Below are 72,089 nucleotides of genomic sequence, written 5' to 3' on the forward strand. Positions count from 1 at the left end.
TATGATTATCGCAGCGATAAAATCCATTTTTAAAAATTTTGATTCCTTTTTATTGGTCCAGAAAGGAATCCAGTGGCGAGGTCCAGTGACAAGAAACTACCTCGGCTGACTGAGGGAGGTTACTTCCCAGAAGAATGACACAACTGCAATTTTAGGATCTGAAAACCTTTCCAGTAAATCATGTTAGGCCAAATGAGGTGCTAGATGACACAATATTCGTGTCTTTTAAGTAGGTTTTTATAAGGATGAATACACTACAAAGTATGTCAGTAAAAAGTCCATGTAGTAAACTGAACATGAAATATCTACAGGCTACATTAGCCTACGCATCATAGCCTCAGCCCCCTCAAATAATAACAGCTGTCTCATTTAGTATATAAATGTGTCACTGCAGCTTGTGCATATCTTAAAAAAATTTAAATTAGAGAACTTAATTACTCATCAAATTAGACTAGGATACCCAACTATTAGGCAGCATATTTCAACTTCTAAGATACTTCTAGCTATTCTTTAGATTTTATTAAAGAGCAAATACATCTTAGTTTTAATTTATGAACGACTGAATCCAACACATGTTGTAAGGACTCATTTTGCAGCTGGCATTTAGACAATTGGCTCAGACATCATTGAACGTATGCAAAATCATTGCTCTTCCTATCAATACAGAGCTCAACATACTGGCTCCAAGGAAGAGATCGATCATTTCTGACTGCCCAAATCTTGCCGCATGCAGAATTCTGTGTAGCCTACCTGTCAACCCGCTCCCAGGCACTAAAGAGCCGCAAAGCAAATTCATTTTAAAAGGTTATACCTGAAGGGTTACAAATGTCAATCAATGCACCAGGCCACTTTACAAATGAACCAGAAGTGAGGTCCTATGAAAGGCATTTCGGTGAGAGAGGCTTATAAAACACCGTAACGATGAACAGCATTGCCATGTGTTGCGTTTGTGCAATGCTCTGTAAAAGAAGTCATTGGAGGACAGCTGGATCACTGATGGGGAACAGAAAACTTTCCACAGACCAAAAAGTTTACTATAAGTCTGTTTGAAACTAGATTTTTAAGCAAAAAATAAATAAAAATGTAAATCTTCATGAAATATTGGTCCAGATACCTACAGAGCCGTATGTCTGAGGATTCTGTAATGTGCAAATGAAACATGCAAGACTGTGGCAAAGTATAGAGCTGTTGGTCTCAGCTTCTAGAAGATCTGTATTTGCATTTAGAGATACAGTGCAACAAATGTACTTACTTTACCAGTCTACATCTATAGGTGTTTCTCTGTATCTTTCTCTAGGTTGACCACTCAAATAAGGCATGGTCATTTGCTTTATGCTAAATGCTAATGCTGCTTCATTACTTCATTTTACGTCTTCTGTTCGTTACTCAGCTATGCTCCGGGATGGCTAAATGACTCCCGATTGGGATTTTAATAAAGCTAATACTACAGACCCTGATAGCATAGTCATAAGGCCGCAGTGTTGTGCATCCAAGTCTCCAGTGATCTCTTCAGGAGACCCCGTTAACCGATCCCGTGTCTCTTCTGCAAAACGCGGGGGATGGCGTGCGGTTCTGAATTATCTCTGCGCCCGAACCCCGCGCCACGTCCCCGGGGTGCTGGCTCCAGCCTGCGTCGGGGCAAACCTGGTTGCTGCTGACCCGGGTACTAAATCAGGTTCAAAGCACTGCTCGGCCCGCTCGCAGGTATCGCGTTACGCTCACACCATCGGGGAGCGGGCGGCCGGCTGGTCGGCCTGGCCATCGGTCCGCCTCTGGCCTTCCCCTTTTGACTCCTCGTCACAGCTTGAGTTCGGCCTGCGTGACGCGACCTCGGGGCAGGACGCACCGCATTTTCTGCTCTTAACCCAATAATGTTAATGCTGTCCCTGGTCGTGTTACACGTTTCCCTCCTTGTGAGTCAACGTTAGTCCTGTTTCCATACTCCCTAGTTTAACTAGAGGTTGGAAAAGTAACATTATAGAGAGTGAACACTATGTGTAATGTCACCAGAGACAAATCGACCTAATTTGCAAACACTTAAAGAGACTAAATACATTTGACAAAATAATATCTTGAAAATGGCCCGTTAGGTTTTTTTGTTTGTTTTTTTTTTTTTGCGAGAGCCGGCCTGAGTCAATGCCTCAGCCCGTATTGTCTTTATTTTCCGATCGCACATTCCACATGGCTGATAAGACTAAAGTATGCAGCGGTATAGACTGGGGAACAGAGGCATGGCGGAACGGAACGCTGTTTTAGAGTTCAATCGCCTGGCGATGCCGATCACGTCGATAAAGCAGCCTGAAAAACGGGAACACTCACGCAAAGTGTGGTCTACGGTGCTCCGTGACAGGGCTCCCAGCGCTGCGGAGCTACAGCTCGGTAATTACCGACACTAGCACACGCTACACCACATTAGTTCCTGATGGGCTGCAGCTCAGTACAAACTACCATCCTTGAAGGAAAACTCTGCCATTCTATCCTTGCTGCCATCGCACTCGCAGCCCTCACAGTAATGCTATGTGCATAGGAAGGAAAAAGATAGCCAGTGACCAGTGTGGTTGAACAGCTGCGTCTGTACCTTTGTTTGAATAAAAACAGATGCCCATGACGAGGTCATGCTTGAGGGGTAAGGTAAATGTGGCATACTGGTGTTGCATCCAGTGCCGTTACAACTAATTACGTGTGAAGGCATGTTTTTATCATGACAGAGTAAAAATGTCCTTCCACAGCCAAAATAATCATGCCAGTCAATTTGCCAGTAACAAAAAATGACTACTGCGGAAAATTTGTTTGGTAATGATATGAATCATGAGGTGTTAATATGCTATACCTACTATCTACACATTACTCAGTGACAATAATAAATTAGAACCATCACAAAAATGTATGTTATTCTTATGGGTTTTACACACAGCTAAAAATGTATCAAACCCCCTTAATGATCCAGTCATGGTGAATGAAATAACAAAATAAAAAAGAAAGTAGAACTGTAAGGCACAAAGGCTGCGAATCAGGAACCATCAACCATCATCCAGTGGCAGAGCTGAAAAAGGCAAGAATTCATACAGAACTGTAGTGAGAAGTCCAGACCAAGTGTATTTAGCATGGAAAGAGGCAGCAAAGAGGAATTTAAGCACATTTTCATAACCAAAAAAACCCCCAACCTATTCTGAGGTATTCTGCTTGCTGACTATGTATACCCCAGCATCTTTATTCTATGTCCAAATTGATGAAAAATGGGAGAAAGGGAAAAGGGATTTAGAGAAGACTGAAGGCCAAAGCTTTCTAAACTTATCAGGTATTCTTTGAAACCTCATTGAAATGAAATTATTCTTTCAATTTCTTGAATATTTCAGCTGTTACATTTATCTTTTTTGCACCCAAGTTAACCAAAAAAATTTTAACGAGGCAATTCACAACAGTCTCAAAGAGGAAGAGTCATGCTTTTTCCCGGGATGACCTTTGATCCTGGGTCCGAAACAGAGCGAAAGCCCACAGCATATAAAACGATTGCGTTCCTCGCAAATAAAGTCAGCAGTAAAGAGCACTAATTAGAGCTGCCATAGCAACTGCGTCAAACAGGGCCGGCGGTGCCGAGATACTCCGGCGACTTCAAACAGCCTCGGAGTGGCAGGCTCCCGGGGCCGCCCGCTCGGGACCTGGTTCGAATTAAAGTGACTTCCACACTCGCCTTCTCGAATGCAAACTTAAGACGCAAGGGGAGGGAAAAAACCAGCTGGGGTGGGGGAGTAAGAAAAGACCCGGGCAGAGCAGTGCTCCACCAGCTCTCTGGATTTCATTACGGTCAATTATCTTATCTTTTCCGTTTCAAAGGCTGACCTAAGGGGCTGCCAGTACACTGGCATGTTGAGACTGCACGCTCAAAAGGCCTGCGACTTGCCAACTGGGTCATTACCACACTCCCACCCCCTGCCTGAGTTGATCAAATATTTGTGTGCTTTTGTAAATAATTTTCTCTTTCCTAACCTCCCCCCAAGAAACAAATGTATAGTTTATGCACCAATTATTTTGTTGAGAATGGTTTATGATTTCTTCTTAACCACTTCCATCTGACATTGTAACTCTGTTGCATCTATTTTTAAACATTATCATCTATTCTAGATTTAGGTGAACTTCGTCTGTCCACCTTAGATTTATCTCTCGGTAAGATATGATCAGTTCATTGCTTATCTGTTCCCTATCTAGCTTTGCTCTCTCAAAACACATTAAATTTATTCAAATACAATTTAAACTTTGAACATTATGACATATGTTAAAAACTATTGCATATAAGGTGAACTTTGGCCAGCCATGAGGGCTTCCATTCTTAGACTCTGTCCAATAGTTCACCAGTAACATCATTATGACTAAGGGAACACATGGGCAAATTGATATTCTTTAGATGGCATCTTAAAACACTTAACTGGTAATTATATAACTGGCTGCTCATTTACATTGTGATTCCCACACACATTGTTCTTCGTGCTGCAGGGTTAGGATACACATGGGCCAGTGAGAACGTTCCTTTGTATACTGGTTGCATAAACATTCCTGAGCTACTGCATTTAGCTACATTTAAGCATCTTATTACACTCAAACACAAGAACTAAAATCCATACACTTACCGTTTAAAATTATAACTCGAGTGTGTATTTTGTAATTGGCCTTTAATGAAACACTACAAGATATTGTACAATTAGTTGTTACAGTACGAAATTACAGGCATTGGGAATTACATGTATTGGGAATGACATGCATTGGGAATTACATGCACTGTGAGTTCAATGCATTTGGAATACAAAAAATATGCCTATAATGTTGTCTTACTCACAGCGTCCAAGCCTGCAAGATGAACTATTCACTGTAAGGTAGCAGACCAGCTGTCCAAGCAGTGTCTGCGCTGTGTGCCTGCTCCCACCCTGTGGGCCAGAGAAACACCAACCCAGAAATTACACAGAGTGGACATGCTCTCTGGTGAACATCATCAAACAGAACATTAAGCAGGGGCCTCCTCATAGGCCCTGACGGGGCCCCTGTGCTTGCTTGGTATAGACACCCGGGGCTTGTGGGGTCCCACAGGCCAATTTGGATAATCATACAATTTAGGGGCTCCGTCACAGAACTTAGAGAAGGTGGGGCTAATCAGGCTGGAGCTAGCCGTGCTGCAACAGAGGAGCAGGAGAGGGTCGAGGATTTTTTGGGGCTGGAATAGAGAAGCTGCCTCATCAGGGGGCTCCTTTCCCTCGGACGAGGTCGCCTTCATCATGGGCGCTCCAGGAAATGCACAGGACGGCAAGGTCACCACCAATTGGCCTGCTGTGTGCTGTTGCCATGGCAAACATCCCAAGGGCCAATGAAAACAGATGACAAGAACAATAATATGAGGTGTAATCACCAGGGTCACTTGCCTTCCACATTCCTCCTCTTCACTTCACCTCACCCCCTTTCTAGAAACAAGAGAAGAAAAAAAAACCTCTAATGTGCCTTTTATTTCAACGTCTTTGTAGAAACGCTTGCTGGCTATGCTCAGAAGACCTCATATGAGCAGTCACTGAGAGATTCCAGTCCTCTGTTTCACCATTATATATTTATATTCTGCCACTTCGTTCTGGGTGCTCTGCAAATGGAATCTTGCCTCCACCATTAATGACTTATTAACTGTCAGCAGTTCAAATAGCCCTCAAATAGCCATTGCTCAACATGAAGCCTTACCCACTCACACAATAAATATAGTTATGAATAAAGTGCAATCCATAGCAGAAAAGGGTGACATTTTAACAGAGAGCACACTGATTAATGAATACAATTTAACTTAACATGTGCCTGATTAATTTAAAGTACATTCAGTTACCAATACGTTGCCTGTTTATAGGTAGTAGTTTATATATATATATATATATATATATATATATATATATATATATATATATATATATATATATAGAGAGAGAGAGAGAGAGAGAGAGAGAGAGAGAGAGAGAGAGTTATATTTACTTAGTCCTTTAGCTTTTTGTGTAGATTTTTTTTCATTTATCTGAGATAGAGAAATGTATGTAAATGACAATAAAATTTAAAAATGCAGGACCGAACAAGGTCATGCAGTCTAGCAGGCAAACAGCAACCTCCTCCCCAACCCTAACCATTCAACATTAAGACTTATCACTGTTGTTCTATCCATATTCTGGCATGCAGCCCAAACCTTTTGAATTACTGCACAGCTTTTAGGTGCATTGTTTTGCCCCTAGAAATGATGTCACTGTTGTGCGCTGAAATCTTTTATCACTTGCCAGAACGAATGGGGGTAAATAATTGCATCCAGATGTGAGCCATTTCAGCTGATACCAGTCCTCATTTCCTGCCACCGCTTTGTCAGACAACCTATTACACCTTAGAGGCAACAGCATGCAAAACATACATCCTTCTAATAAATTAACGTCAAGTTCCTGTGTTTGCAAGACGTTTATTACGATCATCTAAACACATGATTAAAAATCACATTTGCTTTTGTTACATTATACAGTCAACCCAGAGTGAATTATTGAAAATTTTGCTTGTTCACCATTATAGTTCTTTAAAGCCAAATCTTAAGATTGTAGAATAATCACTGCTGAAAAATATAGGCAATGAAAGGGATGATCTTTTTTAAATCACTTAACAGATTTGATGAAAGCTCAGTCATGTGCCTCTTGAATTCATGTGATGATAGGGATGACCTGCACTTAAGTGCACTCAAATCTTTTAACAATGTGATCTAAATAAATTGTATTTACAATACTTTGCAGACACATGGAGGCATAGTGTTGAGGATTTGGTTCCAGAGGAGAGCCTTGACAAGCTTAGGCCTGGAGGACTTCCAGCACTGGGGCTCTTCATCTAAAAAGCTATTAATCTGAAGTCACTTAGTGAAGTGAAAAATGGAAGATTTTTAATTTTATATATAGTTGAAAACCATTTTGGTATCACTTTACTGTCCTTTAATTCATGCTTAAGAACTTATCAACCTATCAGTACAGATTCAAGAGTTATTATAGTGGTTTTTCATTAATTACCTCTTATGTTAATAAAGTGATCAGTGCTATAATCTCCTCTGAGTCTGACACAAAAATTAGAGCATTGTTAACCACTCCTGGGTAGCTAACAAGAAACCTCCCTGTTCTGCATTCCTAAGGAATTACAGTTGACATGAAGACCTGTGTTAGCCAGCATATATAGTCACGTGAAGATCTGAGTTAACCAACATACAAAGACATATGATCTGTGTTATATATAGCAAACATATAAAGACAGATTTTCATGGAATGGCAACATTTGTTCATGATAAAAATATGTGTGACACAGATGTGAATTTCAGGACAGCTGCTATTAGCGCCAAGTACTAATTCCATTAACTTTGCTAAAGCAGCTTGGTAGACTAACCTTTTCTAGAAAGAGTGATCCATGCCCTTGAGCTCACTCCTAGTCTCCTTCTTGTTTTGTTGCCCTTTTTTGGAATCTGGATTTGTTTTCTGTTTGTTTGTTTGTTTGTTTGTCTTTTTTTAATATATTTTTTTATTTTTGTCTTTTTATTACTGCTGTCCCATACTCCCACTCCTCTAAACCTGTAGTTCAAAGGAAGTGCTGCAGAACCATGGCCCAAAGCATGCAGGCAAGAAGAGACAGAGTGAACAAGGAAGCGGGTCATGTATTGAAAAGGGCTGGGGGGGGAGGAACATGATTTGTGGGTTTGTATAGCATCTTATGTTGTTCTATGTCCTGCTCTAGCTGTAGGCCTACAATCTTCACCACCTCCACCTGCTGATAGTAACATATGATTATTTATTAAAGCCTTCGATAAATTGCTTAAACACTAACAAAGGGCCATCAAAAAAGTCACTACACTTTACTCATTATGTTAGCAATATTGTTGTGAGGAGTAATTAATGAAGAACAATCAATTAGGCCCACCCACTAGTAAATTAATAAGTACCTTTATTAAGAAATGTGCTATAAAGTGTTTGCACAGCTTCAAATTGTGTCTAAAACTAGAGCATAAAACCCTTAGCTGAGCAAACTTAAAGGAATAGGAAGCTAGAAATGATTGCTAATATGGATGGATAGCAGCCATCAGGAGAAGGTAGCAGTCTGTTATCATGAGCAGCCCAACAGCTGCCAGTGGTGTCCTACCTGCTGCTGTTTATTGCTAATGACATTAGTACTTTTAATTTTTTTTAAAGACTCAAAAGATGTCTTTAATGTTGCTACATTGTTACTGAGCTAATGTTGCAATTTTCATTAATTTCTTGAGTTGACTGTACAGGTTTTCTTGAAAAGCATTAATTGTTATATGATAAAACAATATAATGAACCAATTTCCTTTACTGTAGCCAGTTACAATGTCTCATATTCATGGCTTTCAGTGAAATGTTGAAATGTTTCAGTGTAGAAACCAAATAAACCAGCGTGTTTTCGGGAGCCTTGTTAGTAATCAAACATGTGCATGATTCCTTTTGGTAGAAAGTTCTACTGCCAGAGTTTTCACTGGCAGAATGGAGAAAAAACTAGACAACTTCTCTTGAGATTAAGCCCTGACTTGTACAGTTCATTGCAGCTTGTCTTTAGATCTAGCCAGCAACATTATAGCTGGACAATCTGAGCCAAGCAAAGCTAGAAGTTGTCAGTAGATGAGAGATGTCTGTCAAAAGCTCTTTCAGCTGTTTAATGGACAAAGGAAATGTGATAGGTGTAAGTAGTGGTACATGTACTGATTACTGCAAAGAACATGCATTTTACCTAAAGAAGAATAAATTCACAAAGTGTTATCAGATTGCCAAGTTCAAACCATGTAACATTCAGATGATGGTGGTGGAATTTTCTGAATGCAGTTCACTTTCAGGACACCATTTTTGTTCTTGAAAATAAATTTTCTTGAGGTGAAATTCTTCCACACACATATGGCAGGATCGTTTTAAGTCAGAAGTAAACTATACAGTGGATTTGCAATAGACTCAAATGTATTGTTTAAAGGGTGGTATTTCTTCTCAAGATAAGATTTCCTGATAGAGGTTCTGAGACTGTGAGGCATGATAAAATATGCACAGTTTCAAGACAAAGTTCCACAGACCACAAACTTTAAAAACCATAACTAAGCCCCCGGCGCATTTTCAAAAAGGGGGGTTGACCTCGCACGTTCATCCTCTCCTCTGTCAGTTTTTTCCTTCTGCCTCCCCCTATGACCGATTCGCACTCCCTCCCATTTTGGTCCTCACACACACAGTCTTAAGCGCCTTCTTCCTCACCTGCTTTATTCTTTTTCCCCTTTCTCTGGAATCCCCCCTCCTCCTGGCCCTGGAACTGTGTTGCTTCTTCTTGCTCTATTGCCTACCGGTGCACCTTCCCTGCACGACACAGTCCACAGTCATTCATTGGGGGGGGGTGGAGGAGCGTGGTTTGCTCCAAACTGTGTCACCCTCCACCTGAGCAAACACACCGCGGGTAATAAGGGCGGGAGGGGAGAGAGGACAGAAACTGGTGACGGCGTGCTGGCTGTGGTACAGCCAGTGTATAATAACATTAGTCTTCCGCCCTGGCCCAGCCGAGTCTTCCTTCTGGTTATAGCCCTGCCTGAGCTTCACTTTCACAATTTTTTCTTCTCCTTTGTATTTTTTGTGCAGCGCTCCCTCCAGTAGAAACACATTCTTGCAATGCCTCAGTGCTGTCCCCTGTTTGGATTTCTTCTTGCAAACAGCATTACATGCATGGCTTGGGACCGGCTGATGCAGACAGCAGCCAGACCGGCCGGACCGGTGGCAGATTCCCAATGATCCCAAGAACTGTGGTTTCTTCTTAGCTTATGTGGGCAAGCTGAATGACAGAGAGTGTTGACTTTATCGCAGAGAGGATTGTTCAGTGCGTATGAGAAAAATCAGCAGACATTTCTTATGTATTCTTCAATGATGCAGGACGCACCCCAAGATTCTTTGATGTGCTTTAAAGGCTAATATATCATGAAGTTGCTGTCTCCTTAGACTCAAAGCTCATTATGGCTGTACGGAGTCTTTACTGCAAAACACATGTCACTGAATTGTCTTAAAAATTCAGTTAGCAGGAAGCCTTCAGGGAAGTTTCTTGGAACTGCAAAAGCAAAAAACCCCACCATATTCAGTAATGGTGAGTATTTCTTTCATAGGCTGCTCTGAGTTCCAGATAGTCGTAGGCATTTCAGTAAAGTGTTTTGCTGTGTACTATAAAAAGGCTCTTTGATGACAGCTGTCAAACAGGATATATGCTTGCATGCTTTGTCTGTCTTGGAGGATGCCAGAATTTTATTAAGAACAGCCGTTTGTTTTGTTCTCTAGATCCTTCTTCATCTCATGCCAAATCTTGCAGCGAAGGCTGTCACTTCCACCAAAGTCCGGGAGAATGGAGAGCATCTGTTAAAATAGGACTGTGGGTAATAAGGGTGGGAGTGCCCACTTCACTCCACACATGAGGAAACAATGAATTATGGCAGCGACCTCCAAATGCAGCTGAGAAGATGACATAAGGACAAAGCCTGACGGGCATCCCATTCATGCATCTCATCATTTTCCAAATAATCAACATGATTGTCTTGATGTCATTGGGAAATGCATCCTCCCGACCCTGCCTCATTACCTGGTGGGCTGTTCAGGGCCGTGTTCCCTGTCATTTTACCCTCTGGCCTCAAATTTCCATCACAGCCATCTCATTCAGCGAGTTAGTTTTCATTCAAACAAAAAATCATGACATCCTTTCAGGCATTTGCTGCCCTCTCTCTGAAAAAAGGTTCCTGCACCCTCATCCAAGAGAAGGAGACAAGCCCGGGCAATCTGTTATCAATTTGAGGCCATGGATTCTGGGGAAAAGCACGCTGCTCCATCCAAGACATAAACGATAACAAACCTGCCTCAAGCTGTTTGAAGATGACGAAAGCGTTCCATGAAATAAAAAGCCACAGTTCCTTCCAGGTTTCGTGTGCCTTTCAACAGTCACGACCGGAAAATGGTTTCAGCATTTTTTGACCCATCTCTCGTTCTTCAGGTGAGGGGTGAGAAGCAGATGAAAAGCATTTCTTTTGAGCCTGCAGGTCCCACTTTTAGTGGATTAGTTCCATGCCAGGCAAAAATCACAAGGAAAGAAAGAAACAGTTATCCCGTGACTCCGAGACCTTGCAGTTGTGAACTCTAGAGGAGTATGTGGCATATTTCAATATTTTTGGCACATCTGCTAAAAGATTTATGTCAAGTCATTACATTGTGTTTTAGTGTACATTTAACACACAGGTTCCTTTGTTTTGATGCAAAGTATGACTAAAAGGACCAGAAATGCAATGGCAATCAATGAAAAATGTGTGAAATTGCAAAAGCATTTATGTGGCCTGCCACTGCTGCCTAAGTGACAGGGAGGGAAATTCCGATCAGAAGAATGCAAGCAGCTCGGTTCCTGAGATGCACAGGCAGCTCTCTCTCCAACCCCCCTCCAGGGCAACTGAACACCAGACCACCTGTCATCTGGCCATGTCCACAAGCCCTTGGCATTATGTAGGATTATTCATGCCAGATTACCCACAACCCATATGAGGTGGCAGTGCCAACTGAGATTCAAAACGTTAATGAGGCCAGTGTTAGGTTCAGCACACTACTGAATATGGCATCCTACACAGTTGACTCAGTTGATCCCCGGTGGCTGAGAGCGGGGGTGAGATCTCTCAATATGGACAGGAAGGCTCTCCCGCCTCGGTGCCGTTGGGAATGATGCACTTGAAGTTCAGTCCTATAGCTTAATGCAGGTTGACATATAAAGGGGCATTAGGGAGGAATGGCAGGACGCCACATTTTAAGCCCAAACTGGGTGTCAAGAATCTAATATGTACAGAATCCAACAAACATAGCAAGAGATGAACATCAAATCTTGTTGGCTTTGAGTCTGCAAAGGGAAACTCTTCACTTTTTTAACTGATATTTTTAAATGTTCCATTTATTTGCCTTTGCTGTAATGAAACCTTTTGCACAAAAATGAAATACACTGTCTGGCCAAAAAAAAGGTCACCACCTGGATTTAACTAAACAAATAGGTAAGAGCCTCCTATTGGATAATTACTGCATGGTGATTATGTTTCAGCTGGCAACAAGTTATTTAACCCTAACTGATGCAGTGAGTGGCTTCTCATTTGTTAAATAACCATGTCGAGAGACACATCCTGTGGTTGTGGAAAAGATGTTAATCTGTTTCAGAAGGGTAAATTATTGGCATGCATTAAGTAGAGAGAACATCTAAGGAGATTGCTGAAACTACTAAAATTAGGTTAAGAACTGTCCAACGCATTATTAAAAAGTGGAAGGACAGTGGGGAAACATCATCTACGAGGAAGGAATGTGGTCAGAAAAAACTCTTGAATGATCGTGATCAGCGATCACTTAAACGTGTGGTGAACTCAAATCATAGAAAAACAACAGTAGAACTCAGGGATATGTTTAATAGTGAAAGTAAGAGCATTTCCACACACAATGCAAAGGGAACTCAAGGGATTGGGACTAAACAGCTGTGTAGCCTTAAGAAAATCACTTCTCAGTGAGGCTAACCGGCAAAAACGGCTTCAATGTGCTAGGGAGCATAAAGATTGGACTCTGGAGCAATGGAAGACGGTCATGTGGTCTGATGAGTCCAGATTGACCCTGTTCCAGAGTGATGGGCGCATCAGGGTAAGAAGAGAGGCGGCTGAAGTGATGCACCCATCCTGCTTAGTGCCTACCGTACAAGCCTGTGGGGGCAGTGCTATGATCTGAGGTTGCTGCAGTTGGTCAGGTCTAGGTTCAGCAACATTATATGCCCAAAGAATGAGGTCAGCTGAGTACCTGAATATACTGAATAACCAGGCTCCCTGATGGCATGGGCATATTCTAAGATGACAATGCCAGGGTTCATCGGGCTCAAATTGTGAAAGAGTGGGTCAGGGAGCATGAGACATCATTTTCACACATGGATTGGCCACCACAGAGTCCAGACCTGAACCCCACTGAGAATCTTTTGGATGTGCTGGAGAAAACTTTGAGAAGTGGTCCAAATCTCCCATCATCAATACAAGATCTTGGGGAAAAATGTATGCTCTGGACAGCATTAATGTTGTGATATTGCAGAAGCTTGTGGAAATGATACCACAGTGAATGTGTGCCATAAATAGCTAAAGCTAAAGGCGGTCCAATGAAATATTAGTGTGTGACCTTTTTTTTTGGCCAGGTAGTGTTTAACAAACTGAACATATGGTTTATGTTTTCCTAAATATTGTTTACATTTCCTGCAAACTTTTGCAATAGAGCATTAACATGCACATTCAAGAAATAAGTGTCATAGACTGACTACTTTAAAGCCAGAAAGACATCAAAAACTAATGTGGCCAAGGTCAAGGGTAAACTCAGATGTGGTCACACCATCATTTACTTCTAGATGGGTTTGACCTTCACCCTTCTGATGTAATGGCAAAGTGACTAGGTCATGCTGGTCATCTGACTCATGCTGCCAATACTGGAAGCCAATTCAGACTTGCATTTATGCACAGAAAGAAATAAAACCAGGTTGCCAGCAGAACTACAGATGTTTCCAAGAAAAGAGCTTTTTATTTTTTGATATTGTTTAAGACTTTGGAGTGATTCAGGCTGGTTTTTTTTTTTTTTTCTACTTCATGTTCTTCAGTTTGCATGATTAGTGCTTGGATGAAAGTGAGATAGTAAATATTTCTTCTCCTGCCCTGCACTGAGAAAGATGAGCAGCCTTTCCCTGCTTGTCCAGCCGAACTTTTTCTGGCTGGCTGCTTGTGTGTGATATTTAGTTAAGCTCAGTCCTGCATTCCTGAGGTTGTGCTATAAAGCAGACCTTTTCCCTCTTACAAAAATATACAGTTCAGGAAAAGTAAGGTGGATTTCAAAAGATGCCAAGCTAATTAGATTTATTTAATGGAGGGTTGGTTTTTAATATGATTTCATTAATGTAATGGCTGGGACTGTAAATTAGCAGACTGGGGCATAGTTACATGGCACTTCTGTGTTTCTTCAGTGCATGTTTAAGCTTGGAGGAAGTGCCCTTAAGTGAGATAATTCCATACCTGACATTCAGACTATTGTGGTCCAGTTTTATGTGAACTCCTTTAAGCGGCGTACTTTATATCCCATCAGACAACCATTTTTTTCAGCTCGGAAGGGTGATAAGTTCACTACACTTCATAGAAGTTTCTGGTTGGGCTTAGAGAGCAGAATTTTATGGCCATTTTTACTGTCCCTCTGACACACACAGTGACATGAAATGGTGTAAAAAAAAAAAAGGCATTCGATGTGCTATAGACCCACTAGTTATTACTAGAGGCTGTGAGTGACATTAATTAAGCAGTGCACAGACACATGGCAAGGAGTTACAGTAACGGAGTTACAGAGCGCCGTGTCTCCGGCTAGCTGCAGGGCTAGCTGTATGAGCAAAGCTGCCACTTGCCTTCCCTGTGCTCACCCAGATGTTCTCTTTTGAGGCCATTCACTGATGTGTGCAGGACAGCATGAAGGACGGCCCGCTTACCCACAGGGCAGAAGTCTAAGAAAATCCCTTAGGATCAGTCACTACTTGCTCTATGCACAATTACAGCCAAAAAAGAGATCTGGGCCATTTCCAGATGCTGTAGCCCAAAATGTAATGAGGCATGATTCGTTCATCGCTATCCACGCAACTGAACTGTGCAGCTAAAGCCATGGCTCGGTGCTTGGTTTGGGGCAGCCTGCGCTGCTGTCATCATGACGCCTTTTTGAAGGTTATGTTTCTTGTCCCCGCTCGACTTTTTCACGTGCTGTCGAATTCTGGAGGAGGAATGGTTCTGATCTCACCTCTACAGTTCTGCTATTGCTCAGAAAGAATGGCAAAGTTGAACATATTGTCCAAAGGCAAGGATTCAATATTAATATCAAAACGCTCATCAGAGGCCTGCTCACTCAAGCACAGGCATGGGGGCACAGCAAACAGGGAGTGATTTTCCTCTGTCGTCTGTGGCGTGGTCCATGCCCAACACCCCACCCGCACTCCCTCCCCCTAACGATACCACAAGATACCACAAGCGCGGACGCGAGAAGCTGGCAGAAGAGGGGGTCCGGCAGCTCCGGCTCAGAGTGGGAATGACGGGCTCATGAGCCCTCAGGGTGCTGTTCTAGCTTGGCAATGTATTCAGGCAGCACTTCCAAGCTCGGCTCATCTGACAGCTCCGGAGCCGTGGGACCGCAGGGCTGCTTTTATGAGAGCTGGAGCACACCAGGTCCAGGCCAAGGTGGAAAGCAGTCTCAGAAACCAAAGCCCCACACTCTGGAGGACGCCTGATCCTTGAGACTATTTTGTTTTGCTTTTTTGGTTCCTCTTGTAAGCGGCCTTTGCGTTCTTTCTCGCTCACTCTGTCAATCTGCCTTATGCCTGCTCCTTCCGGCCATGCATTTGAGGAGCGCGGCGTGGTCGGCTCTTCCCGCGACCGGGGCCGCTGCTCTTCCTTAGTATCGCCTAACGGGCCAGCCTGTCTGACGGCGAGACAGAGCAGGGCTTCACGGCCCAGCCCCTCCCTCGGCCTGGTTTCCCTCGTTAAACTTGAAAAGGGAAAGCTGCTAGGACAGAGACAGCAGGTCGGATGACACGACTGACGTCTGCACAGGCACCGCCTGTGCTTGGGGCCTTGTTATCCTCTGCTTCGCTGGCAATGAGGGAACTGACCTTCATCCTGCCGAGGCAAAGATTCTGCCATCCTGGTGTCCCACAGGCCCAAGCTGGTGGCTTATAGGTTACTGGCATCTACCAAAAAGGGATTTGACTTCACAGCAATGACAAGAAACACTGCGAAACCAGCAAACTGCCTTTCATAACGGGTAACGATAACCTCATAAAAGCCCACACGTCCCTGTCAAACATTTACTCTTTCATAACACGCCTCAGATACATTATGGATAAATCCAATGACAGCATTTGTTCCATTGATGTAATGCACATGATCTGGCAGCTCGGCAAAGTATGGTTTACAGCCGGTCAGCCAACCTAAGCCAGCTCCGAACGGGCCGAGAAACTGGCCAGCGTGACTTGGACGTATTTGGTGTGACAGTGCGCAGAAGGATGCCTCCAAAAGAAACCTGAGCAGCTCAGGAAGGCGCTTTCACGGTCCGATCGCTTTAGCTCTCTATAGTGGCGTCGAGGTGGTCTTTTTTACAACGCTTGCATTAAGAACACGGGGCAGAGGCAGGGTGGGGAACCGGGGCTGTTTCCTTCACTCGTTGCCAGCGGCGTCTTAACAGTCTCATCCTGCGCTTTGAGTTCAGTCATAGTACGTGGAAAGACGAGAAAAAAGAACAGGACACGTGCCGCTGTTTTGCCGGCACCTCGCTGCATCCCTACTAGAGAGCTGGAAAAGGTCTGAGGCAGAGAATCCTGCATATCCAGCCGCTCTACATGATAGAGTGTAGTCTAATGGTTTCCTGGCAACACTCTGACATGAGGTAATGGTATATGGGTTCAAGGTTTCTTTTGTTTTGTGCTGTTTGTTTGTTGCATGCGTGTGGTTGAAGGATATGCAGGATTAAGCCTGCTGAACTGGAAATAACTTTTATAACCTTGCAAGTTTTGTTCACTTTTTGTTTGTTATAGGTATGTGTAATATCTTTTTCATATTGTGTAATATGGTGAAGGAGTTGTGAATAAATAGTGCTCTTACCGTATCACTGCAACTGTGCTTAGGAACCTTTCTGATTAACATTAAGTAACCTGAGGTATGACTTATCTGTGTTACCAGAAATGAGCTATTTTTGTGTCCCTTATCAACTAAGAGCCCTTGGAGTTCACCTTTGGATTTGCCTTATGCATATTTATCTGTGTTTGCAGGGATTATTGATGACTTTTGTAGTATTAGTATTTTACTCACCTAGGCAGGTCATTGAACATCTTGGACATGACAAACAGCAAAAAAAAGGAGGGTGTTTGTAACCAACTATGTCCTGGAAGGCAGTTAGGCATCACGTTTACGTGCTAATGGTTGCGTGTGTTTATTACGTTCCACTTCTGCTCAGGACCATCATACACACTTATTCTGAGGCAGGATTTTGTAGACAGATAGTTGTCACGCTGTGTCTTAATGTGATACCATGTGAGTAATAAGTGATATATGGTTATTAAAGTAAATCTTTTTAAAAATGTTTTTTAAAGTAAAGTTGACCACGAAATGCAGGAATAAAGTTGCAGAAGTGTGTTTGGTTTAGAAGAGTTTTTTAAATCAAAGGAAAATTGACAGTTTTCGATTGTGGGTGTGCTTCACTTTAAGATAAGGTGTATATTGATTAAAATAGACCCTTAGGTATGTGTTGGGTGGGACTGAGCAGGTCCAGCCTAAGCCTTCCCTGCATAATTGGTTATATTTTGTCTGGTCTCTTCAGCATAGGCTGTATATCACTGCACTTTATCTTAAACTCTTTTTTAGAGTCTGGGTGCCTCTCAAGATCACTTCAAAGGACTGCTCAGAAAGCCTGCAAAGCTGAACTTTAAAGACCTCAATATCTCTCCTCAGACTGAGTGTGGGAAACAATGTCCCAAAAAAACAGCCTCCACATGTCTTAGACCCTAAGCCATTTCTAGAGCAGTGGACCTAGGGACCCTGCTTCGCACAGTGCCAGGTTTCCCCTGCTCTTAACACACCTGGTTCGGCTGCATCCGTTCATTATTAATCTCTCTATGAGTTTGGATGCAGGAAAAAGTGAAAGATGATGCTGTCACTGGACCTGAATCCCCAGACAGAGAGTATTCGGTTTAAAAAAAAAGGTTTCAAAGGTGGTTATGTTTATATATGTAAGCGTGTGTATGTACACTGGTATGTGTGTGCACGCTGCATGTGCATATATGTGTAAGTTAGGTTGTCAGTTAGCTTGTCTGTCTTCATGCACACTGTTGGGTTTGTAATGTGGAAGAGTAAACAGAGAAGCTGGATGAAGCAACACATACAAGAACAGTGAAGAACAGCTGAAGAACAGCTCAGTGTCTGAAGACAAAGCAAGGTGTTACTGCCGTCATCTAGTTCTCAGTTCAACAACACATTATGTCAAAGAGTAAAAGTGTCATGCATAATTGTTTTGTTTTTACCATTTCATATTAACATTTTAGGATTTTTCTTTGTCTTCTGTGTAGTTCTTGGTGTGTGTGTGTGTGTGTGTGTGTGTGTGTGTGTGTGTGTGTGTGAGTGTGAGTGATGTTTTTAGGAGCAGTTGTTTTTGGCTCCTTCTGTAGTGCAGTTGGAATCCTCTCTCACTTATCAGGAAGAGCGTCCTCTGTGATTTGCGTTCTAAAGTCTCCAACGGCACACTACAAATCATAATGTGCAGCACGCAACACTTCATCACTGCAAGGTGTTTTAGTCTTGATGATTCCAGGCCTCATGAGATCCATTGTGATGCCTGGATTTGGTGCAGTGTCCTTGTGGAACCCACTGGAGCAATTCTCCAAGCAAGGTCTGACTGGTTGCATGCACCATACATGAAGAAAGAAGACAGTAAATCTTGCCCTCTCACATTTTTGTGGTGATTTGGTTCTCTAGAACAAAGTCACTGACTCGTATTGGAAACATCCGCCATGCTCTAAATATTCCAGAACAATAGTTTAGAAGATTTTAGGCCCTTTTACCAAATATTTCTTCACTATATAAAGACAAAATGAAATTAGCTCAACTGTTTTCTGCTCAGACATGCCCTTCCTTGATATGGACAGAAAACAAAAATGCCAAACAACATTTACATGCAATGTCAATAGTCAGATTCTTTTTTTAACCCAGGGAGGTAACAGGACCATTACAGCTCTGTGCAGATGTTTGTTGCAGGATCGTATGATTTGGCAGGAACCAGAATCCCCTGAACTCAGGCTCAACCACCACACCCTCTGCCATATTTCTATAAAATCATGCATCATTGCAATTTATTTATCTGACAAAAGTAATAATTAGTCAAAGGCAGCTTGTCAGCTGAGAATGGACTTTATTTTAAAAAGAAGGAAGTTTGTGACAAGGCAAGAAGGCATCACATACAAACAGATACAAAGAGAACATGTTGACAGAGCCAGAACAGAGGAACAGCAGAAAAGGACATGGACAGGCCTGCTCAGAATGCTTTGCCTTAACAGACAGTACGATCATTCACGCGGCGAAAATTATTTCATAGTGAACAAGTATTCCTCTATGTGGCAGTGTTGATTTATAGGACCTCACATGCATTATCCACACTAATGCTTTTATGTAGACAATACAAACACAGGACACGTAATGGCTGTGAACAGGAACGATGTTGGCCACGGACAAGCGATGCAGACAACCAGAGACCTGCGTGTTCCGTAACACTACGCTTAGCCGGGCACTTTGAGAGGGGAAACCGACAGCGGTGAGCAGACGTACCTTGGGAGGGGCCGACAGACGGAAAGCGAGAGAGGAACAATCGTCCTTTTCTGTCAAACATCAAACCTGCATGTGGAGGTAAACATGTCGCTGGGGGAAAAGGAGGAAATGATTGGTTTTAAAAAGGGGGCTCCCTCCACTGTTTCCCCACTCTCTTTGTAATTTGCCCCAGCAGTAAATCAGGGCTCACGGCTGGCCTCTTGGACTCGGTGGAGGCGGACTCATCCTCTCCCAGCATTCCTGCTCTCATGAATCACTCTGATTCCTGGCTTCCACCAGGCATTTCCTGCTCGAGCCCCCCCCACCTTGCGCCTGGGCCGAGGAGCCGCACTCTGCTCTGAGTCTAGGGCGGCAGCTTTGATTCAGGCCTCCCGAGGGGGGGGTTATTGGGGCAAGCAGAGCGCAGAGCAGATCCTAGACCTGCTCTACAACACCTCTCGCAGCAGGTACAGCAACAAGGCCGGCACTGCACTTCACCTCCTCCGTCCCCTCGCGATGAACACGGAAGTGACGGTTAACAGAGACCCTCTGCAGGTGACGTGTTAGGCTGTTGCAGTCTGAAACTGAAGTAGGTCATAATAATGGAATTCATCCAAAATTAAAGCTACGCAAATTTCAAAAGAGCATGAAAAGAGAGTGATTATTATACAGGAGCTTGGTGCAGCTCTTCTCCAGTTGGTGGACAGAAAGTAGAAAGGGCAGTAATTACATTTCAAAATACCTCTAACAAAGAAAGACTTCTCTTCAGATTTCAAAAGATTTACCATGATGGATTTTCTATATTTTCTTCTTCATCGTATTATGTACAGAACATTACAACATACAATACAGAGATCACTTCACAAGTTCACAAATGAAAACGGTCCAGAAGGGCTTGAGGTGGAGGCTCTGAGCATGTGGGTGGTGTGCGTGCATGCGTGCATGCCTGTGTGTGTGTGTGTGTGTGTGCGCGCGCGTGTGTGTGTGTGTGTGTGAGTGTGTGAGTGTGTGAGTAAGTGCATCTGCTCATGCCTAAGATCAGATCATGGCCCGTATTACCAGGCTTCCTTTGACCTGGTGAAGGTAAGTGCTCTGCTTTTCAGCCAGGCTCTCTCTGGCCTGTGTTTCACTGTCACTGTCTGCTGGCTCCTCTTTCACTTTAATAACCCCGGGGTGAGCATCGACCTCTTCACTAAGCAAACTCGCACTGCTGCTCCTGCTGCTGTGGCTTGGGCTGCACTTCCGGATGACTCCAGCAGAGGGCGGGCTGTCCTGCATGGCTTGCTCGTACAGGTTTCTCCCCTCTTCCTCCTCTGACTCGTGCAGGTGGCTGTTAGGCTGTCGCAGCTGTTCAATGGACTTAGACAGCATCTGCAGGGAAGGTGAATCCACAAATTTGACATGAAACAAACAAAGAAGTTGCCAGACTTTCACATCATGGATTACTTGATGCTTATTGACAGGTTTTGCTCGAATAAGTTGTGCACAAAAAGCAAACACTCCTGAAACTATGCTGCTTACTGTAAGCCTTGCAGTAGAACTGAGCAGAAGCAGGCTTAAGCACATCACCGAAATACACAGGCAAATTAGGCTTAGGCAATCTAGGCCTCGTATAAATATCCGCTCAGTTAAAAATAGACTGTGGTCGCAGGCATTAGTGATATGCTTTTTATACCTCTCCTAAAGCCCATAGGCTTATGCAAAATTCTATAAGTGCCCTGTTTAGCACATGTAAACATTTACGAACGTCCTGCTTCTGTTGGGAACCATCTCTCTTTCTGAATTACGATAATAATACACGATATCTGTGAATCATTGTAGACTTCCACCTGAACATTTAGAAACTCTGTTCAGAGAAACTCTGATGCATTGCAGAGCTATGGGACGGATGGCTCATCAGCAGTCACGGATAATTAGTGTGGGGCTACCTAACAGGAAGATTACATTTAAGGCATTTAACTGAGGAAGCTCTGAAGCCTTTCGATTTCTGTACTTCCTTCTTGATCATTCAGGGATTATTTAAGTCTGATTTTGCCTAGATCAGTTGCAGCGATGTATTTGAGCACATTTACATACAGAAAACCTTTGTTTCATAACTCGAGAATGCAACATGAATCGACTCCAAAAGTTTTGCACATCAGTCATTCATGCACTAGATGAGAGAGATTGCGCAAACCGATCTATACATATAACCACAATTTTAATGCGGTGTCCTTTCATCTGAGGCCATAACAATAAACAATAAACAGGCGCACACACATTAAAAAAAGGCCTCCGTGAATACTTTTGATCTTCATTCCTGAGGATTGCACTTGTAGCCTTGAATTTCCCATAACCCTTTCAACAGTAATAGCGCAGATCAATCTATGGGGTCCCACACACAATGGAGCCTTTCAGTACGCCGGTCTCCCTCGTCGCCAGCCTCGCACACTCAGCAGAATAATTATACTCAAACGGATGGCCAGGGTCACCCATGCCAGTGCACAGAAACACAAATATTTCCACAAGGGAACAAGACTGTGTATTCTCCCTGCTTCTGGGTTCATTCGGACTAATCCATTTTGGGGGATGTTTTCGCATGCCAGGTCGTCTGATGCCTTAAGATATGCTAACCGATGCAGTTTAGCATTTAAGCTAAAAGAAGGGTCTGCATTCTTTATTTGTGAAAGTCAAAGTCTATCACACACAATACGAGTGCTGCCAAAAAAAAGGAAAATAACTTTTATTTAATAGTATAATTTAGTATTTTTAAACTAAATATCCACTTGTAAAATTTAAAAGCTAACAGTATTATGAATGAGGACCTGTTGGCTGTACCTTATTGATGTGGACCTGCTGCTGATACTGTTTCTGCTTCTCAAGGAAGTGCTGATGCTGTTGCTGGATAACAAGCTGGGCCAGCATGCTCTGGGGCAACGGGGCAGACTTGGTGCGGTTCAGGGGGCGGTGGCGAGGCAGCTTGGGCCTCACGCCTCCCACCGAGTGCTCCTTCATGGCCAGCGGAGACGGAGGGTGCACCGGCACTACACTCTGGCCTAGGGAGAGAAAACAGCAGGGCCTGCGTTTAAAACGTGCCGCAAGTCACGCCGGTTCCTTTCAGACAGCGCAACCCAGCATCACCAAGCAGGTCTGTTGTGTCTTACTGCATCACTATTATTACATATTCATGCAAAGATAAAATAATGTGTTTTGCAAGACCTTTAATCAATTTGACAAATTTTTACCTAACGTTTGGGTTACAAAGAGAGGTTTTCCTACTACAGAGACATACATCTTTACCAGTGGGTTTACCTACGATTTTTAAAACAGATTTAGTTGAATTAAGTCATTCGGATAGATTTGGCAGAAGGGAGCAAAGAGATCTCACCAGTGGAGAGGATCCTCTGTTGGCGGAGCTGCTCCTTTTGCAGGAGGTGCTGCAGAAGTGCCTGCTGGCTGCTGCTTGCTTTGGGCTCCAGCGTGAGAGGAAGGGCCACAGGACCCAGGAGCTGAGTGGGCAAACCCTGCCGGATGGCCAGCACTCCACCACCTTCACCACGCTTCTCCTTCAGCCCCAGGCCAGCCTGAGAGGGAAGCGCACAGGCTGAGTCAGACCCGCTGCCCTTAATGTCCGTACCAGGATGGAAGTCTTGACCACAGCGCAAGGCTGCGCCCTATGAGATATTTACTTGTTGCATTTTCAATTTCACACTGATTAGAACATTACACTTTTTTCTTGGCATTTACAGAGAACGCTTCTCTCGAATTTGTTTGCTTAGATGGACACAAAAGCACAAGACTTGTGAGTTCCTAGTAATGATCATTATTTAGAGCCGCACTTGATTATTCTGGCTTGGGCTTTCTAAACAGCAGTAATGGATGAGGTGACTGGGGAAGACTGGAGTGCACCCGATACCAGACACTTAAACACAATATTTATCTAAGGCCTATAAAATCCCCCAAGGTCAAGGGTCACTACCCTAAGGCTATACATATCATGGAGACAACCACTGATGGCTAGTCTTTCAACAGGCACCACAATACGCAGTCGAGCAGGGGCCCTAAACGTCATTTCCCTTCATTTATCAGCCGAAGCATTCACATTTCATTCACAATCCTTGGAGAGAGATGGTGGGCCTATAAAAGACGATCATTTGTGGGTAGAAATGAACTATTCGGTGTAGTCTCGAGAGGAATATATAAAAAGAAATAGAAACCTGCACTGCATGACAAATTCATACACGCAAAAAAAGGATATTAGAACTGGCAGACATCCTGCATCTAAATATTCGAGCATTTGTAGCAATTTGGTTGTATTCCGTGACATGAAACAGACAATAGGAGATTATGTTATATTTTTTGTCAAGGAGGGCAACACTGAAGGGTTACTCACGCCCAATGGGGAGGAGTTGGCTGAGAGACCCAGCGTGATGTTAGGCAGAGATGGTGACGTGTAAAGACTCAGCATGGACGTAGAGGCTTCGGGGCCCAGCAGCTTGGACTGTGAGGGCCAACGCTGACAGGAAGACAGGGAGGGATCGGGGAGACCTGGAGTTATTTTGGAAATCCCACTACGGGCCATTGGAAAGAGCAACAGCAGCAGCACACTAAACTTTAATGCACTAAGACGAATGTTTTGGTCGCGCCACAGTGGAGTTTCGGCCTTGTCCTGATCTTGTCTGCAACATCTACAAGTCTGAAGACACCATGACGCATGGGCGGTAATGAGGGTTACGGAGGAACCATGTCTGATCTAGAGAAATTTTCTCCAGCACCTTTGGCTCCTACTTCCTGCGCACAGCAGGACAATCCAGCAGCATGTGGTCACGGAGCAGCCCTGTTTACCCATCCAACACCCCCTGCACATTCACTGACCTGGACGTGGATATCCACCCTTTATATGACCCAGGGGAGCAGTTCCCTCTGAAAGGGGATATCCAATGTAACAGATCACAAACATAGTTCGCTTTTGCACCTATCCCGCTATCTGCGGGTAGCCCCTCGGCCCGCCGGTCCGATACGCGAAACTCTCGGCCTATGTCAATACGATAGCCGCCCTGTGTGTTTGTGTTGTTAGCATGTAGTTGGCTACCAGCAGCTGGCAGATCAATTAAGCTCAACCTCCCACCACCTCCACCCTGGCTCATGGTGTAATAGGCATTCCTAGGCAGCCATTGTGCTGGAGGTCCATGGGAGTGTAAACAGTGGTGTTGAAGAATAACACAGCTGCTAAGCTGATGCTGCACAGAGACTTGTCGTTTCTGCCACCCACCCCAGAATGCACTGCTTTGTGAGGGAGGTCTGCCGGGACCCGAAGGAACTAAGCCATGAAGCTAACAGGAAGTGACTCACGGGAACTTCCTGAGCTGATGAACTTCAGCTAACTGAAACATCACAACCTTGGTTATACTTATGGGCTCATGGCATCTCAAAGACAAAGCCTTCTCTAAAACATAACAGTAAGATAACAAGAGAACACTGAGAGAGCATTCTTGTACCACCACAGAGTTCTGTATGTTGAATAGGATACAACTGCACTGCTAACAGCCCATCAGCTGATGTAGTGCCACTTTTATCAGGCAGTGTGGTTGAAGCAGGCAGAGGGGAGCCACTGGTGGGGCCAGTGAAGTAGGGGCTTATGGGAGGAAGTGATTGACTTTTATTATCTGTGTAGGGAGCCATTTTCACTGGCCTGTGACAGACAAGCATGCCAAAAGTGCCAAAGACTGCCCTCTGTTTTCATAGTTGCACTGCAGTACAAAACAGGCTCGGTGGCTGAAATGAACATGACGGCCATCGGCATTCCTTTACCATTAGTCTGTTTTTCCTTACGACAACTGTAAACCTGAATTTAGACTTTTTAGGGACTATTGATTGAAGCTCCTTTGTCTTTTTCGTAACCACTGGAAGATGATGTGACTGCACAGTTAATAAGGTATGGTAGGGCTTTTCAGGCGCAGTACCTCAGTGCGAGTGGTGGTTGGGAGTGATGACAGTCCGTTTTCAGACCCCAGGGCACTGGAGGCACCGTTTGGAGAGCTGGGGCCTGAGCCAGGGGCACTGCTGCTGGCTGTGTACTCTGTAGATGGACCATAAGAAAATAACCATGAGACCAGGCGGTTTTGGAAGTACATACTTCAGTTTTAATGCTAATTTGTAAATGAAACCTTTCTGAGTGACCTGGAAGACACAGACTAAGGGTAGCATTGTGCTAAATTACTCGCTTAGGTTAGGTTGTATCTTAGGTCTTTTTTTTTTTACTGTAAATCCATAATAGCTCCTGCATATGTGCAATGAGTATTCAAAGTGACCTAAAGTAACACACACCCTGTTCAGATTTACCAGAAAGTTTTACGACAAATGCCTGACTTGCAGGCTCATAAGTTTGGAAGAAGAACAAGAATGGTTTACGTAAAGCAAAAGCTCCCTCCGTAGCTATCAGCAGAATCACAAACACGTGCCAAACAATGAAGTCACTTGACCATCTACACCCCAAAATCGAGAGCTGGCCAACAGGAGGCCTTAGCGCTCATGCTAATTGTTAGCTGACGCCTACCCAGGAGCTCCAGGGCTCGTTTTTTGAAGGGCGTCATGATGGGTCCCTCCTTCCTCCTCAGAAGAGGACTGCTCCTCCTCTCCGCAACCTTCTGCTTCAACCTTGAACGCATCTTCAGATTCGGCTCTGAGGCTGCAGAGTCAAAAAGCAGCCAGTTTAGCCCTTCAAGTACTTTTTATGCATTTTAATTGTTTTAAAGGTGCGCACTGAAAAAAAAAAAAAAAAAAAAGAAGTCTCTCAAATGTGCCTGAAAATATCAAAATCAGGCTTAGTGTCAGAAGAAACAGGACAGGGTTTTGACGTGTTGGTGGCACTGCCTTGATGTACGAAAGACAAAAGAAAGATCAAAAGTCACATTTCTTTAATTGAAGGAAGAAAGAAGCCATGAATTGGTAGTGGTAGTACTTTGATGCTACAAACATCACAGCGCAGTGGCCTCTTACAGGCTGTTCCGGGAGATTAAACGAGACAGGATTGGAACCAATTCCCCATCATCTGGAGCAAATTAGGTAGAGCAACGTGCAATGAAAAGGTCTCCGCTACCTGACCTGACCACAGCCCAGTACAGTAGCAGCTGTTAGACTAACACAAAAACGAGGCGGATATTTGGGGGAGGAATGACGGTGCCACGCTCACAATCCTGTTTAGCAAATGGCAAAGAGAAGGAAAAAAAAAAAAGTCTCAGCCACCTTCAAATACGATTGGTTTTATACAGTACGTGCATATTTATGAAATACTGAACACACACTGAATATGCGTCGTCGCCTAAAATGGAACCAGTTATGAAGAAAACCGGCTTATTTTCCTCTGTTTTGTGTTTGTGCGGGTAATATGGCGTGAGTAATAACTGGTGGCACAGTAAGGTAAGGCTTCTCTGGAGAACTGCATCATAAGACTGGGGAGCAGTAAGGGGGCTGAGTCACAGGAGACTCATTCTCACCCACACATACTGTAGTGCTCCTGAATACTCAACACCCACAGTACAGTCAGTAGAAAAAAGAGAGAGAGAGCCAATTTTGTCCTTTCTTCATGCTGTAGATGAATCCTATTTCTCCCCTGCAGTGTGACATCACTGCCTATACAGGATGCTAATTTCTTGGGGCTTGATTTGTGCTGAGGTCACTCGTTGCGAGCCTTGTAATGAATATAATCGGTAGGAACGTATCCGCGCTTATGCAACAGGACGACAACTCCTGCTGGAGAGAGTCACTTTTTGTTCCGAAGGACTAATGTAAGAGGATAGGAGAGGCATGCAGAGCAGGTTCCGCCAGGACTGAGCTGCCAGGCAGCCCCTTGTCATTAGCGGCGGTGGCAGCATCTGCCATCCAGCAGTAATGGGATGTAAATCCTGCCAGCAGAGCGGGCCCAGAGTGAGCCGCGGGGAGCCCGAGCTCGATCTGCCTCCCGCCCCGCGCGCCCACTCTTATTGCTTGCTATTTTTACCCCCACATCAGAAGCCGTCACCACGGGAACGGCAGCCCATCGCCACGGAGATGGAGGCTGGGTTGTCGGGGGTCACAGCGGGAGGCCCAGGATTGCAATGCGTGAGGAAGGAGAGAGAGAGAGAGAGAGAGAGAGGGCACACCATGGACGGGGGTCCTCGCTCAGCCACAGCGACAGGTTCGACACCTGCGCGATTTTACCCACTGCTGACACAGTGCCCGGAGCTAGCGGCCAAGCTAAACAGGAATACGTATAAGGCAGGAGTTTAACAGGCCCATAAATCAATCACATTATTGCATTTGAAAGTACCGCTGGAGGGTGCACGGAGTGCTGCATTTATTATGCTCTCAACTCAACACCCGAATTGCCCTTTTCTGAGCACCTTGGTTTGCTGCTAAAACGACCTCTGACTGGAGCCAGACTCTGGCAGGTGTGCGGACTCTTACAAGCATGGGGACAGTAGAATCAGACCTTACCATGGAGCCAAAAAACACCAAAACTGTTGCTCTGTTATTAGATCATCTCTTTTCTCCTTTCTGAGAGGGCCTGTTTTATGTTCTCGCTGCCACTGTCTGCACCGCATGTTTCATTCTCTCATTACTAATCCCATCTGCATCATTTTCATCAGGCAAAGAAAACAAACCTCTCCTCCCCGGGGGGGGGGACATGAACCCTATGATGCAACAGCTTTGTGGACTGTGTTACTCCACCTCTCCATCTCTGTAGGGTTTTTTTTTTTTTTTTCCCAGTTGTTGAAACACACATTATGTCCCTCCGCTTCCACAGAAGAACACTCAACCTGCACAGATGGGAATAGTCTGGTGCAAGGCCCTGGAAATATCTGCTGTTTAGGATGCACCGCATCAACTCCTCCACATCTCCACTGCACCTGCTCCACCCGTTTGGTAAGTGGGTCAAGACTGGAGCGGGTGTCGCTCCTCTTTTCTCTAAGCCAGGCCATTAGTGCCCACAACAGCACCACGTGCTGGTCCAGGTCTGCTCCTGTCCGGCACACAAAGGAGACAGGTGGCGAGTGGTAAACATGCTTTGGGCAGTTCATCTACGGCCCCCCTGTGAGAACTGCAGAAACACACGGCCCTGTTAGGAGACGAGTCCTCTTCATTCCCTTCGCTTTAGTGCCATTCTCCTCTCATCACAAAGAACTAAAAAGGAGCTAATAATAAAAGGAGCTAATAATAAAAGGAGCTAATAATAAAAGGAGCCTGTGTCCTGCAAGACATAAAGTGCATGAAGATTACCTCACTGGAAAGTATTAAACCCTCTCACAAAAACACATAAAAGTACATTGGAAAGACAAGAGCTTCTCTCCTTTTTGTTTCATAAGTGCTATTCTTTCCAAACACCAGTGGTGTCAATTCTTAATACTATGCTAATCTAACCATTTAGTACCTGCCAGCCACCTAGTTGTGTCAAAGTCCCAAGCTTAGAACAAGTGGTAGCTTTGTTTCATGATTTAGGGGATACATACCATTGTACCACGTATACAGCATTTCGTCTTGGGGTAGGACAATATAGTGCGTCTCTAGCAGACAACAATTATACGTCTCTGAAACAGCTCCCATTTTCTGAAATTTAATCCGTATGATCCATGGTACAGTGGGACACAGAACAGCACATATTTTGTTCAAATGCTGTCAAGGTTAAGGATTGTTTATTTATTTAACTATTTTTTGTTTATTTATTTGATTGTAGGCTGCATGCTGTGAAATCAGGTGCAAGAACTGCTCAGACTTTAAGTGTTACTAATGGTTCCCAGCTCTTTTCGGGAGGACTGTTGGATTCCCGGTGGACTTCTTGGAATTGCAGAACCTTGCCTGTAAAACTTCAGAATGCTGGCTAGCTTCAGCAGAGCAAGGCTAAAGTCTGAAACTGAAGATCGGAGTTACCGTTCAAATGCTAAGACAATAAACACCCTTCTTTCATGTGTCTGTGTAATGCTTATATAAACTGAGCAGGCTACATAATTATCTCAGATTAGTTTACACTCAGCAGACAAAGCTTGCACAACTTGGGACTATACTTCCATTGGCTGATCTCTAAATTGTGTATATATGACATGACAGCCCATGTGGTAAAGCAATTTAGCAGGTATAATTGTTTACCATAATAATTCAAAACGACATGAAGGGGAAGGAATGTAATGTCATTTCCGTGACCTCACGGCACAGCTATGAACTGTTCGCCTTGGCGAGAGCTTGGGACCTGCTGAACCGAGAGGGAGCAGTAAGTCACGTTAATACCGACTCCCCACGAGGGCCACTCCGGCAGTGGGTCAACAAACCTGAGCCGTTTTCTGTGAAAAGTCAGAGATTTTCGAAATAATGAAAGCCTTTTTCAAAGCTCAGGAGAAATTAAATACCTTTGTGCCTTCCATTTTCTGTGAGGCCGTTTTTGACTCTTAGGTGGTGTGAAGCCTTACGGGCTTTAAGCAAAAGAAGAGCGATCTTAATGCTATGACTGGAGGGGGAATTAATTACTAAAATAATGCTAATATGGACCTCTGTGTCAAGCCTCCTGGGTCACAGCAATTCTGGGAAAAGGGATTCAGTTAAAAAAAAAAAAATCCCTTCCACATTGCCTGGAGAGCGAGCATTTATATTGTCAGTTCAGTCGTATATCTAGGTATAAGCTCGTACTGTAAGCCCTAAAAAAACCACATGAGATTCGTGCTGGAAATGATAAGCACAAGATAAAGGTCACGTGAAATTTGATTACTTATTTTATAGTAGTTCCGGGAGAATTTATACTAATCTCCTAAAAAAATGTTTAACTACCTTGAAACCATTAAAAAACACTACTGTTTTGAAACCACAGTACAACCCAGGGGGAAAAACCTTAGGCTTTGTTATGTCAGATATGATTTCAATGTCAATGCAATGATTCAATATTTGGAAACATTTCTAATTTCACTACAATAACACAATTCCCTTCAGTAATATAGGATGGATACAACTAGCTAACGATTGTTTTCACTTAAGCGTAGCTTAAATTAAATTTCAAAATGTATTACTATTACTAATGTATTACTTTAATCTTTGACCAAAACGCAATGGGGGAGAATATGTTAGTAAATTGTTAGTAGTTTCATGGTATGTATCAATGTATTTTTACTTAGCTTTTAGAGTCACCTTTAGCATCGTTCAAAATCCACTTATTATCACACCCCAAGAATGACCTCCGTCAAACAGTATATACAACTACACAGGCCCATATGAACTCGGTCCCCAATGCTTATATTCTTTACAAGGTTTTTTTGTCGATTGTGATCCTACCTGTTTTCCTCAAGGGGAAATCGTCTCTGTTGTCATGTAGGGAGGGCAGGGGGAACTTGGAAGAGGGTAACACTCCTCCTAGAGGAGGTGAACTCTGCTCCAGGGAGGTGTGATGGGAGGTCCTGAATGGAGAGGAGACACAAACTGAACTGCCTAGCTGGACCCACAGTCATAAATCCAAAGAATGTGCCCTGGTGACCAGAGACAGAGCTGCCAAGGTAGTGTTGGGCTATTTAGCCTTAAACGTTACTGTGATTCTCCAGCATTCTTTTTTGCTGTTAGAAGTTTATGATTCTACCATCTTCCCTTGAACTTCCTGTGCCTTTCAGTAAGATGCACAACAGACGTCCCAACTCAGATCTAAATATACATGGTGTAATAAACTCCAGAATTATGAGCCTTACGATTTCCTCTGGGCTTAATGCCATTAATAAGACAATCAAAAAAATACTTGGGTATGAGCTGTTTATGCAGACATAAAGTGTTTGGATTTATTGTTTGTTTGTTGTTGTTTTTACTTACGTGAACCAGAGTTTTGAGTTTGGCGTCAGTGCATGGCATGACCCATTGGGTGCTGTGTCCTTTGTGGATTTACTCAGAAGGAACTCCTGGAGCTTCTGTTTCACCTCTGTGCTGGCCACTGCACCTGTCACACCACAGGACATGGCTCATACTGGGGTTCTGACATACTCTGTCACTCCTGCATGGACACTGATTTAGTAGGACATTTTTAGCAGGCGCATCGAAATTAGAAGCACCTTTGGAGGGACTTCACAGCGCTACGTTTAGCAAGAAGACATAAGCGCAGAAAACTCATCTAAGGCAGCCTAGAATCATACCAACGACACATGGCCACCTCTCTACAGTCCTCTGACTAACACTGGACCACACTCGCACAGAATGTGTCACCTTTGAACTTAGGTAAGACACATGAATAAACATCTCCCCCTTCTGGACAACGAAAAATAGAGCACTGGTAGAAAAGCACTGGCTGTTTGTTTTAAATGGAAGAAGAGTGTTAAAGTGTGAAGTCTTTCTGGAGTTTGATAGTATCTGCTAAGCATGTAAGCGTGGCTGGGTGTGGGACAGACGGGGCCGAGGTCTCACTCTCTCGCGCGCGCTCCTTGCTCCTGAGGAGGATGATCTGTTGCTGGCGCCGGTGCTGCTCCAGCTCCCTCTCCTGGTTCTGCTGCTCCAGCTTCCTCTCCTTCTCCAACTTCTCCTGCTGCTGTTTCATCGCCTGGAGCTCCTGCTGCAGCTGAGAGAGGCACCACACCGACACACATCACACACCGACATACCGAAGTCCGGCAGCTTTTGGCGGGAGTCGTCAGCCTTGCCGTCTATCTTACACAATTTTGCCATGTCGCAGCTTTTTTTTGGGGGGGGGGGGGGGGGGCAGCTTTTTTTGCCCCATCGCGGAGAGATACATCGCAGGCCCGACGGTGCTCACCTTCAGGTGCTCCTGCAGCTGGGCCCGGTGCTGGCGGATCAGGCTCTCGTGCTGCTTCTGGAATTCGTCGATGAGCAGCTGTTTCTGCATCTGCTGCTGCTTCTGGATGAGCAGCAGTTCCTGCTGCAGCTGCCTTTCCCACATGCTCGGGTCCGAGCCCAGTGACAGCATCCTGCCGTCCGTCCGCAGGTCCAGTGGAGATGCCGGCTCCAGAACCAAGGGCACCTCAGGCTTCACGTCCACTGGGAGGGGGCAGTAGAGAGGGTAGAGAGGCAAAGAGCATTTTGTTAGTATGTGCTGATACTGAGTTAGTATGATACGGATACATTTCTGCCTCTCCAATGCAAGAAGCATCAACCCTGCAGGTTTACGGCCATCACATCAGCACCCCATCACGTGCACGAATGGGGAATCCTGCAGAAGCCACTGGGGAGCCACCTAAGTGCTAGCACCCGGATCAGTCCCAGCTCCCCGCTCCGCCCGGATCAGTTCCAGCTCCCCGCTCCGCCCGGATCAGTCCCAGCTCCCCGCTCCGCCCGGATCAGTCCCAGCTCCCCGCTCCGCGTTGCATTCGCCGCTGGCACCCACAGGGTTCACGCTCCCCTGCAGCCCTGTCCGAGGCACGCTGCCAAGCTGTGTTTGTCATCTGGATGTGCTGTCTGTCGCCTGTGCTGTTACTCCCCAGCTACAATCCCTCTCCCGGGCCTCCTCAGCCGTGACGGCCTTCGGCATTATGGAAAAAAATTGCCGCCATGTTGTTCAACCAGCGTCTCATTACAAATAATAAGCTGGGTACAAAGCCACAGGGCATCCCTCAGGTGCCCAGTAGCTCTATAAATAGCCAGCAAGACGATGGCAATCAATAACAAGCCTAGAGGAGCGACTTAGAAAGCATGAGGCAAACAAACGTCCAAACAGACTGCCACTGCCCCCCCTCGGCAAATGGATAGGCAATCACAAAATGTTCACTTTTACAAAAAGAGATCTGGAAGCTAACAAAACACTCGTCTCAGCCTGGACTACAGAGTGTTCCAGACACTCTCGCACAGCACAGGACCCACAGTTGCACACTCCACTGGCCTTCTTCAATTGTTCATTACCTGTGAAGCAGCAACCCCTGAAATACAATTCCAGTGCTGGTGTTGCTTCATCATTTGAGGCAGTGCACAATAGATTCGTTCTGGTAATTGCACAACCTCTAAACAAACAGTAAATGCAGTTTAAAAATAAGCGTATGAACCCACATGTGAGCTTGGCTGCAAACATATTTGGTGTAAAGACATTAACTCGCTTTGAAGATCCTATTTTCCACACCCATCTACCTGTTCTTTTCAAATAGCACTTTCAGCATTATGACACATAATGACTGGGTTGTTTTTCAGAAATGAAAGTACATAACTGGTTCAGTAAAATGGCATAATGCAAAAAAATCTATAAGCAAAACAAAAAAAATTGATTAGCCCTCTCTGTAATGCTATCAGGTGATATAACGCAATGATGTAATGTGCAGAGTAGCAGGTCTGAATCCTTCGTACCTGTTCAATCTCAGTGTCATTAAAGAGACAAAATATTGACATGCCTTCGAATATGGGAATCAGAGAGAGATTTATCAGACATTTATCAAACATTGCATTGTTTGTTCAGTGTTTGTTCTTGTTTGTTCATTAAGAATATATAAGACACATAAAACAAACATAGATATATTGTATCAAATACAAATACTTGTATATAAATACTGTCACCACATATATCTGAGGTCCTATGTATAAATCAGACTCCTTCAGATGCTCCAGTAACCCCCTGTGAGTTGCCAGGGTGAGACTGTTCCACTGACGTAAATAGTGGCTAACCCATTAATGGCAAAGTATTTATGTACTTTGTTGTGCTCTGCAGAATGCCGCAGTCAAAAATGCCTGCATGCGGCATGGACAAGTATAAATAGCAACATGAAAAGCGAGTGGTACGACCTAGGGCTATAACAAACCTCACACCCCATCCACCACCCTAACCAGGCTGCCATGGCAACACTGGCGACATCATTCTGACTCCTCTTCCTGCAGATATTGAGCTGCACTGTGAGGTGTCTCCTCCCTGTGAGCGCCTGTGGATATTATGTCATCCTTTAGATAAGACTCGCACACGCGCACAGACCAACAACTGCCACCACCATATCACATATATTTGCACAATGCACATGTTCCTGTTGCATACACACACACACACACACACACACACACACACACACACAAACACACACATAGGCCAATGATGTCATCTCCAGTTGGGCCTGAAGCCTCCAAAGAAAAGATTTCCTATGTATTAGGCACTTAGCCTGCCTCACCTCCCACTCATGCTGCTCCCCGAGGTGTCAGACCGGGGGACTGGAGATCCTCGGAGCACGGGTTCCAGGAGCACGCAGGAGGCAGGGAAACGCAGGCCCACAGAGACAGGGACTCCCTTCGGACTGGGCCCTCCTGAATTTCCCCGATGAGGCCGCACGTCTGAGCCACGGCCGTCGGGCTTGCTGGCCCGGCGTGGCTAAAAATAGCCGTAGTAGAGTCACCTGCTGGCCTGCGCCGCGTGGCACTGCAATACCTCGTTCATACCAGCCCCGCCTTTCCCTCCCCACTGCCGTCATTCAAGTGCTGCACTGTGATTTAACCACCCAGCAGTGGTGTGAGAGCGCTAGCCTCCAGCACAGACCTGCCTGCCTCCACCGCTGCAGCTAGGTGAGGCCTTTTCATCTGCCAGTTCGGCACCACCTGCCCCACTGGTTCTAGTACCATACCCCACCTCTAGGCCAGGCCATGAGCTTACATAATGGCCACGCGCAATACTTTGGGTTTTGGCATGACGGCGGCTGTGCCTTCCCAGACGAGATCAAGACGATGAAGTCATGTTTTTGAAATAGAATTAGCCCGTGATGTCACTGCCAGCTCAACTGTTGGCATTACACAGAATCAGGCATGCAGGTGTAGGCTATTCTGAGATCACCAAACAGGTTTAACTGCGACGGGACACAATGGTAACTGTGGTGCAGGTCAGGGCTGTTAGTTCAGTTATAATCAAACATCTGATCAAGGTCACAAACCCAGGGAAATATCCGATCAAGTGATAATGACATTCAATAAATACATGTTAGAGGAGTTATAGCTCAGGGGATTAGAGCTCTATAATCAAATCCCACACAGGGCAGCAGGAATGCCGACTAAGAGTCAGATGGGCCTTGGCTCTCCTTTTCCGCCCTTCTTCTCACCACACCAGTCATGTTCTTCATCAAAGCCCTCATAATAATATTCCCCAGACCTCGACCGGCATGCAACTGGTCTCTAGTTTTGCCTTGCTGAAATAAAGGAGGAAAAGTACATCGTAATCCTCCGACATTGGCATGTCCCCTACTACTGCGGTCTTATTTTGTGTTGTCTGATTTTGGCAGCCAGGGAAAGTGACACTACATCTTTATGTGGCAATGTGTGCCCAGCCTTGTGTTTTGGTCCCAGGCCACCAGGACAAGCATTCCATATGCAGTGCAGCTCAGATGAGCTGCTAATGTATCGTAAATTGCTGCTGAACTGGAAAGAGAACACAGAACAAGCAGCAAGTGGGCTAAATATAACCGTCTTTCTGAGCACACCCTTAATATAGATAATGTGTGGAAGACTATCGCACTTGCGGGGCCACCTAGCTATTTTAACTCGGCCAAAAATAAGAGTCCCCGGCTGAATTTATGTAAGCCATTCCACAGCCTATTTTGACTCCCAACTCAATAACTGTGCAAGTATAAATGTAACCTTTTGATCACTATTTATTATTTAATAACTGATATTAATTTACTCCAGGCTGGTTTTTATTTTCTTACCTGTCTTTTATTGGCCTCTGTTTTAGATACTTGGTTGAATAGTGAGACTCACGGCTAAGGGAGGTCTTAGATTTATGCAAGAGAGTTCAGTTTTGTTTCGTTTTTTTGCACTAAGGATTGACAAGGACCATAAACCATGCCAAAACTACCTTTCCTAGGGGCTGTCAGGAAGGCTAGGGTGACTGATCTACTGGACTACATCTCCCATGGAGCAACTGGGCAGGGTTTCAACTGCAGACTGATCTGTTGCAATTTGCTGTTGAGTACTGTTGATCAAAGCCTCAGGTCTCTGGTGAATCCAGACGCACATTACTAAGCCTCCCACACACTGCTAAATGAAAGAATGCTAATTTGTTTTGTGAAGTTAACATATGCACCTCCCAGTTTTTCGCTTACATGAAAATATGACATTCAGCTGGGTCTCTACCCTAAGAAAATAAAGGCCAAAACAGAGGCTTGCTACATAATATTATAAAACATAACACTACTAATAATGTTTAGTATTACTAAAACATTATGACAAAGATATTTATACATGATACATGGTGAAGGTATATTTTGAATCCATTCTAGCATGAAAAATCAATTATATGAACCTACAGAACATTGCAACAGGTGTATAAGGACACTTTAACTCCAAAAAATGGCTATTACAACATCTCTTCTTCAGCTAGGCTGCAAGTGGAAAGGCTCAGGCTATCAGTACTATTCTAAAATTCATACATCCCCAGACTGCAGTAAACCGGGAGGCTGGCTCTGTGTTTGATAGCAGGCACAGAGTAGCGCGCCCCTGCATGCGTGTGAGGCAGATGCATTCATTAAAGCCAGTAATACTCGCTGCTGCAGGCTTGTCTAAAGCAAGAAACGGCACTTCATTTTTAAGAGCAGCTCATCCTCTCAGCCGAAACACGGCTCGGGCGCACCGGCTGCCTCCTAAACAGAATACAGATTATGCATGCACCAGCAGCCCTCTACCAGCTGGTCTGGGGTCAGACCTTTATGCAAGGCACAAAGCAAAAACAGCCCGGACAAGCTGGTCCTGAGTCTGCAGTTAAAGGTGGGGCAAAGGCACAGTGGATGGAAGGTGTCTGACTTGGGCTGTGCTGTTTTTTGCCTTTGCTGAGTTTTACTGCAGGACACCGTAGATGCAAGTGAAAATGATCTGCTACATCAGTTACGCAGCTGTGGATAACAGCAGGCACTGTACGGACATCATTATGAACTATGGCCTGTGTGTCCACGCGTGCGCGCGGCCCCACGCCATCAAAGCCACCATCCAGTTCTGTATTCCTAATGGAGCGCCTTGGGGTGTGGTGGTGGGGGATATAGGGCTGCTCCATCACCTAAACGGCCCCGGGGTACTTCAAGATGAAAACAAAATCTGTGGTCTGGGCGGGAGGGACAGACAAAAAGTAATGTCTCTGATCAGAATCATGTCATAAGCCGCTTGTTAAACAGGCCGCTGTTCTGGCATCAGTGAAGACGCCGTACCTGCTTTGTTTTTTCGGGAGACTCTTCTCCAACATGAAGTTCCAGTTTAGGCACAAGTGTAATAAAGCTCATTAGTGATTACCCTCGGGCTATAATAGGAGAGCTGCGTTTTATTTTCTTTGATGCATTTCTTTGATGCAGCTCCGCGTCTTCAACACTGTTTCCATTAGAATATTAATTAGAGTGTTTTTACACTCTGTTCAAATGTGTGACAGTCACATAAGTTGAGTGGGAGATGGTTCACACTAAATGAGTGGCAGGTTTTGCAACGAGGTTTTATGTTTTCGATCCAACACAGTGCGCCTTTATTAACTGCAAAATAATAAAATTCTAATACAAAAAGGTGATCATTTATGTTCAGAAAGGCTTTCCCCCCCTGCCCTGACCGCAACCTACTTGTGGGACCACTGAGTTTCTATTTTACTTTAACGTATGCTAAACTGGTTGTTTCAGTTTGACTTGACAGCATAATTGCTACCAACCATGTTGGGTGGTTCGAGGGCTAAATGCATAAAAAGAGAAGCTCAGTACATGTTTTGAGAGAATAAAAGAACAGACAGTGGAAACCTGTGACTTGTGTTATTTCTTCCAAAGAAAAGTCTCAAAAAACAAAGAAGCTTACACATGAAAGACCTTTTCAGGCAGCACCCTTTTCATAAGCAACAGACTCGCAACCAAGCAACAAACACACTCAAGAAAATGACAAAAGCCCCTATTAATATTTGTTCCAGTGCATGGTTATATTAGGCGCGTGCTGAGATAGAATGATAACGGAACGCGGTGGCGCCTAATCTTAGCACCCTAATGCCATAAGCTGAAAATAACAAAGCTAAGAATAGCTGACCCACAGAGCAAGCACCAGGGCCGCCTGTATGAAATGGGTGATGTTTAACCACATTCTGCCGCATGGCGCTATATGTGCCTGTTTAAAACTTATCTTGGCTGACGCGAAATAAATAGGCTACCATCAAGATTAGCCTGTCCATGGGCTACTCCGTGGGCCAGCACTCGTTGCAAAGTTCTGCACTACTGCCCTGGGTCCTCGGCCTCTCGACCAGTTGCTCCAGTAGCTGAGGCTAATTGGAAATAAGAGATTTTTCTTCTTCTCCTGATTTCCTCCTGAGACTACAGGTGTAAAGAGACATTTGCACAGTGGGAAATTACAAGATTTATCTTGCCTGCCTTAGCATAACCGTTTTCCGTGTTGTGTAACATAAGAAAGAAGGAAATGCTGTAGGGTTTGTTTGTTTTTAGAAACCACAGCAGAGATGTTGCAATACTGCAATAATCTAGCACCAGGAGCCTTAAAAAAAACCAAGTAAAATGAACCATACTTAAATAATAATGCCCTTCACAGCAGTCAGCAGGAGAACAATGGTTTGCATGCCATGTATTGTACATAAAATGGGAAAATCATAGATGAGGCGAACCTCTCTGTATCACAGGGACTGAAAGGACTCAGTCAGTTTTGAAGTTATACACACTACTCCCCCGCTACCCCCCCCCCACCATCCCTGCAGTCCTTCGAAAAACCATAAGAACCAACAACAGTAAAGTACAAAAATGAATCAGTGCAAAAAGTTTAGAAGACATATGGCCAGTTCCCCACAACCCTGTTAGCATGACACTATAGTAAACAGGTTGCTAAAAAAACAGACCGACTCTTTGTCTTTGACACGGCACGTATCATAAGTAACAATCTTTTCATGTTGACATTGTGTTTCTGTCAGCCAGTATCCTGCTGCCAAGACAGGAGCTAGAGTAGCACATCCTGTCCACGCCACTATCTTTATTCTGTTCTTAATGCAACGTTTACTTTACCAGTGCAAGCCATTAGAATGCAGCACAAGTACAAGACAACATGGCAGACCTCAGTGATCCTTCCTTCTGGAAGAGTTATATCTAAAACAAGTGTCTACTTCCAGAGCAGGGCAGAGACGGAGTCGGGGGTAAACCTCACACGGCCAGCACCCTGCCCTCCCCGCCCGAGCACAGCGCCCATGCAAATCACCTGACAGAAGCAAATACCTCTTAATGCAGCAACTAGTCAGACTCTCCTGTTGCTGCTGACACAAATTTAAAGAGCTTATCCTACAGTACAAGAAGTGGAGCGTGTGTGTGTTTAAGAGAGAGAGAGAGAGAGAGAGAGAGAGAGAGAGAGAGAGAGAGAGAGAGAGAGAGAGAGAGAGAGAGAGAGAGAGAGAGCACACGGGAGAGAGAGTCACCTGAGTTGTTGACGTTGTGCATGTCGCCGTCGTGGAGGACCAGAGGCAGCCGGTGTTTGCCGAAGCCGTCTGCAGAGAAACAGGAGTCGCCCTCGTAAATAGTCTGTAGCATACTCCAGTCAACAGCACATCGCCTGTCTGTCTGGCTCTTCCTGTCACACTGTCAGCCGGCCCCCTCCCGCTCGTTCGCTCTCTCTCGGGAGACCACACGCACTCGCTCCTGCCTCCTCACTAGTGACACTATGAGGAAAAGACAACTCCTCCCTCACTAACCCCAACAGTTCCTCCCTTCGCCCGCTGTCTTCTTCACTCCTCGTCACTTCTCCACTCGTCAGGGCGTTGGAGAATCGGCAGGGGTCTACACCTCCTACTGCTGAAGCCCCCTAAAAAGCTAATAGGCTTTCTACCGTTGGGCTCTCGTCACAAAAACCGCCTCTTTTTTTCTTGCTTCACTCTCTGTCTGTCAAACGGCGGTGGCGTCGACCTCCCGTGCCTCCCCGTGTTTTTTTTCACTGCAAGATGGCTGAGCACGACTCTCCTCTCTCGCCTGGGGATCTCTGCGGCGAGCTGCTGAGATGGCGGGGTTGTGATTCTCATTTCTCTCTCCTTCTCTCACCTTCTCTCTCCTTCTCTCTCTCTCTCTCTCTCTCGCTCTCTCTCACCGTGTCAGAGCAGCTCACTGTGGAAAGGAGGAGGTTCATTTGCATGTGAATCAACAGTAGCGTGGCCCACAGGTGACAAAAATAGAACAATGGCTGGCCCTGGCTATAAATAGGTCAGGCGAGGCGCGGGGATTGGAGCAGCATTGATGCGTTTAAAAATACCACACCAAACACAGCTGTGGCCCTCCTTCTCTGCCAGAAGGCACATCTCTCTCTCTCTCTCTCTCTCTCTCTCTCTCTCTTCCCCTTTCTCTCTCTTTCCCTCCCTCTCTCTCACACACTCTCTCTCTCTCTCTCTCTCTCTCTTTCCCTCCCTCTCACTCATATTCACTCTCCCTCTTTTCATTCCATCTTGTCTGTTCTCTCCCCTCTGGCCTCCATAAAAAAGACACACTACCCACTTTCTGGAAATATAAATATCATCTGTCTGCATTTTGCCTGACATTTTGCTCCTCTGTGCAGTTGTGCTAAGACTTTCTCATGGATTATGTGCACAACTCAGACCAAATACAGCAGAAAATGAATATGTATCATTCCAAAGGAAATTAGATATTTCAATGCCAAATTTGAGCCACTGCTTTGCATGAGAAAAAAAATACTGAGCATGCATATTCTTACAAGCTTTAAAAAATAAATATACAAATGAAATAAATATGCCAATAATACATATAGAAAATGCCATGAAGGTATACTGAAAGTACAACTGAACCTCCAAAAAGAACACCAAAAGTTCTGCAGCACTGCATTCATAGAACTGCACGGTGTGAAAAAAAATACAAGTCTGGACTTGCTGTTTGAATGTGCCTGTTAAGCCACAGTGTAAAGCACTAAGTGTATTGAGGCCAGTATGGTTCTTCAGATAGGATTCCCTGTCTGGCCATGTGTGGTTAAGATGAATTAACAATGGTAGTGGTGTTGGGGGGGGTGGGGGGTACCATCTGCGTGCGGGTCAAACTTATTTAAAACTCAGACTTAAGTCCGCAGGTGAGAAAGCACTGCTCTACTTCTGTGAACATGGTAAACAACCCCCACGTTCCTTCTCTGGAGGAGGAAACAGTTTACAAGTACCAACTCATGAGCTGATTACAAAAAGTAGTTTTCTACTTGTCATGCACAGCAATGCATTCACTAGTTATTAGCTTTTATTTATGAGCGAGTCTTTTATTTTTTGGAGGGGGCGGGGTCAGACAAAATACTGATTTATCTTAATACAATGGACATAAGGAATAGCAACTCCATACCTCAGAAATAAGCTTTCCTATCCTTTTTGTTATAGCAAAATCGGAATGCATGTTGCTAATCGCGTAATTAGACAGGAATACGCAGGGGACGAACTTGGATTTCAGAGATGTGGGTTTAGCGTTTTTGGAAGCTATTTTAACCTGCTCCCTGTCAGACCGAGGAAAACTTGTTTTGCTATGTTGTTTCAGCTGGATGAAAACTTTACCCCTGCTAACTCTTCTTATCCACAGCAAAACAAATGTTTTGATGCGTATGTTTTATGCAGACTTTCTGCTGTAAAACGGGTTTGATATCCTATGTTATTATATTCTATTCGGTTATTAAACGCCGACATTCATTCTGATGATACGTTCACCTTTCTGTCGATGGTTAACATGGCCTGCCATACATATGTTAAGGCAGCATGCCCTTCATAACACAACGTATGTACGTTTTTTAAGTTAAATCTGTGTAACATAACAAACATAACATATTGACTTATTTTGCAATTACGCTCAATTTACATGCTGTCATGTTCATAATCGTACGTGCCCCACTTATGAAACTGCTCTGTCCAAAGAACACACGAAACCCCGTTTGCCAGGGTTCTGCGTGAAAGTGGTTAATGATTATTCAGTATGAGAAGTAACACGCTAGCACTCATGTCCCCGGCACCTGTTAGCGTGTTGGACATCGGCAGTGTCGCTGCGGGCGGATTCAAGATCACGATCCGAGCAGCTCTCTCCCGTCAAATGCCCGAAGCCACCATGTGTCCAGCCATCCCAGAGCTCCCAAAGAGCCGCCTTCTCTCCGGCTCCGTTATTTCAGAGGAGGAAATGAGTTTGTACGTGTCGTGTAAGAGTGTTTTACCTGTCGTTAGAGTTATTTTCTGGCGTTGAACTTGCTGTATTCAAGGGACGGGTTAAATGTAGTTTGGTTGTTTATTTGATGGTTGTTCTAGGAAGCCTTTTGGGAAAACAAAAATGCGCTTCAGCTATTTAAAAATAAGTGCCGTGGAGTAGAAATTCGCAGGTTTATCAAAAATAACCATCAATAAACGTTTTTGATTAAGCTAAATAATACAAGCAAAAAATGCTTGGGGATATTTATAAAAATAAAAATAAAAATGCCATTTTGGCTTTAAAACAAATGAATGCACCAATTATTTTAAAAAAAAACAAACAAAAAAATTAGCTGTGTAAGAGTTTGCTGACAAGTAGGATTAGGGATCTGTGTAATCAAGCAAATAATTTAACCAGCAAACAGGGATAAGAGCAAACCATCAAATGAATCACTACTAAATCTGCAGACATTCACGCTTTCGGGATGTGCAGTGTTCCTGTCTACAGTTCTCAGCCGGTGATGTGGCCAGTTCTGTTCTAAATAGGTCGTAGCATTTGGCGTAAAGTGTCCTAAATACAGTAAATAACCATTAGCTCGCTGGCCTACAGCTATAATTCCTAAAATAGACCTCTCATTATCTGAGCATTAGCAAAGATTAACCTACACTTTTGTATTTACTTCCGAAATCTGCTTATTTTGCAGAGGGATTGGAAATTGTGTGTGTGTGTGTGTGTGTGTGTGTGTGTGTGAGAGAGAGAGAGAGAGAGAGAGAGAGAGAGAGAGAGAGAGTGTGTGAGTGTGTGTGAGAGAGAGAGAGTGTGTGTGTGTGTGTGTGTGTGAGAGAGAGAGAGAGAGAGAGAGAGAGAGAGAGTGTGTGTGTGTGTGTGCGTGTGCGTGTGTGTGTTTGCGTACGTGCATGTGTCTTTAATAGCGAGCAGCCTTGATGGGCAGTAAAGTGGTGGCGGGGCCTATTATAGCCTGCCTGCGTCAGAGCTGGCCTTTGTTCACTCTAGTCCTATTAAACCATTTAAGTGTGAGCGTCAGTGTGCTAGCTGGAGCTGCACTTGTTGGCCTGGCCCAGACAGGCTGCTGTCACCTCCCTCACGTCAACTGTTCATCACACTTAGCCCCCAGAGCACTTTTCTTTCCAAATTTAAATAAAAGACGACTGTAAGATTCTAGAGAGGGAAAGTGTGTGTGTGTGTGTGTGTGTGTGTGTGTGTGTGAGAGAGAGAAAGAGAGAGAATGATGGAAAGGTCACCCACTACAGGTCGTTGTCTCACCACAGACCATGTACATGCCCTCTGCTGTGAAGTGTTTTGTTTACCTGAGTCTGAATGAGAAGAGCTCAGAGCAGTGAAATCATGTTTAGTGCCCTGAAATGACATCTCACCTCATTCTAAAGGTGTGCTTCACCATTAAAATGTGCCTGTTAGAAATCAATGCTGTTATTCCCAGACATCCAGAAGTACATGTTAACATAGCAAGAGATGGCTACTGCTGGTCTGATGGTCATAGCTGAACACACACACATTCACGCACACACACACACACACACACACACACACACACACACACACGCGCGCGCGCTTACAATTCTTTTCCTCTCAATGCATTAGAGACATTTTTTCTAAGGAAACCAAATACCAAACATATTTACTCTAAAAGCTCAGCACTTTTTCCTTTTGTTTTCAGGAAAGGTCTCATCCCAAGTATGAGCCCATATAAAGGCACCGTTACATTAGTCATCATGGGGTGAGCAAATATTGCTCTTTGCTAATTAGATCAGAATGGAGAGTGTTCTTGTTCCATCCACAGTGAATGACCAATCTGTGTGGGAGAGAATGTGTTAGCATCAGGCCCTGCTCAATTGGTTTTTGTTTTTCGCATTAACGAGACTCTCTTTCCATCTCTTCATCTCTCCATCTCTCTCTCTCTCTCTCTCTCTCTCTCTCTCTCTCTCTGTCTCTGTCTCTGTCTCTGTTCATCTCCCTATTTCTCTTTAATTTTATCCACGGTTAATCTTAGATAGATTAATTGAAATAAGAATATTGGATGACTTTGGCACCTAATTCAAATTACAGGGCCTCTTTGTCTGCCAGTCTTTGCCTGTGTGTGTGAATACCACTAATTGCCCAGTTATCCATGTACATAAGTAAATGTGTGTCTCATCCCCATAGAGTTTCATCATGTGCATTAAGGGAAATTGTGGCAGATGTGCAGTTGACTGCACAGTGTTGGTAGCAGGGGAGCCCAGTGCAGTATGGGTACTTGGAAACAGGTGTATCCCAGCTTTCCCCTGAGCATCAGTTTACCCACATATGCATCACATTACATGCACACACACTCACAAACACACACACATCCATTCACACTCACACGCAGACGCACACACATATTCCACACACCCAATTCACACAAACAGAAATCCTCACACATGAATTTTATTTTTCATATCAATGTTAACGTTACCAATTTCTTTTTAATGTTACAAAAATAACGTTAAATATGTGTCAATGTCTTTTCATTTTAGCATTAGCGCAGTTTGCAAATCAGACTCACGGTTTGTGCATTGTTGATGTGGATTTGCCTCTAAAGACTATGTTTCACACAGACACTGGCAGCTCGTCAGCCACGAGGTAAGACACCTGCAGTGGCTCTTCCTCTCCCCACTCCCAACAGCTTGGACCAAGCTTCCCAAACTAGCTCTCTGTCTCCCAGGCCCTCCCCGGCAACCACGCTGAGAGCAGGCAGCAAAAAAGAGCAAAAAGCACCAAGCCTGTCCCTTCAGCCAGCTTCACTCTTAAAGACCCAGCCAGCCTCGTAAAAACACAAAAGGCAGCCGGACTGCACGCTGCATGTCCAAAACCCAATTAGCGCACCCATCTGGCCGCATTACGGGAGCGGCTTTCCGCTCTAATGATTTAGCCACAGTGGCTTTATTAGGTTACTCTGTCTGGCCTCTGCTGGCATTTCCTGCAAGATGTTCGAGGTGAGTTGGAGAGCACTTTACAGGCTGGATCAAATAATGCGCAGAGAAGCACTTTCTCAGACGTCACGCTAATGTCCGCTTAGTGCATTTCCAAACATGTTTGGAAAGCTCTGATAAGTGTGGTGTTATGACAGAAAAACCTCTCGACACATCCACAGATAAGAGATGCAACAAATGCTTATGTCGGCGCCTCGCTGCGTAGCTGTCGCCCAGCGGTGTACAGGGTTCGGCTTCTTGACAGTCGCAGTTGTGTTTTTAAAGTGAAGCCGAAGATGTGCATATGAGCATTATCCTCCTCCTTAGCCTGTCAATCAAATATTTAGCCATGAGCCATTAACGTGTTAATCATATGCTGGGAGACATTAACATTAGGGGTTTGGTTTGCCTGCGGCATCGTCCGACTATGACAGGCCTCTGCTTTCAGTCTAATCCAGTACTTGTTCTGACTTCTCTGAACCGTCCCTTTGTGGTCTGCATGTATAAGAGCTCTATTGCAGGTGTGCATAGTGCCATATCGATAAGGCTCCATAAATAGCAGCAAGGTGGTGTGTGTCACTGGGTAGAGAGGGGCAGCTCACGGAAACCTCCATCACTGCCAAGAAGGCCGTGCTCTAACGCATCCGGGTTCTGTCTGTTTCTGCCAGGTTCGGCAGTGTTCTGAGGTCAGTCTTGCAGAGTCTCCACAGAGTCCTGCTGGAGCCCCTGATCTGATGGTTTTGCTGACATGGTGCACATAGCCAGCCAAACAAACTTATCAGTACAATTACAGACAAGGATCTTTAGGGAATTTAACTAAGAATCATTACTGAAGGATTTCTCCATTATATTGCACAGATCGAAACATATATAGACAAAATCAAATCAATCAGTCATTAGGAAATGTATTGCAAATAGGAGTCAATGAATAGTCTAGAAACTATTTTGGCCAAAGTTCATTTTCGCAGCTGAGTACACCAGGATATAAATATGAGCTGAGGAGAAAAGTAAAGATTCATGTATTTAAAGGACTTAAGGCCATTGCCCTCCTGTGACCCCATCTTAAGATGCAGTGCTGATTAAATGGGATCTCATTCAATAATTCTGTGTTGTGCACAATCCCTGACTTAATCCACGGTTTTATCACAGGATAATCTCAACAGCTCTATACTGCAGCCCCCTGCCATACTCTTACCTCGTGATAATATCTGTCGAGCTTCAGGGTAATTCACTGAAATACTGTACTGTTTGAAAAGTATGAGCTAATATCTTTTTATTCCTGACCTCATCATAATTTGATATGTTATTATTTTGGAATGTTACCTTGGCAGAAAAGCTATCTGTTTTTTATTAATATACCCTAATAATTTGATTAGTATCAAACGTAACATAATATTTGATTAAATCCTTATTAATAAAATGACTGTGCTCTAGCAAAAACAATCTTATTGCTTTAGCAAATGCAAGCACAAGACTGGACTAATTTTAGTAGTGCCAGGTGCTATCCAAGGACAATGTTCATCCTGCATTCTGTACACTAGGGTCAAAGCAGGATCAGCTTAGTCACTCTTACTATGGCTCTACTTAATAGTCGACTAAAAGAATCTGATCTTTAATCAGCAGTTAAGAGCAATTAAAAAATCTCTATGCATCAGACAGCATCCACCGAACCTGCAGGCCAGCACTTCAAATACTTACTTCACCTCACATTTGACTAAAAACCTGGGTCAGAACAACAACACCAACAAAAAAAAAAAAGACCTGGTTTCCTTGACCTGGTCACTTCCTTCTTTGCCATTGTGGCCTTCCTGAACCATGATGAATAATACCTTCTAGTGAGTTATATAACAGGGGTAACGCCACCAGTGGACCCAGTATTCCTGTCACAGACTAAGAAGATGAGGGAAGTGAATTCTCTAAGGAAAAGGATTCTTGCGTTATTATTTGCTTGGCTGAGACAAATGTGTTCTCAGAAAAGAAAAAAAATAACAAACAGTGATACTAAAAAAAAATATCCAGGAATTCCAAACCATATCCTCAGAGGTCTCTATCCTGATCTTAACCCTGATCACCAGCACACATGCGCGCGCGCACACACACACACACGCACGCACGCACGCACGCGCGTACATACGTCTCTAACAGACATATACTTTCCCACCCACACATCCATATAATTCACATATTCTCCACTTCCTTACACCAGCTCACAGGGAAAACCCTCTCGGATACTCCATCTCCTCCCACCTTCCTCCGGCGTGCCTCTGCTTCTGCTAAGAGTCTCTCTTCTGCCCTGTCCTGGGAGTTATTGTCCGTTGGCGCTCACTGCTACAGCAGCTCCCAGCCGGCCACGGGTCAGAGGTCAGACCGCTGGGCTGGGGGAAAGTGGCCTGCCCTTTGGCCCCCCACCGTGGCGTCATGCCGCATGTCCCCAGTGTGCACTCCTGTGTCCTTTGTGCCATTTGGCCAGCCCCAGCAAACAGCCGGCAGCAGCAGACGAACGCTACCGCACTAACATCTAGCGACTCGGCAGCGAAATCTAGAGAAAAGGCTTATTCACAGCACAGCAGATCTGTTATGAAGATGGGGGGGTTGAAGATGGAGGTGACATTTTTCTGCCTGTTAAAGGAGCTTGGGGATATCAGCCTCGTCGTACACTTCATGTGTTTAAAGTAACATCAAAAAGAGCTTTGTGCGATAACTCATATGACATGGGAGAATTCAAACTAGAACTAGAAACAAACTGGGTTTGCAACTCCATGGTGTATTGTCAGTTTTCGCAGTTCTCAAATGGCACTCTACACACACATATGAAGTCACACGCACGCACGCGCACGCACACACACACACACACACACCATGCTGTGTTTGGGAGCACTCTCACAATTTCTGACTTCAGCTTTCATCCCAGATCCTCATGTTTCATCCCAGATCCAGTTCCACCTAAGCCTTTTCAATTTATATACAGTAACATCTGTCACACCACAACATAAACCACTCTCTGTCTCCAAACAACAGGAAGGCAACCAAAGCAAACACAATACCGCCTCTGACTTTCCCAGCCTTTCTCAATAAACAGTATTGCACAGACTTAAACACCACGGCGTATACTAAATGCATCTGCGGCCGAGGCAGCGGTGCTGTGACAGTGATTTAAATAGCCCTCGGTGATCAGAGGGAGAGCGGGAGAGACACACATGGCAGCCGCTCTTTATCAGGCCTGTAATCATACTGCGGACGAGAGAGCGAGAGGCACATGCTGGGTGGCTTCGTGTCCTCTGTAAAATATGCACTACAACTCCAGCCCCTCAGCAGGAGCTGCATGCCTGCTCCAGTCACTGTGGTTAGATTCTTCAAGGAGGGCCTCTACCTATAACAGGGCTTATCTAAAGAGCCATGAAGCATTTCCACCTGTAATACTGCTTAAGATAACGTAAATCTGATTTAGAATCGGACTAGTAATGCAGTGTCAAACTAAATCTGACTGGTGATGGAGTGTAAAACTCATGCTCTTTACACAGCTCTTAATCTCTGTATATATAGTGTAGACTGTTAAAACGGAAACATCAGTAAGGTTTAGATGCATAGCTTAGGTATCTTTTTCACATCTTATGGGCCTGGTAGGTCAGCACTCCCAGTTTCTTGGTGTGACTGGTAGTGCTAGCCTGCGTGAAGCATATCTAAAGCCTGTGTCACCCGTCTGCTTGTTTGTTCTGCACATTTCATGCCTCCCTGTCTCTCTGTAAGCAATAACTCACTAGGACAGCTCAGAGGAGGAGCAACACAGGTTCCCTGCAGATGAAAAGCCAGAACAAAGGTTTGACCAATCACACGGCATGGTGGCCTTGGACCTGTGGATGATAGGACGGACGCAGTATCACACCTTGTGTGTCTGTTTCTGCCATCAAAGACTTAATAGCTCTACCTCCTGTGGAATAACAGCACAGGCAGAGAGTCCGGCGAAGACACACCCCATTCACCCTTCACCCTTGACTCAGGGGTGAACTTGCGGCAAGCAGGTGTTCGAGAGGGACAAAAGCCATAGTAGTTCAGTCAATTAGCAATTCAGTGATTTAGGAAACGCCGTGACAGTTCAACAAATAACACTGCTTGACTAGAACCAAGCCAACAATATTTTTGCATTCCTATTATACAAAATGGGTTCCATATCCTGACAGGTTAGGGCACTATGCAGTTAAAAGAAAAAAATGTATTGTTCATACTGCGCGTTTATCTTAGGATGAAATCCTAAGATGCAGGAGTAATGGCTCTTGAGTCATGAACCAGGATTGGCTCTAATCATGATGAACAAAGGTTGTGTTTTCCACGCCCTCAGACTAAAGTTGTGTTTTCCACGCCCTCACACTAGTGCACTCTTCAAATACACGAGTCTCACTTTTACAGCATACAGCAGACTGAGACATAGCTTTACCCAGTACACCTCTCACCAGCAAGCGACACAGGTTCGCGTCAATGCCTGAAAACAACAGATAACAATATTGCTTTAAACAGCGTACTGATGTTGAATGTTTTCGTTCTCCTTGTAGTACCAAAGATCATTAATAAGAGAAGCAGCCATGGCTATCTCTCTGCAAAAAAAAATAAAGGGTTGTGCAAAGGAATAATTTGTCCTCCATCAATGGTCCTTTAGAGCTGGTATTTTCCTTCTAAGGAGATGGACAGTGTATTTCCACACTGCTGTGGAAATTGAGGCAGCTCTGAAGCATCTGATGCGGTTGCTTAGAGACAAACACTTTTGCGTCACATCTAACATGGCACTTAATAAGGAGCACAATAGCGTTCTCTCCAACTCTGCCTGCCTATTCTCTCACCGACTGATTTCCAAATGGCTTTAAGCTAATTTTAGACGACAGGGTCACGAGTTCCATGGAGATGATATGAAAGCACATTTCTTCTTCTGGACTAAATGCCAGCTGTCTCACTTGTTTAATCTGTTAATCCCTTTTTTTTCTTTTTAATATTTCCAGTGTTTGCTGCTTGTCTGTCAAATAGCTCGGAAAATTTAGGCTAGAAATGTAGAAATTTAGACTAGTTCAGGATTTTAAGTAGACTTTATTATTATATATTTTATATCGTTATTCTTACCCTTAAATTAGGAAATGTATTGAAATCCAACAGGGTGAAAAGAGGAACAAACACTCAGTAATTATGAAATACCTAACATTCCTGAACATAACAGACTGTTCAGACTCACATTTGCATTTAAGCAACAGTCGTTCAGCACGGTCCTCCCTCTCTGTCTCTGTGTCTCTCTCCCTCATGTCAAAGAAACCGGCGCACACATTGGACACAGCATTACAAAAGTACTCTTTTTAAATTAGAGAACAGGAAGCTTTCAAAGGCCACCTCATAAAAATATAATTTGGGAGAGGTTGCACAGAAATTTTTGCATTTCCTCTTTTAGGTCATCACACTTCCCTGTCCACATTTCCCAACAACAAACGCATTCTGAGGTTGAACTCTATTAGTTAACTGTAGCGACTTGACAACTGTCATGCTTGTGCAAGACTTGACATAAAAAGAAAACTTTAAGGAACTAAATTAAATATAAATATAAAAGTTTCTTTGACAAAGAAACCACCCAAAGCATTACCTAATTTAATGCCCTCTGTGCTTATACCCAACCTTGAAGGAACACTCAAGCATTTAACCTCCTAATGTATTCAGGATTTGGAGTCATTTTAAATGGTTTTAGGGTATTTTTTGTCAAACACTTAATTTTAAAGTTCAGACCATGCAAAAAAATTTGCCCTGATATAAGGTCCTGTGGAGGTCTAGAACAAGGTAGAGGTTTTATCCTGTCGGTTAATTTATGCTGTTTTTGAATTTTCTTTTGCTACGTAATATTTTAGAGCATAACATAAAGAGACTTACCATGGCTCCACTGTGATTCTCCTGAACTACATAGAAAATAGGGGTGATAGCTATCTCGCCCCCAGATCACTGGCCCATAGGAGTATGACCTTTGCAGGGGTCTGTGGTTTCCATAGTATTCTCCTCTCTTACCTACAAATAGGACATAAGGAGACCCAAGTCACCAGTGAAGAAACTGTTTTCTCCATGCGATGTTATCTATCATAATTGATGGTTATTTAGGGTAATCCAGGTTTCATTTTTTAAAATCTTCATTATGCATTGCATGGTTCAAAACATTTCCAATACTGTGACAATATCACATTTCTATACCACACATTTAAACAATAATCAATATTAACATTAATAACATCCTAATTAATAATATCCTGACTTACCATCCTTGATCTTCATGTTAGCACTTTACTGAGTCAGTCTGCCTCAATAGAAACGGCTTACTTTTCACTGCAGAAGTATCGTCTCAAAGGTCACACTTCCAAACCACAAATGCTCTGTCATAAATTAAGCAAAAGATTCCAGTAACACAATCGAAGGAAGTGATAGTGTAATGAGGTCTGATGTGTATTTGGGACTGCGGAGTTTCTGCGGATATGAGAATGGCAGAGCTTTTGATTCCCTTTTCCTTGCTGGTCTGCGTGATCTGAAACACAGCAGCCGTATGGAGCCTGAGTCACCTTTTTGCCTCTTACTCACTATTCGAACAGTAACTCCCAGTGTCATACCCTCACATTTGAATGTCCGTAAATTCATGGGTTATAGTTATACCAAGGGAAGCTGCTTGTAAATAACCCTTTGTTTAAATTCTTCTAAAGAAGAAATTCTTTTTCACATGAAGGTATGCAATTTGGCTACAAAAGTATAAACCACTGCTAGTATAAGGCTACAAGTTTAAGGCTACTACTTTTCATAGAGTAAGTTAGGAGTCAACACATCTGATACTTTGAAATATTTTGTTTTGTAACTAAAAATATTTAAGTCCGCACTGTGCCTGACTCCAGCCCACCCTGGTTTAAGGACATGGGTTGGTTCAACTACTAACAAGTTATTATACCCACTATTATTATTATTATTAATGTTATTGTTTTTATTTTGGTCATAGGCTATGAACTGACATAGGCTAGTTAGCTGTAGGTTTTTTGCCATTTTCTTGCTTTTTATTTCCTTTTTTAACCAATTTTAGCCCTGTTTACTTGTCAGCAATGTAAACCCAGTCAGTCTCCCTACAAACTTAGCTACAAGCAAGGAGGGTAAAAGCTAATGTGCACTTCCTCAGAAACACGAAACCAGCCACTGCCTCTTTTTGAGCTGCTGCTCGCATGGCATTATAGGACTGCTGAGCATGATTGGACGACACAATCTTCCAGTTTCTGTAGAGGTGATCTAACATTGGCGAGCATTGGACAGATCGATAGAGGGCGGGGCAAATGAGCCCATCCTTCTCACCCACAGAGCAGAGCCAATTATTCTCACTTGGTATGACTCTCACTTAGATGGACTCTCACCACTCCAACAAAGCAGAAACCACTCAAGACTGACATTTAAACCAAAATCAACTCTCCATTCTCCCAGCTAGAGTGAATACTTTATTTATTGACATGCATTAAACACATCAGTATGTCTAGTACTTCAGAATATACATTTTAATTTCATGCTATTTATTTAGAGTCTGGACACATTTTACAGGTGAAAATATTTTTTGGATAAATGCACCAGAATAACATCAAAGTAGGATAAATATTTATTGTAATATGTACCATATTTTCCCAGCAAACTCCTATAAGTGCTGGTTTATTTCTAGTATATACTACTATAGATTTCTAGTATATACTATTATACCATCTAGTATATGCTACATTTACTGAAAAGTCCATTGTGTGCACATATATACAAAATTATATATGCTTGAGAATGCATCTTTTTGTTTTTGCATATTTATTTGTATTCTGTCATAAATCCAGTGTTTACAACGGGGGAAAAATGTCCCAGAAATCATAATCGCTTGTCTTGAGTCACATGACTTCTAGGAAAGGAGCTCTTGTCGTTATGATGAAGAATATCATACAAATGACAGTATGTTAGTTCTTCTTTAGCACGTTCATGTCAATTTGAGACATGGAGACGAGCATAACTGGTCAACCCTGTTGGACTTAAATCATGCACAGAATAATACAATAATTATGAACTCCAAATATGTACGAAATTATATTTTAAAACTAAAACTTATATGATTACACAAACTGCCATGGCATGTGCTTCACCACTATGGTGGATTTTGTATTTTAATCATAAATCCTGTTTGCATCAACCCTGTAACCTAGTGCTCTTTTTAACAGGGATTGCATTATTGAACTGAAGGTATTTATTGTAGGATGAAGGTGGCAGGGACATCCTACCCACCCAAAGAGACCAAAAATAGTCTGAAATTGACTTTTTAAATAACTTAGCATATTATTGAATGATTATGAAATGTTTCATAGTTGAAGAGTTTTAATAGCACTTAATAGCATTAATAGCATTTGGTTAGCTTTTGAAATGTTGAATGTAAATGATATAGAAAATTATTGTCCACTGTACCAGTTCACACCAGTTTGGTGTGTAATTGTGGAAGGTTCAGAATCTCATAATTACCAAAGATGTTAATGTCAGCAAATCAAACATGTGTCATGTTTCTATCCGTCAGAACCTGTAGACTAATATATTTTTAAATTTTTTTTAAAAACTTCAATGTCAACTCTGACAAAAAATAATATACTTTCTATAAACATACTTGCTGCTTTAGATAGTAAGGTTTTAGATTTACCATTAGCACTGTGTCTTTTTGGAATGTCTTTGCTCTTTTGCATAAAGACGGAAAAGTGTTCTTTTAACAATGATTCATTGGCAACTTTTTCAAATCTCGTAACCTCTCTTCCTCATCTCATTAGCTCACCCTTTGAGATTCTAGTAAAACATTTTACCTTGAGACTTAATGGCTGTATTAATACTGTTTTCTGACTAAACATTTGTGTCTAGACATTTTAAAGCCACATGGAGAAACTCAATCACCTAAAAATGAGTGAAAATACATTGGAAGCACACCAAACTTACTGTGACATTTATAAAAATCAACAGAAATTGTTAAATTCTGAGTATTATTTTTCAAGCCTCATTGACAGGCAACCCTAAATTCCTCTTTACCACAATCAATCAGATCAATCAGATATGTGCCCCATATCCCATTATTGTTCTGAAATGACAAACAGAACAAGTTTGCAGACTTTAGGGTTGCAAAATACTTTCCATTAAGGACAGCAGAGCAAATTCTTATTACTGGTCCATGAAACTCCGTGTCCATAGGGAGGCGGGAGGCTCTATGTTGGCTTTCTTGTCAAAAAATTAAGAAACAGTTATGAAGATTGATAGAAACCAGTACAATAACCAATACAGTAACCCTTTGCTGCTTTAACACCATTATCTTTGAATCTAATATCATTTTACTGAAATGCTCTGTAGTAATAGTTCTTGAGTTTTGTTTTGGTGTTTTTTTGTAATTGGGTCCTTGGATTAAAAAGCTTTCAATCAATAAAAAAAAAATCAATAAATAACATTTTCCTAACTAAGCAAGGGAATTCTGAAGGCATATTCACATATGTATGGTAATTTCTGGGTGTATTATGAATGATAGAAGAATGACACCTTCCAACTCTTAAGTAAGCATTGGACCTAGTCGCTGATCAATTAAGGCTAAGCAGACTGTGCAGTTGGTGTGAAGGATTCTATTTGCACCTTATTAAGTGACCTTCAGCAAAACCCCTTTTAAAAGGTTGATTTTAGAAAGAAAGAAGCAATAAGAGAATATTCCCAAAGGTGTCATTTTAATGAATTGTTTCTAAATGTGCCAGTCTTTCTCAACGCTATAATCTTAGTGAGTTATGTACATGGGGGGAGGGGTTGGGTGTTTATCTCAGACAAGGAGCACGGATTGTGTGCGTGTCATCAATATGTGAGTTCCTCTCACGGTCCTCCTTTCCTGATATTTTATTCACTAAGTGCCAAAGCCTACGTTTTGCTCCCTCGCCCAGTACCACATCTTGGTGGTTCAAACGAAAAGTGCAAACAGAATAAATCACATCACCCCACATTCCATTCCATTTTCAGTCATGCATCACTTTCAAGTGTTAGGGCGAGTGGCATAACGAATGGCATGATTTATTGTGGTAAGGACACGTATGGGAATGGGAGGGAGGTCACTTTGGCGCGCACAGGTGTAGGAATGCTTGAGTGGTGTTTGTTCTGGCTCTGTGTTGTGTCCGGAGAAAGCTCCCTGACCGAAACCAAACATCTCCAAACACCAAACAGCCTCAGAATACAAGCGCAGAAACCAGAGGTATGACTGGACAGCTGTTTTTCTAAGGCAACCTGGGGGCTTTAAGGCTTGCAGAGTAAGGGAGAAAGCAATGGAAATTAGAACAGAGAGGTTTGCTATGCTGAGGTTTTGAGCAACCAAGTTATGAATCTAGTAAAAACATACAGATTCACTTTCCATGTGTCACCCACTATTGCGTAAGACTGTATTTAATAGACAACGTGTATTCAAAGACTGCACAAAGCTTGTCCTTGGCAAGAAACTCCATAATTAGATGTTTGTCTCATACACCTGTTACTCAAATAAGCTCAGAGGAATACTGCCACCTGCTGCTCAAACTTGAATATAGCATGCCCAGCCTGTTGAAAAATAAACATCTCTTCTACAAGTCTAAGTCACTATTACAGATAATTAAAAATGACTTAACTTGATTACCACATCCTAAGGAGGAGAACACAGGATAAAAAGAAATGTTTCACAGAATATGAATAATACTTGAAAGTCCTACTGTTGCAAAGTAGCTGTCTACAGTGTTTCACACACAGAAGAGTTGTTTATCAGACAGTGCCTTTTAAGTTGAGGGCAGGCTGCAGCTGACCCTAAAGCCCAGAGAGGGCTGTCCGGCAACAGCCTGTTCCCACTGTCCGTTGTCCAAGTACTGATGGCTACTGGAGGACAGGGACCCTTTTATCTCTCCAGAGGGTGGAGGGGCACTCGATTAGCGCCAGTTTTGTGCAGATTTGTCATCCTCATAAATCCACAGCTGTCGGGGGCTTCACATTTTTACGTGTCACTTCAAAGACATCGCTCTCTGTCCTGGCCAGTTCCACAGCTTGCGCTGGGCTCCTGACGAATGTCTTCTTCCCATCGCAGAACCAGGCCTCTGGCTCGCCCGGCCATTTCCACCTGGAGGTCACGTTTTCGCCCCGCTGTCTGATTGCTGTGATTGATTGTTAGAAATCGGGGGCCCAGTTTTATGCTTCACAAGTAGTGTGCGGTCTGAGGCTGAATACTGTGCCTGCGCGCTTCTGAAACCTTTGTGAAATGTGTAATCTGTATTTTTCCTCTCCTCTCCTAACCCGTCTAACCCCTCCCTTCCTTAGCAGCTGGGACAAATCTAGTGGTCAGAGTGTGTGTGTGTGTGTGTGTGTGTGTGTCTATGGTGTCCTGCTGGCAGCTGTTTGTGACTCCTCATGCTGACAGCCTGGGAATCTCCCCAAGGCCAACCTGGGGCCATGGCTGCATGCTCCTGTACACTTGCGGCCATGTTCTGTGCCACCACAGGCCAGAGGCCTCACTGCCGGGTCATGGAGGAGGGCGGCTGCAAGCCACAAAGCCTGAGTACTGAGCACTGCCTCCTCCACGTGGCATTTCAGATGGGAAACAAGAAACAGAACGAGCACCGTGGATTTAGACATTTATAAACCAAGACCCATACAAATCTACACGGAGGGTTAGGAATACCATGCACTGATGCACCGACGCAGGGAGGCAGGGAATGGATGTCTCCAGCACTAACCTCTCTCCCCACGCTGCCGGTGTCCAGTTGCAGCTTGTGGGAACCTCCAGCCGCTCTCAGTGAGGGCACATTCCAGTTGGTGTTAGTGGGATGTTGATAGATCCAGGGGGATTACTGCTGCTTGAGGGACTTGGTCCCTTCTTGTAACCACCATCAGCCAAGCCCTCCACTGCTACCAACCCTCCAGCTCTGCCTTCCATGAAACATGAGCTCATGCCAGCAAAAGTGTGGGAGCACAGACCGAATATTTCCTCAGTGCACTGGACTGCATAACCACGATTACTAAACTCTCTGTTCTCTTTACTCTGATACAGCTGGGGAGCGGGAGCACTACTGGCTCGTAGTTAAATACTCAACCTCATAGCTATAGCTCATAGCGCATACTCATAGTTATATGGGCAAAACAGGAAAACAGGTTATTAATCATTTAAAGTTTATAGGTACATAATAGATTATTTGTTGGTTGTTGGTCATTTATAGGCAATTAGAAACTGTATTCATTTTTTAATCAGTAATAATTTACTGTTGTAATTACAATAGAAGGCTCAAAATTCATTAGTGAATCAAACTGGGGATAGAAATGCTCCAGTTCTAAAACGAGGAACTAAAAACCATCCAAACTTCATTAAGCAGCAGTTAGTCCTTTGGTTTGAGGCTGACATTCACTGTCCTTGGTACTGGTACTGGTTCTTTGTGTTCCACTGAAGCTGATGGTAGAACAGTCATGGGCTAGCCCTGCGTTTCCTCACTCTGCCAATCCCAGTGCTCACATCAAACCCCCCCCCCCCCCCCACAGTGGCAGCTGTTGTGGGGGCGTGCTGTCACACCACTGCGGCCACTTACGTTAGTGCGGAAGATTTATTTCTTCTGACCTATTACTACTTGTTGCCTGCTAATGATTGCTAGCAACTTTAGAAAGCCTTAAAATCAAATCATAATTACCATTATTCATGTAACCCCTTAAAATGTCTTTCAGTAGTGTTTTGGTGTAAACCACTATCAATATCAACACTGCATGGTTTCAATATCATAATATCATATCACTTTCTAGTTCTTATAACAGAGATTTTAGATAACCACCATAGTTCAGTGGAATCCATAGCTGAACATTTAATAGTATCCGTAGTGTAAAACCACACTTTGATCTTAAAGTATCTAGAGTAATGAATCTTTTCCTTGCCTGCTCCTTGGAGAAAAACATGTCATTCTGTCTCTCTGTGTCTCTCCTTATGTACAACAGCTTGTGTTTTCCCACAGGAAACTATACTGCAATCGCACTATTCATACGAAGTCATTGTCTATTTTAGGAAAGCACAAGCATATGGCTAGGAGCGTGTGGCTTCCTCCAGCAGAACGTCCTAATCATTTCCTCGGGGAGCCATGGAAACAGACAGGACCTTTTAAAGAGTATAAATAATCTCTAGGACGTGGAAAATTGAGGTACTGGTCTTTGATGAAAGGCTGGGCAGCCACGCAGCACTGGCTATTAGGAGTTCTCTGAGCTCCAACAAGACAAGGCCACGGCGCTTGCATTTTGATGGCTCATTGACTTGGTGCCTCAGAGCACAGAGCACAGTATGGGTTCTAAGAAACAAAGCAAAACATTTTTTACATTTTCTCCTGAGTGTAAAAACCCCCCAGACAAGACGATCTCTCTCGTTGGTTATATTTCGTGAGATGTCTCATTTGACCAGTAGAGGGTGCTGCTTCACTGAAACGTCGTGGATTGTCGAGGAGAATCTGGCATAAAGCAGCGCAATGACAGTCATAGGAAATGCACACATAGTCTTTTGATGGCAATAACCAAATATTTTATTCTTTATTAAAACAGGTAAGTTTGTTACCCGCTTTGGACTGCAGAATTAACAGCATCAGAAATTATGCCTTGTCGACCATCGTGAGACTCATAATCAAATTACAGTTATTGCCTAGAGATCTGAAGCGTTTGAAGACAGCCATTCTCAGGACAGGCATGGGAAAGTCCAGTTTAAGAGTCATGGGGGATAGACTGCACTGTTTGGAAGAAGCTTTGTGCAGATGAAGCACATGACTCAGCACTAGCAGGATCCCCCACTGGAGAGTTGGCTCTGAGACGAGTCAGAGAGTTGTTCTGAGTCATTATGAGCATTATTTAACTGGGCAGTTTCCCATGAAGAAATTTCCCTGAAGAAATCCCTTGAATATAACTAGACCTACCTGAAAACAGGAGAACCATTTTTGACATTAGTCTATGATCACAAGTCATCTATTGAACCACCTTTGTGCACTATTATGTATGTTCTAATTTGTTAGTATGATCATAATATCTTTAAGATGATATAAAATCTTTAGATTGATAATAACTTCCACTATCTTGACACTGAGATATAAATATTTACTTTTTAAAAAGAGTAAAATGGCAAAGCCACTTTACTCACGCTATTTACTCACGGTAGTTTCTACTTTTTTTTCCTGGCCATGCAGAATTTCAATTCAGACAAAAGTTTTAATGGAATATTTGTTGTACAAAAAAAGAAACAGTCAATCTAATAAATTAGTCACAAATTGTACAACATTATTTTCAGAAATACAAATTGTGTATTTTTTAAAAAGGTGGTTTATAAATAAGGTTTCAAAATGCATAATTAATGTGTTCCAATGTTTTTATGGGTACCATTTCAGTTCATTATATCATATAATTAACACAATTACAAAAATGGTCATCTTGCCATATGCAATATAAATACAAACAATTCCTTAAAATTTTATTTTAAAGCTATAAACTGATTTTAGTTCAAATTGAAAGTCTCCAGTTGAATATGTTAATATCCATAGACAGATTTGCCATGACTACTCTCAAACCTCATTTCCTGAGCAACTGGCCAAGCTCATAGACGCCTGTCCAGAATGTTGAACAGTTCTATCCCCAATGCAGTGGATTAAAAAATGTCAAATTACTGCACAACTGCAACCATGAATATATGCATCTGTGTAAATGCACTACATGACCACTCCTAATTATTGAGTTCAGGTGTTTCAGCCACACCCACTGCTAACAGTGAATAAAATCAAGCACATGCAAGCTCCATAGACAACCACTGGCAGTAGAATGGGTCATACTGAAGAGCTGAGTGATGCAACCTTGTCCAAAGGTCAGGTCAGGAAATTTCTGCCATGCCATGATCTGCTCCAGCAAAATGAATGTGATATTATTATAAGTAAAATAGAAGCATCTTGGAGCAACAGCAGTTCAGCTATGAAGGAGTGGACCACACAAATTCACAGACCGGAGCGCTGAAGAGCAGGAAAAAGGACACCTTCGGTTATTGCATCACTCACTACAGAGTGCCAAACTGCCAGTGGAGGAACATCAGTGTGTTGATGTGTGTTGGGAACTTCATGAAATGTGTTCCCATGGCTGCACACAAGTAGCTGCACACATGCCTAAGAACACTATGTACAATACCAAGCATGCTTCACTATCTTGCTGTCTGATGGACGAATTTGGGTTTGGCAGATGCAAAGAAAACGCTACCCACCAGAATGTATAGTGCCAACAGGAGGAAGGATAGCAGAGGAAGGATAATTGTCTTGGAATGTGGCTGGGCTCCTTACTTCCGGTGGAGGCTAATGTTAATGCTGCAGTATAAAATGACATTTGGGACAACTGTGTGCTTCCGGATTTGTGGCAACAGTTTGTAGAAGGCCCTTTTCTGCTCCAGCATGACTGCGCCCATGTGCACAAGTTAGGATCCATAAAGACCTAATCTGACAGGTTTGGTGTGAAGGAACTCCAGGGGCCTGCATATTTACAGATTTATAATTTACTTGTTACAATACAAAACACTGCAGAAATGTGTTTGCTACTTATTAATATAAACATTTCGGTTATCAAAAATATTTCATGTAAAATATTTGGTCTCAGTCACCAACATCTGAATTCAGTCATGTTCCACTTCAAAAACATATTTTGTTTCCATAAATAGGCTTTTGGCATTAATGCTACAAAACTTCTGTGCTTTTCAATGCTATGCTAAGCACTTAAAGTGCTGACTAAGTCACTGTGTCACCAACTGGGATAATATGACTGACAGAACAAGTCATCGCATTCATTGTGCCATGCCTTTTCGCAGTAATGTCTGTGCAGTTTCAGTTGTGGTCCCAGCGAGTCTTGCTCAGGCCTTCCCTTTTCCACTCTCTCAGACAGATGAGATTTATTTTTGTTGCACAGGTTTCTTCCTGTGTGTTCCTCACCATGTTTGTCACCAACAGCAACGGGCCTCTCGGCTTGCAGCCAGACTCTACTCTGCTCTGCTCTGCTCTACTCTCCTGTGTGCAGCGGTAGGGTCACGTGTATCCTGTATCACACCATCCTGTTCAGGCTGCTCGGATAGAGAATTATCTTTTCGATGTGGCTAGAGCATCATATTCTCACTGAAGGTCTCCAGAATGCCCATGCTTCTCCTGGTCCATACTATCCAAGGTGTTTAGCAGATCCACCATGATCCACCATGCTGTGGTCCTCTGTAGGAATGTAGGAGGCCGGATGCTCCTGGGTGCAGTTATTGAACACAGTGTTTAATTGGTTAATTGTTTAATTGCAGCCCAGGCTGGGAGTCTGGTGGCAGCTGGTGGCCATGGGAAGGGGCGGGGGTTACAGTCTAAAGCAAAAATCCTTGCTACTGCCATTCACCTGGAGGTGCTTCAGTCCATCATATGGCTGCTCCTTGGCAGAAGACAATCATGAAAGCTCAGGGTCCTATGGCATACCTGTGGTCTGCTGGACAAAGTGCCTGCTGCAATACCCTCAAAAGAAGTCCAGCCTGCAAGGTCTCTGACCTCTGCCCCTGACAGGACACTTGTTGTTTCAAGGCTGGCTGTCTGTACGGATGAGAATGCAGCTGAAGGTGCCCCTGGGGATTTGTCTGCCACTCTTTCGTAGGAAGTGATTGCTCGCACTGTAATTCAGATTACATCAGCGTAAACTGCTATGTCTTTGGCTCTGCAAGGAAAGGCAGGTGCCGCTGTTAGGAATGGGACATGAAAGGGCTGACTGAACGTCGCTCCTGGTTCTGGGAAGGGGACAGACATGATGGATGTTTAGCAGGTGTGAAAGGCTGTCAAACAGTATAGAGGGGAGCCACTTTCCGATCCTCTATAATGTTTCTGGAAAGTGCACAAATCCTGCACGCAGGAAGGAATTTCATCCATGAGGTCCTCGATGCTCCAAAGCTCATCAAGGTCCAAGTTAAAGAAGAGCTCATCCTGTTGCTGGAGTTGTACATCCTCTGGGCTGATGCATAAACTGCCAATGAAGCTGACACTCACACTCACTCTGTTCCCCTGCAGAGCTGACAGCGGACTCCTGTTTGAAGAGAGCACTCTCAGGCAGAGTTCCTACCTGTCACTGGAAAAGATTCCACCAACAACCTCATCCTCAAGGTCTTGAGAAGATCCCTGGGGATCATTTTGGCCTGCACTGCACACATAGATAGATTATAGACTACCGATTATAGATTGATTGATTATAGATCAATGACTACCGCCCTGTTGCCCTCACATCAGACGTGATGAAATGCTTTGAAAAGCTAGTCAGAGATATCATCACATCTTCACTGCCAGCCTCCATGGACCCACTGCAGTTTGTATACCGCCACAACCGCTCCACTGATGATGCAGTTGCACATCTGCTCCACACCACACTGACCCACCTGGACAAAGGGAGGGGTAATTATGTTAAAATGCTGTTTGTCGACTACAGTTCCGCATTTAACACTATCATCCCCTCCCTACTCACTACTAAGTTGGAGGATCTAGGACTGCATACGACTGGATCTCCAACTTCCTAACAGACAGACCACAATCAGTACGGGTGGGCAACTGTGCCTCATCCACCCTCACCCTCAGCACTGGAGCTCCTCAGGGTTGTATCCTAAGCCCCCTGCTCTACTCACTGCACACCTACGACTGCACAGCCACTTCCAGCTCCACCATCATTGTCAAGTTTGCTGACGACACCGTTGTCATGGGCCTGATCTCGGACAACAATAAGAGGGCCTACCTGGAGGAGATTAAACACCTGGAAAACTGGTGCCAGGAAAATAATCTCCTCCTAAATGTCAGTAAGACAAAGGAGCTGATCGTGGATTGCAGCAAGAAGCAGGAGCAGCACTACCAACCTGTGAGGATCAGTGGAACCACGGTGGAGAGAGTAGATAGTTTCAGGTACTTTGGTGTTCACATCTCGCAGGACCTGTCCTGGTCCCGGCATACCAACTCCCTGGCAAAGAAGGCTCGTCAGCATCTTTACCACCTCAGACGCCTAAGAGACTTCAGACTGCCCTCCAAGGTACTGCGGAACTTCTACACCTGCACTATCGAGAGCATCCTCATGGGGAACATCACAGTCTGGTTTGGGAACAGCACCAAGCAGGACAGACAAGGGTGGTGCGTTCAGCAGAGTGCATCACTCACACGGAACTTCCTGACCTGCAGACCATCTACTACAAGAGGTGCCAGACCAAGGCCAGGAGGATTGTGAAGGACCCCTCCCATCCCAACAATAGGCTCGTCTCTCTGTTGAGGTCAGGGAAGCGCTTTCGCTCCCTGAAGACCAAGACAGAGAGACTGAAGAGGAGCTTCTTCCCACAGGCTATTCGGGCCCTGAATCAGGGAAACTGATAAACTGTGGGGACCACCACCACTATGTAACATAACTGTGAATATGTTCAATTACCACCATGTAACATATAACTGTAAATATGTCAATTACAAGATGGGACGGTACATTCTCTACATTGTGTACATACATATATACATATCATATATACAATGTACATTGTGTATATAAACATAACATACATATATTGTACATACATTGTTAATATATTTTTGTATATATATAGAATATATATTTCTCTATGCACCCCTGTTTTTCTTTTTCCTCAGTTTGGACAGAGCACTCAACCATTTCACTGCGAGTTATACTGTGTATGACTATGTATGTGACAAATAAACCAAACTTGAACTTGAACTTGAACTATAGATAGACACACACATAGATAGACATCTTGTTTTAGCATGGAGCCCAGGATAGACTTTGGACCCAGTCCACTGGGGAGATTGGGCTGGATACCGTTTCCTGGGGCAAAGGAGGAAGGATCTGAGATGAGGCTACTCAAGGATTTGGCAAGGCTCTGAGAGGCGATGGAGAAGTCGGGCTGTCCGATTTTGTACATGAGTCTGTTTAGTGAGTAGCCAAAATGCAGTTGACAAACTCTCACCTGTCTTCATCGCTGAGGAGGAAAGAGCAGGGTCATTCACCTCAACAACCTGAGGTTATTTATTTATTCACAAAGATGATTCAGTGAGAATAGTTCAGTGCAGCTGACAGAGTACGTAAGTGAAACTCTTACTAAATAAGTTAGTCGCACTGGAAAAGGAAAGGGGAGGAACCTGACAAAGGTTTAAATGTTACTGAAAGTAATACTTTAACGCCTTTAAATAATTTAATGCCTCATTACATACATAGATTTATATTTTATTTATATGTGTACTGGTTGAGCCTACCACAGGGGTTTACTTAACAGTTTTTCACTGCTCAAACATATGAAGTTACTTTCATGGAAAGATACCGCCCCTCCCACCCCAACACAGAACATGTTCAAAACAAAGCATTGGCTATGTGACCTTAATACCTTTTGTAGACCTGTGAGGTATGTTGTCATATGAGGTGCATGTCAGAAGGGACACAGGAGCTTACTGTGTACGTGGTTTTCAGCACAGCATAGTACTGTACGTCGGCTGCATGAACAAACTGGTAGCCAGAGCCATGGTGACAGCGTAATATTCCCTCGGTGGACTCAGATTAAAAAGTCTTATGGATGGGGCGGGGTGTTGGAGACAGTTTAGCTGCATGGAAGTTAATCATGACCATGTATTTTGAGATTGTAGCCTTATGCTGCGATATATTACTATAGAAACAGCAAACTTAGTTTTGATACTTTACATTAGAAAGAAACTAATTATGCAATTGCGCGCGCACACCTGCACACACACGCACACACACCACACACACACACACACACACACACACGCACACGCACACGCATACGCACACACACGCACGCACGCACGCACACGCGCACACGCACGCATGCACACACACACGCGCACACACTCACACACGCGCGCGCGCGCGCACACACACACACACACACACACACACACACATACTGCACTGCTAGTGCCCAGTAAAAAGCAGTGACAACAAAAAATGGGATGATATTTCACAATTGGGCTGTGGGGTCATGAAAAACAATTTATCATATACATCCTGAACAAGCTCACCTTCTCTTTTAAGCTTAAATTAGTAAGTACTGGATTGATTGGACTGAGTAGGTGACACCTGAAAATCCCATATTTTTATTATAAAGGCCCTCTGTAAAGTCCCCATACTCTGTTTAGTCTTGAATATAAGAAAATGGATTACAGAGATACATTCAACCCAACTGACAATTAGCATCCGCTAAATATCCCAATACGTCACTTGGCATCACATGCAGTTGGGGTGAAGTCCTGAGCGTGAAGCCCAGATCTCCAGAATAGAGGAAGGCTGCACTGGATAGGCCAGGGCGAACATGGCCAGTTGGGGCCGCCCTGTTGTTGTTCTGTCACTCTGCCCATGCAGGAGCTTCAAACAGCCCTGAGCATCCATGGCCTGCAGACATCAGAGCAGACACGGGAGCCATGCCAGCCTCGTAACATGGTACTGGTGATTAGAGATGAAGGACAACATTGCTAGATTAACTGCAGTAACTTCACAGAACTTCTGCAGAAACTCGATGGGCTTTCAAATGTAACAACATCAATTTTTATGTCCGCAGGAAATAATCATACTGGTTGTCCTCCACAGAGGCAATGGAAATACATAAAAAGCAGCTCAGCAACTGTGGCTGGGAATAGTTCAGAATGACTCAGGTTTAACTTTTGCCTGCAATTCAACTGACAGTAAACAAGAACAATAATTATTAGGCTTAAATGTGCAAAAGTGTAAGAACTAGAAACCTGTAGGGTTGAAGCTAGCATGATAACGATCACTTCCCTTTTGAGATAAGTATCCAATGAACTATATGAACTCTCACTGAACCCAGGAGTAAGACAGAATTAAAAGAACATAAACTATGCACTTTGAATGTCCTTTTTAAGGTAAAGGATAAAGTGGGCCATCAACATATAAAGCAAAATATAATCAGCTCATATGGGTTGATCCCTGGTATTTTCACATGCAAAACTTGCTATTTAACAAAGCCTTAACAGAAACTAGAGTTACAAAATACAGCAGTAAATTCTTAATATTTCACAAACTTTCACAGGACTAAAATTTTACAAAAACCTCACTGAAATGCCTGTGAATAATCAGAGATGATTAAGACCTCAGGGAAATTTCACAAAACAGAAATTTGACATGTCTGACTGGATTTGCTTGCTGCACAGTGCTACGGCTGGGGAGATAATGTTCTTAAAGCCCCAGGCTTCAGGCTGCTTTCACTAAACAGTTATTCTGCTGAGCAACCATCATAAGGCAAGGTTCAGCTCAAAGGGGCCCACCATGAGGGAGCATTTTGTTTTTCATTACCTTCAGATGAGCAGTAAGTCTGGTAATGTGGACCCTGATCAGCCTGAATCTAACCCTGAGGGTGGCATGAACCCACAGCTGATCGTTTGTTTTTCTTAGCAGAAGTACCCCCTTTTCTCTGTAGCAGTTCACTTTCCAAATGGTCACGTACCAGAGTTTTTTCTGACTGGATGTGTTGAAATGGTGTGTCTATAAACCAGCCAGCTAACCAGGTGCTAAAAATGTAGCAGGTTTATGTTCTGATACTACTGTTGCTTGGCAGTAGTAGGAAGTGTACAGTCCCTGAGCAACCACCCATTGTCCACATTTTCCCATATTTGAACAGCACTGAACAAGTGACATCATCAGGATTCAAATTTTGATATCCCAAATTCAGGATGTGATGTTTGCAAGTTCAGGGTGTATGGTGGTTTGTAATGCTTTTCTTTTTCCATTTATTCAATGATCCATATGGCCACAGTTCATAGAAATTACTGTGCATAACAGTAGTCAGCCAGTAGTACAAGAATTTGACAGAACACTACCAAGCAGGGGAGTTTAGCATCAGTAAAAATGTTTAGAACTCAAGGAGAGTTTTTACCAATGCCACCAAACTCGGTATTTGCTTAGTTCAAAACTGCAAGTGTGCTACAGTTTTGAACTAAGCAAGTACCGAACTGCATGATTGAATAGGTGGTCAATTGTGTCTTCATATTTGTACAGAAAACAACTCAGTTGTTTTACAGACAAGACATATGTACTTGATTTAAACACACACACACACACACACACACACACACACACACACACACACACACACACACACACACAAGGAATATACAGGGAGAAGAAATGGGCACTGATCTTCAAGTTCCTTTAATTAAGTCAACATAAAACCACGTGGATAATTGTAAATCTTGGTTAGCTGCAAAGAAAATTCATCAAAGAAATGTTATTTTCATACTCTGAATTACCTGATGTTCTATGTAATATAAATCTATCTGTGAACAGGCTATATCTTAGAATTTATATTACTGAACAAAAGAAATATCTTTGTTGTTCATTATACACGCTCTCTGTGCAGCTGTCATTAATATATAAAATTACAACACTGATCAGTCTTTTCTCTACTGAAACCTGATCCAGTGATGGCTGTGTGTTAGAAAATGAACTTATGCTGAAACCAGCCTGTCCTTTCAAGCTGTTTCCCAGGTCGTGATGAAGGCAGCTCAAGCAGCCGAGTGCTGTTTGCAGGTGTTTGGTGTATTCTCTGAGATGCTACAGGAGGGTGCCTCCAACAAGCAACATGGGAGCAATTCCCAACAGCCCGCATGCCACAGTTAATTCCCCTCAGCACATTCACACTATAAACATACTGCCATGAATTCCAACATGTAATGACATACAATCATAAATCCTTCTTCAGTTGTAGTCCTGGCATGAGAAGAAGCACTACCTAATCTACTACTGTGGCTTACTATCTAAAGCTTTTAATTATGCATTACAACACAGGGCTGCACCAAACATGTGTTTCATGTTTCTATTCTCCTTACCCACATGTCCTTGCTGGCCAAGCTGAAACAATAAAGAGTAAAATCATTTTTCTGGTATTTGAATGGCTTGCTTATTTTGCTGCCTCTTTAATAGTATGAAATGCCATTTTTCTGAATGGCACTGTTAATCTCATCCTTACCCTGCACTCCTTGCCCAGGTTGTGAAGAGCTACTGGGGTTCAGAGCCCAATGGAGCTGTTAGCAAAACTCCTCCCTGTCTTCTGTATGAAAAGGTCATAAACACTCGACAATGATGGGCAATGTCTGACTGCAAAGAATAAACATACACACACATCACATTGAGAGCAGCTGCACACACAATAAGAACTCCAGGTTTTGTACGTGTTAAAGTTCACCAGCTCATGATACACACGTTTCATCAGGCATAGCAGTGTCTGGATGTTTTACTAAAACAACTACCAGCACACATCACTGTTGGTACACAATAATACTAATAATAATACGATAATACGCTACACAATAATACGATTTAGCCACATTAACGCTGAACAAATGACTGTGTTGTCCTACAGATTTGACTGATTCTGATGTGAACAGCTATCTGAACCTACAATCATTGTGATAAACTAAGCATCCACTTTCCAAACTATGCACCAAAAAAAAGATGTAATTACTGAACTGACATGATAGCCTTTTAGGTTCATGGTCTATTCAACAAGCTACCCATACAATGCTGCTGAATTTGGCATCTGTTTACAACCCTATGTCTGAGTGCAGTGAGGAAATACCAGAGCAATTCTGTTTATAGAAAATGAGACATCAACTCTACTCTAAATTTGGGGCCAGTTACTGTGGAGTTTCATAACTACTGAAGTCATGGGAATCCCTAGACTCAAAAGTCCTAACAGCACTGTGCATTACTGAGAGTATCAGTATTTGGGTGACCTGGAGAAGGGAAATAAAGGAACAGATCACAAACCAACATTAAAAATAATTCGTATGCATCAATTAAAAAACATGTAATCTCAGTGTTATGTAGAGAATGCATTACTATCATTCTTGGATGAGGTCTAACAATCCATCTCTGTTGACCCATATGCTTTTCTTGGGTACACATCAATAAATTATGTACTAGGTATGTTTTTGTGCCGTTAGAACAAGGGCAACAGTTACATGTTGTAATACCAGAAATACCAGAGTTAATCGGGGTAATGAATTTCTGAGATTTGAAAGCATAACTGAGAATGACCTGATGGAATCACAGATAGTCCTGGACAGTGAAGGCAGCAGAAAACACTGTCCCATTACATGTGACTAACAATACAAATCCATTTATCTGTGAGAACAAAAATGGTAAAGAAGCATAATTCAAGCATGAATACCTATAACATGTATTGTATGGTGACATTAACTGATAACAAGGTAAGATGGTAAGCTCTGTATTAACCTGTACTATTAATAAAAATAATCCAATTAAGTGTTTCAACCAATTTGATCCCCATCTCTGTCTTCCTACCAGATTTTCCTTTTCTAGTTCCATGGTATAGCATGTTACAAACAGTTCATCGGTTACAATAGTTCACTGTCTGGCAGCTCCTGTATCTGAGCTTTTACAACAATGTGTCTGGTTTACTGGATTTTCTAGAGTTCAGGACCACTACAATGGGAAACAAATGTCAAGACAAGTACTCCTTTCCCACAAACAATGGCACTCGCTAGCAGCACGATTCACAAGCCACCTGTTCTCACAGTGCTATATATCACTACACGTTTTAATATCAGAAACATTCTGAGAACATTCTACTCTTGTGCTGGACTCAAGAACACCTTCATTAGCGTGGCACATTTTCTTAAATAAGCTGTATAAAATCTACAAAGTTTGCAATGCAATACTTAAATAATTGAATCTGACTTAGTTGTTTCTTTACTTGAATTGTAACCGAACGGGTCGACCTTGTTTTCTGTAATAAAAACTTGCATAATTCATCTTTGGGGGTTTGTCATTTTTCCCTTCATTGAACAGAGTAATGTAATCTCGATTATATCCACTGGGTGGCAACGTTGTAAAAGGATAGCGTCTGAAAGCTGAGAAAAAGATAATGGTGTGACAATTTCAGGGAAAGAAAGCATAATCAGATATCAGGTTCTAGACTCCCCAGCAATTATATTTTTGATGAATAGCAGAAATTAAACAAATTGTATCTCTGATACTGAGAAGGAGGAGGAGCATGTTTACATAACCACCTAAATGTATTAGACTTACTTAGAGGATCAATAACAATTGCCTTCAAAACCTATATGACCAGATAATCTTATTCCTGTCCACTAAGCTATTACTTACAAGTAAAAGCAGTATTGAAAAAAGTATAAAGCAAAAGAAAAAAAAATGTAAATCATGGTCATAGAATAAATGTGTAAAGTGTGTGATCGTTCGGTTGAGTTGCTCAATATAAACACTAGCATAAACACTGCATGAGATCATATAGACAATTTATTTCTTTCATTTATAGTACTCCCTATTAGCAAAATGCCACAAAATTTGCAGTTTACCTAAAACTTCATAACTGAATGTTCTTATCGAGTAGCTATATGAATATCTCAATGAACTTGACAATTAAAATTAGGTTTTTTAAACCTAAAACTAAAATTAGGAAAAATTCATTAATTCCAACTAATTATTAATGGTTAATTCAGTCTGAGTTCATTAAAGTCACAAGCTCTATTATGTAGCCACTGATCCATGCACAAAGAAATTAGAAACATCACCCATGAACCACAACCTTTACAGTAGGATGTTTGAGTAATCAGTGATAACAGTAAGTATACAGACCAATAAAATCACCTAATATATTTTCATCTAATTTGTATAAGATTACCGGTAAACATAATTAGAAATGGTTTTGTTGGTGATATGCATGATGTAAGCAAAGGTTAATCAAAGACAGGACAAACATGGTAATTCAGGGGTTATTTTAAGATAACCAGATATTACTTAACTTTATTATACAGTTTGAAGTCATGGTGGATGCAACATTAAATTGCTCATGTATTACTTTTTAGAACTTAAACCTGTGGAAAGAGAAATATACTGCTCAAATAAACTAAAAGGACACTTAAATCACACATTGATTTTCAATGAACAAAATATTCAAGTTGAACTTCTTTACTGATATAAATTGTGTACTTCATTAAGAACAAAATGGCATAACAGTCAAGGAAATCAACCCATTTCAGGGATAGATCCAAAATCACACTGAAAATCAAGGTAAAAAACTTGTGAATTTCATCACTGGGAACTTTATCACAATGTGACTCAGTAGAGTGTATGGCACCCACATGCCTGTATGCACACCCAACAACGTCTGGGCATGCCCCTGATGAGACAGCAGATGAGGTCCTGGGGAATCTCCTTCCAGACCTGGATCAGGGCAATAGTGAGCTACTGGACAGTCGGTGGTTCTGCTTGGTGATTTCAGACAGGCCAGATGCTCTCAGCTGAATTCAGTTCTGGAGAATCTGAGGGTCAGTCAATGGCACCAGTGCCTTCGTCAACCAGGAAGTGTTTACACACTCTGGCCACATGAGGCCTGGCATTGTCTTGCACCAAGAGGAACCAAGGGCCCACTCTACAAGCGTAATGTACAACATTGGCTCTGAGGATTTAATCCTGGTACTTAACAGCAGTCACTGTATCACTGGCCATTATCTGGAGGTTTGTGCAAACGTCCAATGATATGCATCCCCAAACCATCACTGACCTACCGCCAAAACAGTCGTGGATCACCACAGAATCATGTCTGCCAAATGTGCTCAGTGTGAACCTGCT

At 43.3% G+C, this 72,089-nt stretch overlaps 1 protein-coding gene and 1 long non-coding RNA gene across 4 annotated transcripts; one reads left to right on the forward strand and one right to left on the reverse strand.

Moving 5' to 3' along the window:
- Positions 1–18,993: 18,993 nt before the first annotated feature.
- Positions 18,994–51,309, reverse strand: hdac9b (histone deacetylase 9b). Of its 3 annotated transcripts, none has more exons than XM_035530649.1 (12): positions 51,291–51,309; positions 39,702–39,770; positions 32,127–32,368; positions 31,781–31,931; positions 31,196–31,319; positions 30,674–30,795; positions 25,938–26,069; positions 25,345–25,460; positions 23,775–23,897; positions 22,770–22,965; positions 22,220–22,437; positions 18,994–20,773 (listed from the first exon to the last, which is right to left on the reverse strand). In XM_035530649.1, exons 2-12 carry the CDS (start codon positions 39,721–39,723, stop codon positions 20,441–20,443), a joined length of 1,779 nt encoding a protein of 592 aa, XP_035386542.1. In that variant the 5' UTR covers positions 39,724–39,770; positions 51,291–51,309; the 3' UTR covers positions 18,994–20,440. The 3 variants fall into 3 exon arrangements, with proteins under 3 accessions (XP_035386542.1, XP_035386544.1, XP_035386543.1); XM_035530651.1 differs by lacking the exon at positions 51,291–51,309 and adding an exon at positions 39,975–40,386; XM_035530650.1 differs by lacking the exon at positions 51,291–51,309 and having other exon boundaries at positions 39,702–40,385.
- On the forward strand, positions 22,447–30,661 carry LOC118242135. Its single transcript, XR_004776568.1, has 3 exons — positions 22,447–22,529; positions 28,167–28,285; positions 29,094–30,661. It is a non-coding gene; the product is annotated as an uncharacterized LOC118242135 (long non-coding RNA).
- Positions 51,310–72,089: the final 20,780 nt, after the last annotated feature.

Source organism: Electrophorus electricus, chromosome 10, assembly GCF_013358815.1.
Source record: "Electrophorus electricus isolate fEleEle1 chromosome 10, fEleEle1.pri, whole genome shotgun sequence".
NCBI lineage: Eukaryota > Metazoa > Chordata > Actinopteri > Gymnotiformes > Gymnotidae > Electrophorus > Electrophorus electricus.

What these genes read in the sequence shown, in the direction of transcription:
- hdac9b (XM_035530650.1), bottom strand. Translation starts at nt 39,813, where the DNA reads ATGCTACAGACTATTTACGAGGGCGACTCCTGTTTCTCTGCAGACGGC. An exon ending in AACTCAAAACTCTGGTTCAC is followed by an intron (nt 30,796 to 31,195) that starts GTAAGTAAAAAC and finishes CTCTCCATTCAG; the next exon opens with GACCTCCCATCACACCTCCC. An exon ending in ACAGAGGATCCTCTCCACTG is followed by an intron (nt 22,438 to 22,769) that starts GTGAGATCTCTT and finishes TTCTCTCCCTAG; the next exon opens with GCCAGAGTGTAGTGCCGGTG.